General features: G+C 36.5%; 2 protein-coding genes and 1 long non-coding RNA gene across 6 annotated transcripts; all 3 read left to right on the plus strand.

Annotated features, from left to right (window-relative positions):
* Window positions 1–1,253: 1,253 nt before the first annotated feature.
* On the plus strand, window positions 1,254–4,342 carry LOC104228566 (pectin acetylesterase 8-like). 2 transcript variants are annotated; one of them, XM_070171594.1, is made up of 11 exons: window positions 1,254–1,290; window positions 1,382–1,524; window positions 1,623–1,705; window positions 2,121–2,250; window positions 2,373–2,452; window positions 2,587–2,673; window positions 2,957–3,081; window positions 3,175–3,235; window positions 3,535–3,588; window positions 3,679–3,756; window positions 4,234–4,342. In XM_070171594.1, exons 2-11 carry the CDS (start codon window positions 1,389–1,391, stop codon window positions 4,321–4,323), a joined length of 924 nt encoding a protein of 307 aa, XP_070027695.1. In that variant the 5' UTR covers window positions 1,254–1,290; window positions 1,382–1,388; the 3' UTR covers window positions 4,324–4,342. The 2 variants fall into 2 exon arrangements, with proteins under 2 accessions (XP_070027695.1, XP_070027696.1); XM_070171595.1 differs by lacking the exon at window positions 1,254–1,290 and having other exon boundaries at window positions 1,419–1,524; window positions 2,121–2,268; window positions 2,351–2,452.
* A 3,005-nt stretch (window positions 4,343–7,347) lies between these two features.
* LOC138889016 (uncharacterized) lies at window positions 7,348–8,313 on the plus strand. The gene is made up of 2 exons (XR_011406560.1): window positions 7,348–7,395; window positions 8,065–8,313. It is a non-coding gene; the product is annotated as an uncharacterized lncRNA (long non-coding RNA).
* Window positions 8,314–45,345: 37,032 nt separating this feature from the next.
* LOC104247913 (hydroxyacylglutathione hydrolase 2, mitochondrial) lies at window positions 45,346–56,808 on the plus strand. 3 transcript variants are annotated; one of them, XM_009804064.2, is made up of 11 exons: window positions 45,346–45,678; window positions 46,525–46,568; window positions 49,032–49,112; window positions 49,358–49,465; window positions 50,461–50,552; window positions 50,770–50,844; window positions 50,913–50,982; window positions 52,670–52,771; window positions 53,085–53,193; window positions 54,044–54,106; window positions 56,515–56,808. In XM_009804064.2, the coding sequence occupies exons 1-11, from the start codon at window positions 45,501–45,503 to the stop codon at window positions 56,601–56,603; spliced, it is 1,011 nt and encodes a 336-aa protein (XP_009802366.1). In that variant the 5' UTR covers window positions 45,346–45,500; the 3' UTR covers window positions 56,604–56,808. The 3 variants fall into 3 exon arrangements, with proteins under 3 accessions (XP_009802366.1, XP_009802372.1, XP_070028117.1); XM_009804070.2 differs by having other exon boundaries at window positions 45,370–45,678; window positions 52,670–52,747; XM_070172016.1 differs by lacking the exon at window positions 45,346–45,678 and adding an exon at window positions 46,121–46,212.
* Window positions 56,809–72,089: the final 15,281 nt, after the last annotated feature.

The following is a 72,089-nucleotide window of genomic DNA, read 5'->3' on the forward strand; positions in this document are numbered from 1 at the left end:
AACATGATAACACCCACGCGCAAAGGCCAACTTACCAGCCTTCTATGCAATTACAAGACCTCATGCACGACCGTGATTCAATCCCCTCCAAAGCTACGTAATCATGAAGAGAAACTTCCCCAGTCCAACCTCCCTTCTATGCGATCGCAGCACAAGCCACGCAATCGCGATTCACTACCTCGCACCAAAAAATCAGCAATCTCAACTTGACCCAAAATAATCTGAAACCACCTCCAAAACTCACCTGAGCCACCTAAGACCCCGTCTAATCATCCTAACAAGTCCGTATATTTTATACAAACTTGTCCAAATGCTCATAAAAACAATATCGTAACCAAGAATCTTGCATCAAACCAAAAACTTCAAACTTTCTTAAATTCAAAATTTCAACTTTCAACTAGAAGCATCGAATCAACCCCCGCCACCCGAGGCCTGAACGTGCTAGTCCAAAATCATTATATGAATCTACCGGAACCTTAAAATTACCAATCCGGGATCGTTTACTCATAATGTTGACTTTGGTCAACTCTTCCAACATTAAACCTCAACTTAGGAACTAAGTATTCCAAATTATTTTTGAATCCCCTGAAAATCAAACCATTCATCCCCACAAGTCATAAAGCATCATACCGACCTACGGGAAGCATCAAATAGGAAAATTGGGTACTAGAGACGATCGATCGGATCGTTAATTTTTTTAATTTGTTTTTTGCTTGAGGCATTATCTGTGAAGGTGATGAAGGAATAAAGTACTCTTTAGGTGTATTCAAGTTTTGTTTGTTATGATAATATTTTCATTGTTTATTGCAACAACAACAAATAATAAAATTTAAAAAAAAAAAGAGAAAGAAGCTCGATCTCTAAAAAGCTTTTAACTTGGACATGGATCAAAAGTAATCATTAAGAACCATAATTTCCTATGGGCTATGGTATGTTTGAAGCACTTTTTCTCGACAATTATATGCCTTCTGCATTAGAGTTCCATGTTTCCATGCTTTGACATTTTGAGAATCTCTTCTTAAATAACTTCTGTATACTTAGATATCTCTTTTATATAACCAAACAAATGTTTGTTTATATGTACTTAAAAATTATTTATTTATTTTTGAATAAATTTATAATCATTATATATATATATATATATATATGCGCGCGTGTTTTGTTTAAGAGTTTCATAGATTATATGCCGTACAAATCTTGAGGTCCCAAAGTAAAGAAATTAAAGTATATATAGATGGTTTCAAAGTTGATTAGTTTGGGTCAATACCTCTATTGAAACATATTTACAAAGTATATGTTCAGAAATTCTTCACACAAATTGTTACATTCTTTTGTCAAATTAGTTTTTATCTAATTCCTTATGTAATTTATTTTTCTACAGGCTGGTGATGGCGGCAAGAACTCTTCATCTTTTTTGCTTTCTTGTTTGTTCTTTGGCCATCATCAAATCTGAATGTGCAAAAGACTTAGGTTCTTACAATGTGACGAAGACAATCCTTAAGAATGCTGTGTCAAAAGGAGCAGGTTAAGTTCTTCACTTATATGTACAAATTAAAATCTAAATTAGGAAATCATGTACGTAGTTGAAATTTGAAGAGAGTTTTTGCCTTATTTATTGGCAGTATGTTTGGATGGATCACCTCCAGCATACCATTTTGAACCTGGATTTGGCAAAGGAGTTGGAAATTGGATTGTACAACTTTCGGTAAGTTATTTGTAATATAGTTTGATTTTACCTTTTAGATAGAATTTGCTGGAATATTTGTTTCTTTTAAATGTTTGAGAACATTCAATTTGTAACTTTTCGTCGCTTTTTTCTCGACTTAGTGTTTGTTGAGGTTTGCCTTGATTTTCTTATTATATTTGGATTTTATTTTTGCATGAATGAAGGGTAAAATATTTTCATAATTGATTTTTTGTTTTCCTAAAAAGAATATAAATCACTTCCTTATTTGACTAATCCTTCTCTTGATATTTTTGTGTTCTTTTTTTTGTATTAGTAAATTGCTCATATGTAGGTCCCAAATCATATTAAAATATGATATCACATTTGCAAGGTTGTTTTATACCTGACACCTGATTATATCAATTGCAATACTGATTTTTAGAGACTTCTTTAGGGAGGAGCATGGTGCACAAACGTCACAGAATGCCAGGATCGTATTTTGGACAAGAACGTGGGTTCTACAAATTTTACGGATTCATGGACGTTTCAAGGAATTTATAGCGAGAATCCGACTGCAAATCCAGGTTCTCGTGGATTTTCTTGTACAATCTAACATCTCCGTCTGAATTTCCAAGAATAATTGTTTGTTGAAATGGAAGTTCCATTTGAAGAAAGCAGACATAGTTCTTCTATGTAAAATATGCAGATTTCTACAATTGGAACAAAGTGTTTGTTAGATACTGTGATGGTGGAGCGTTCACCGGAGATGTTGAATACGTTGATCATGTAATTCTCTTTTCAAGTTATAGTTTCGAATTCCACTTTTAGAATGTTTATCCTAAAATTTTGAATATTTTCTTAAATTCAAGAATATTATGCGAACATTTAACTTCAATATCATTTTACTTTAATTTGTTTAGGTTACTAATCTTCACTTCAGAGGCGCGAGGATTTTTGAAGCAGTAATGGAGGATTTGTTGGCAAAAGGATTAAAGAATGCCAAAAATGTGTGTAAATTCTATATATTTTCGTTATTTTTTTTGTGTAAATTCTATATTACATGTATATTTGTTTCTTGCTGAAGCTTTTTTTTTTTTCTCATTCGGTGTCTAATATCCTTATTGAGATTTGATTATTTTGGATTTAAGTTGGAAAGTCACACATCGGAGGATAAAACGCTCCCTGATAAAGGCGTATCCACACCGAGGGCTTGAAACTAAGATCTCTTGTTGTACTATCACTCTACCACAACTCTCATTGGTTGCTGAAAATTTTCAATCATGTTTGCAGGCTATTCTTGCAGGAAGTTCAGCCGGAGGATATCCAACAATGCTATATTGCGATCACTTCCGCAGTTTATTGCCAAATACTCCTAGAGTGAAATGCTTAGTCGATTCTGGTTACTTTATCCATGTGTAAGATTTTAAAAGACTTAACATGATCATTTAGTATAAATCATTTTATAAGGTTTGAATTGCAACATAACTTTTGAACTCTCTTTTTAATAGGAAGAACCCTATGCAAGCAAGTGGCTTCGAGAAAATTTATAACTCACTTCTGACTTTACATGTAATTATTCTTTTTTCCCTTCTTGTCCCCCTCTCACTAAATTTCTATTAATTCAATATAAGTTGCCAAATTTCATATTATATTGCGGTGTTTAACTGTGCCCCTAGAATAATTGAAAGAAACAAGGCTCTTGGCATATACTTAAAAGAACCCTTAGATCTAGTAGTCTAAAATATGTCATGATATTTCTACGGCAATAAGATCGTGTCAATTTTAAAGAGTTTTCAAATATATGAAGTTATGTTTTTTTTTTTTTGGAATAAATTAAAAACGAAAGAGGGTCATATTAAATGTTGCAGGGATCTACAAAAGCACTACCCAAATCATGCACTTCAAAAATGAATCCACCATTGGTACATTACCTGCTCCCTTGATTAAATTATTATTTGAATCTTTTGCCATTTAAAATACTAAAAGACATACAAAAATCCCAATTACTGCAGTGTTTCTTCCCAGAAAACATGCAACAACATATCAAGACACCACTTTTCATTGCGATGTCAGCATTTGATTATTATCAGGTGATTAGATGTTTATCAATTATTATGCTTTGTTTAGGATGTGAAAATTGACTAAAAAAAGCTTGGAGTGCTTTTTAAAAAAAGAGTTTTTGAATTTTAATTTTTTGCTGATATCAGGTTGTACAAAAATTAAACATGTTTAGATAGACTTCTTTTTTATGGAAGATTTGATAAGTTGAAGAACTATTTACCCGAACACCCTCATTCCACTTCTTCATAAAACTAATTATTTTTTAGTTAAGAAAGTAATTCCATTTTTAAAAAACTTTATAGAGTACATGTGTAAACAATTGCACTAAAATTTATAAAAAAATAATTAAAAAAAAAAAACACAACTCACACAGAGATACTTTTGGAAAGATTTCAAGAAATTTTTCATAGACAAACTCCACCTACGTATCATAGTCTAGTACTTGGTATATTATTTTGATAATTCTTTTTCCACTTACTATATATTTTCTAAATCAATTGTTGCAGATCAAAACTACTATAGACCCTAATGCAGACCGATGCGTTGAAAACAGGACATGCACCGAGTGTCAAAACAAAGCCTTCAGAGGTAATTAGTACAAATTAAATGAGCTAAACAATGATAGCATAATTAGTTTTATTATTCAATGATGCCAATAAATAAGTAGGGTCCTTTGCACAAATAGCCATATGGATTGATGGTTTATTCTTTCTAGCCTATATATATATATATATATATATATATATATATATATATATATAATATTAAAAGTGGGAAGCCCTTAAGACAAAAGTTGAATTACTAAGATACCCTTCTAAATAACTTAAATACCCTATTAATAAAATTTTAAAAATAACTAAGGGCAAATAGCCTACGTACCCCTTCATGAAGGGTCACAAGCCACAACCATTAGATGCATAACCCTTTTTAAATGCAATATTAAAATATTTTTTTTTGTTTACCCTAAGAGTCCCAATTAATAACCTAAGGCCTTGTCCGAACAATCGCAACGCTTCACATTCAAAAGAAGCACATATGGAGGTTGTTCACAGGATTTCAACTTTTCCTCACTACTTACAAATTTGGATCCTTTTTAAAGCACAACTATAAAATTCTTATTCATCCATTATTTTTTTCATGTCAAGATAATTTCTTCCACTATTATTTCATCTTCCGTAAAGATAATCTTTTAATGAGTGTCTTCAACATTGAATATATGAAAACTAATTATCATGCCTGCCAGATGATAACTCTTCAATAATGCGAGACTAACTTGGATATCCTCTTGTGAAATTAAAATGTGAGCAATGAGTCAGTGACATAAACTTTCAAGCAACCAAAGGAATTGACAAAAATTTGGTTACGTAATATCATCAATCCACCTTCCAAATGATCGTCGTTTCGAATATTATAGGTAATCATTTTAATTTAATTATTTTTCTTTTCATATAGATATTTCAATATGAGACTTTTATAGATTTTCCTTTCAAAAGTTTTTGCCGTTATACCATAGATAAAACATGAGTACTCTTGACCAATAATGCTTCTTTTTTAGTAATATTTTGTTTCAACCTTTTTTTATATGGAAAAATCCTTGGTAAGGAGCGCTTCCCTCCGAATGGGGCCCTATACGGCGCGAATCTAGATATAGTCCGGCTCCAATGCAAGTATCGGACACCGGATGGGAAACCAAAAAAAAAACCTTTTTTGATGTATTTTTTATTTTTTCTCACCTATGTTACATATCCTTCTCTTTTTAACTTTCAAACCTAGAATGATATGCTTTGTCCACACAAAAATTTGACGCCGATGTAATAAATTTTTTCTTCTGCAGGAGGATAGATTATCCTCTAAAGTTTATTATTTTTCCTCTCATCTATTAGTTTTAAAACACAACACAAACACACACACTATTATACTCCTACAATTTTATTTTAGCTTAATTTTCCTCTAATGTAAAGTTTATTATTTAATTAATTTCATGTTAATCACCATTTATATTTTGATACATAAAATTATTACATATATTGGAACTTAAAATATTTTAGTATTACTTTTAATTTAAGCACAATTCTTTAGTGTGTACTATGTAAAATATTAACGTGCTACAAATATTGCTTGCTCTTTAATCACTCAATGAGTCAGTGCAATTCAAAGTCGAAAGTAATTTTCACCAGTAAGCTTTCCTCTTTTATAGAAGGACCTATAATATTATAAAGTTGATAATGCTTTCTTTTGTAAAAGACCTAAAAAAAACTTTTATTTTTCCTCTAAAGTAAAGTTCGATATGGTAAGTTTATTATTTCCAACAAATACACACTATTATACTTCTACTCATGAGTTGCTCGTCTTAATATATTTGTTATAACTTTAAACCTCATTATTTTTTCTTAATTAGTTGAAGAGGGAATCTTTCAATCAAAAGGTGCAACTTACATTGTACAATTACTTTCTTATTGTTTAGTCTTAGATGATAGTATGGAGTAAGGAACACCACACGTAAAATTCTAATAAATTTTTAAATTTAATGTTGATATTTTATTTTGTATTTATTGTTGAGGTTTTGGTACGGAACTTGAACAAATTATTTTTTAGATCTTTATTCCTTATATGGCCACTCAACTTATGTGAACATCCTATCAAAGTCAGTTTTGTTTCTTTTAGAACAACAAAATCATTCAACAATTGCATTTTGACTCAGCAAATAAATACTATATATTTTGACATGCCATGTCATATTAAAATTTGATACCAATTTGGGGGGGGGGGGGGTTGTTTGAGTTCATCTTATTTTTCATAGGATCTTTTTTATGTAGTTGTGGAATTAAATGCTTTTTCATGATTATCTGTAGCTAACCTTGAAATTTCTTTTATATTTTCAAGTGTGTATTCTAAGTATTTAATATCTTTAGTTTTTTGATATTCTTCTATATTTTTTTCTAATATTATTTTTGACATATTTATATGTTTTAGAATTTCTAACCAGTACTTAAAATATTTGTAACTATCAATTTTTGATTTGTTCATATTAATACTGAGATGTATACCTGTTGATACATATATCCATGGTTTCTATATTTCTCAGTGTTATTTCTTTTCTGTGTTGATAACTTTCAAGTTTATCTTCATAAAATTCAATTTCATTTTCTATAGTTAATAAAGCTTTATTACGTAATTTATTATATCTAATAATATCTTTGCAGGTTTTAATATTGTATTTAACACAATCTATTTTTCTATTTATGTTACTGAGGTTTTTAAGAAGTTTCCATTTCTGGGTATTATAGAATCTTATATAATGAAAAGTGTTATGTTTCATTTATAAAAAGATTTTATTAACTTGATATGTGATCATTAGTCTGAATATAAATCTAGTTCATATAGATCTAATATATCTATTTCATGTGATACAATTAGTTCTGTAAATGCTTGTTCCATTACATATATTATTTCAAAAGTAACTAAAATATCGTAAATTTTTCTTTTAACATCGTTATTAAGTCTCTTAAAGATATATAACATAAGTATTTTGTAGTCAATATTTTCTTCTAATAAATACGTGTGGTTGTTCATTCAGATTTCTATTTATCCTTATCATGTGTTTACTAAACATATTCCCTCTATCATATAGGTGGACTCCTGAAAACGCCATTCTGATTAATAACCTGGTAAGAAATTATTTATTTATTTTAGTTTGATAATGCATATTTTAATTTCTTCTGTCTAATTTTACCACTTTATTAGGTATATGTAGAAATATATCATTATCCTTATTAGTGGGAACTTTCGATTTTTCAAGTCAGAGATATATTTTCATGTTATGTTTATTACTTCCTCCGCGCACTTTTACTTGTTCATAATAGAGTTTGGGTGCCCCTTCTGAAATAATAGATGAAGTGCATATTTTAACATAGTACCCATAATAATGATAGTATTTTAACTAGTCTTGTGAAATGGTTTGTGAAATGAGTAATTAATGATAAAGGTAAAACAAGAAGAAAACATTGACAAGTAAAAATAAAAATATATTTTTTAGTGCAATAAACAAGTAAAAAATTACTAAGGGAGCAGCTGATTATATTATTGTGGTGGAATAAGAAACTACTGAAAATAAAAATAAAAACAAAAACAAAGAAACAATCCTATCATAACATCATTGGTGGAACAACCTTCGTCCACGAGGGGTTAGTTAATACCCTTTTGCAGGAATTTGTTTTACGTATATATACTATATGGTGAATCTTTTTAATTTTCTTGTGTCATTACTTTTTATTTTGAATTTTCATAGTGAAAATTTTAGTTTCACCACAGATAAATATATGAAGTGTTTTATGCAGTCTGCACCGAAGGCATTTGCTGATTGGTACTTCGATCGAAAGTACTGGTATGTGATAGATAAGCATGACCTGCCAATCCCTACAACAAAAGACCGCAGGACATAACCATAAGGAGGATAATCTTTATGACTTATATTTATTTCAATAAACCGATGTGCAATTTCAGAATCCATTTATGTCAAAATTTGCTGACATCTTTTGATGTCTATGTAAATTGTTGCCAATATATATAATTGTTAACAAGAAGGATCACTTCGACCAAAATAGTATCAAACTTCTTTGCTTATACTCTGTGAAATAAGATTGACTTGTGAGTCTACTTTAAATTAATAGTGTTAGTATCAAAGTAGGTGGAGAATTTCATCCGACCTCTTAAATTAAAAATAATTTATGAATATATAATATGTATATAATTCATTTATAATATGTCTATTTTCGTATATATCATTGTATGATCTATATATATCAGTTAAGAAATATAAAATTTATGTATAATTATAGTATAATCTATATATATCCGCTATGTATATAATTCATATATATATGTGTGTGTGTTGAGTTGTCCCACATCGGTAGGATTTGAGGTTCTTGGTCTCATTATATCGTCTTGGGCAATCCTCACCTCACAAGCTAACTTTTGGGGTTCAGTTAGGTCCAAGGTCCATTTATCATAGTATCAGAGTCGAGCCTATCCCAATTATTGTTATCGATGTTGGGGCCTCATTTATATTGTCCACTCTCCAGTTTGCAGGCCTGAGCGTGAGGGCGGTGTTGAGTTGTCCCATATCAGTGGGATTTTGAGGTCCTTGGTTTCCTTATATGGTCTTGGGCAATCCTCACCTCATAAGATAGTTTTTGGGGTTGAGTTAGGCCCAAGGTCCAAATATATATATATATATATATATATATATTCAAATGGCTATTGTTTAAAGATCAAACTCTCTCCGTTTCAGTTTATGTGAACCTTTTTGTTTTTTGAGATTCAAACAGCGTAAACTTTTACCAACATTTTGAAATGCATATTTCATCATATTGACATGTGAAAAAAAGCAACTTACAGTACTTTTCGTATAGCTTTTAATCCAAATTTTGACTTCAAAATATTAAGTTAACCTAATCTAATTTAACTTAAAAAATTAGCCAAAATGACTCTCGAAAAGCAAAAAAGTTCACGTCAACTTGAATGGAGGGAGTAGATTTTAGGGCTTTTTATAATTTTAGTCTATGCTAGAAACTATATACATTCGTTAGCCAAAAATGTGTATATACACACAAAAAAAAAATATATAAATTTATACATGGTTTCTAGACAAGTGAATTAACTTACTCCTGAAATAATAGGAGCATTGAATAAATATGCAATACTTAGCCTTGAGATGAAGATGAAATAGTAAAAACAGTAGTTCCGGGAGCAGGGCTTCCGGGCACAACAGTAATGAAATCGAAGAGCAATAAGATAAAATTGTATAAAGCTTTGAATAGATTATAGCATAAGTTTGCCAGAAAATTCATGTCCATTACAATGATAATAGAGTTCACTATTTATAGCTGCACTTAGGAAACAAGGTCCTAGGATCATGCCCCTCTTTAATGTCAATTATGAAGGCCATTGAAGAATGTGTAACGGCGGACATGAATGACAAATTCTTTATAACGGGCAATGTACTAAATGTTATAGAATATTCCCCATTAAATGCTACCTGGTGGTAGGCATTTATTAGATCTTTATGAGCACTATTCTTTCCGGTGACAGATGGAACAATTGTCTTTAGTTTTAGCTACCCTCTGCCTTCGGCTCCACGTGTCACTCCGTTACGCAATCATTTAACATATCATATTTTACCCTATATAGGTAATCCTCCTGCTTTTCGGTGACATAACTATATATCACCGGGAAGTTGGTAGAAACATCCTTTTTGGCAGAAATACCACTGACTCTCTCTGAAAAGTTTCTGACGTTGATTAGACGCACGTATCTCCGCATTTAATGTCTCGAACACACGTAATCCATGATTCAGCATAACTTTTGTCAGCTATCGAGGTAATTATGGCAACGGGTTTAGCCGCTAAACCTTTAATTATATGCATCAACTTTTTAAATTTACACTTCATAATACTCTGAACTTTCTAAGACTTTCTTCGCTCAACTCATCTTTCGACTTCAACCTTATTTTAACTTCATTCTTTGAGAACAAACTCTTTCTCTGATAAGAAATGGACTCCTCTTCAAGAAAACCTAGTTCTTCAAAGAACAAATGTAAAGCTGACGATGCTGCTCCCCCTACGGTGAGTACCATCATCCCAAAGAACCTGATTACCACCAAAGATTTCGAAGAGAAGTTTCCTTCTGCTAACTCTCATAAATGGGTCATTGGTAGATACCCTTCTTCCATCCATCCTTCCGGTATTCCTGCTATGAAGGAAGATTGTCATTGCCATGATTTAGACGTTATCGCTCCTGAGCTGACAGAGCGGGTAACCCTAACCAGGGAGGGTTTTACATATTTTTACATGTATCCCTTTACTTTGGGAGCATTTTCTTTGAGTGGAGAGCTTGACTCAGTCATTGTGGAGTTATGTCTCCTCTATCAAGTGTGTTTGGCTGAAGTAAGTCCTTCTGTGTAGAGGACGATTGCTTGTCTTCAGCGCTTGTGCCAAGAAACGAGAGAGGATTTATCCTTAGCTCACGTGATAAACCTCTATTCCCCCAAAATCTTCCGTGTGGGAATTATAAACTTCAGCAAGCGAGGCCATCATGCACTGCTATCTAACTTTGATGATGATAATGGTCGTGGGTGGATGGAACAGTTTGTTTTAGTTGCCCCCAGTGAGATCATCTCGGCCTCGGCTCTGTCTTTCCTGAAGTTATGGAGCCGCACTCGTAAGTATTTTAATTTTCTTCTGCTTCTATTAAATATCATTCTTCGTCATTATTAACCTTTCTTCCTTGTCTCAGTGACTTGGTGGGTTCCCCCTAGGGTTGAGGGATTGGACCAATGGGTTCCGAAAGTTTTGGACATTATTACGCCTGAAATCCTCACGTGGAAAGTGTTGTCCATAAAATATGGATGGAAGGCCAAAAATCATGGTAAGTTGAACCCATCTCGTTTTTACCTTTCCTTATGAGAAAGTTGTTAGATTCTTCTCTCCTGTTGAATATAGGTCTACCCTAGGGCTCAGTAGTCATCCCTGAGGAGGACGTTTTGGATGATCTTGATGATATGGCGAGGCTACTGCAGAAGGCTTTTCCACAGACAGGCGTCTCCGGGCCTACTTCTAGAGCGAGTGCTTATTCTCAGAGTTCCCAGCCGGAGAACAAGCAACAAAAAAGAAGGCATTCTTCTGCGGCCGAGGGAAAGAATAAGAGGGCAAAGAATGTTGCCCCTGAGTCATCTCCGAAAGTTATGGTGATGAGCCCTCTTCCCAGGCCGGTAATAGATACCGTGATGATTGACGATGATGGAGAAGCTAGTGATGACGAGGCTTTTTTACATAGAAGACGACGATCCTTATCAACTCAACAGAATGCTCAACTTGTTAAGTTAGTTACATGAATCGAGGACGATGTCTTGGAACTTTGGAGGGCGTTTGAGATGGTAGAAAATGCCAACTCCCATTACCCGATCCTAGTTGTTGTGCCCAGTACCGTGAGGCTGAGTACTGGCCCTTGTCGTCTTCGGTTGATAAGCAACCAACAACCAGCACTGTATTTGATGCAGCTACTTCTCACCCTTCAACACCATCAGCTTCATCACCTTCTTCACCTACTCTTCCACCATCAACTGCTACATCACCTCCACCGGCCGCATCTGTCTGAGAAGAGGATGTTCCTCTTCCCCAGTCCCCAGTTCATGGGAATTTGGGGCAAAATTATGCCGCCCACCTCAGAAGATCCGTAGAGGGGGAGGAGCTTTACTCTCTCGGTCTCCAGTGGATGCAATTTGCTGTCCCAGCTGGTGGACTTGCGAACTATATGAAGCCTTTGGCTTCAGAAAAAGATTGGGAGAAAATACATGCTCTCTTGAGAGAGTGCTTGTTGAACAATGCTTACCTGTTGAAATAAAATTGTCTTGTGAGTCTACTTATAATTAATAGTGTTAGTATCAAAGTATGTGGAGAATTTCACCCGACCACTTAAATTAAAAATAATTTATGAATATATAATATGTATATAATTCATTTATAATATGTCTATTTTCGTATATATCATCATATGATCTTTATTTATCAGTTAAGAAATATAAAATTTATGTATAATCATAGTATAATCTATATATATCTGGTATGTATATAATTCATATATATATATATATATATATATATATATATATGTTGAGATGTTGGGGCCTCATTTATGTTGTCCACGCTCAAGTTTGCAGGCCTGAGCATGAGGGGGGTGTTGAGTTGTCCCACATCAGTGGGATTTGAGGTCCTTGGTCTCCTTATATGGTCTTGGGCAATCCTTACATCATAAGATAGTTTTTGAGGTTGAGTTAGGCCCAATGTGTGTGTATATATATATATATATATATATATATATATATATTCATTCAAATGGCTATTTGTTTAAAGATCAAACTCTCTCCGTTTCAGTTTATGTGAACTTTTTTGCTTTTTGACATTCAAATAGTGTAAACTTTTACCAATATTTTGAATTTTCATATTTCATCATATTGACATGAGAAAAATCGCAACTTACTTTGGGAGGGTTTTACATATTTTTACACGTATCCCTTTACTTTGGGAGCATTTTCTTTTAGTGAAGAGCTTGACTTAGTCATTGTGGTGTTCTGTCTCCGCTATCAAGTGTGTTTGGCTGAAGTAAGTCCTTCCGTGTGGAGGACGATTGCTTGTCTTCAGCGCTTGTGCCAAGAAACGAGAGAGGAGCTATTCTTAGCTCACGTGATGAACCTCTATTCCCCCAAAATATTCCTTGGGGGAATGATAAACTTCAGCAAGCGAGGCCATCATGCACTACTATCCAACTTGGATGATGATAATGGTTGTGAGTGGATGGAACAATTTGTTTTAGTTGCCCCCAGTGAGATCATCCCGGCCTCGGCTCCTCTTTCCCGAAGTTATGGAGCTGCGCTCGTAAGTATTTAATTTGCTTCTGCTTCAGTTAAAGACCATTCCTCGTCATTATTAACCTTTCTTCCTTGTCTCAGCGACTCGGTGGGTTCCCACTAGGGTTGAGGGATTGGACCAATGGGTTCCGAAAATTTTGGACGTTATTACACCTGAAACCTGCACGTGGAAAGAATTGTCCCTAAAATATGGGAGGAAGGCCAAAAATCATGGTAAATTGAACCCATCTCGTCTTTAGCTTTCCTTATGAGAAAGTTGTCAGATTCTTCTCTCCTGTTGAATATAGGTCTACCCTAGGGCTCAGTTGTCATCCCCGAGGAGGACAATTTGGCTGATCTTACTGATATGGCGAGGCTGCTGCAAAAGGCTTTTCCACAGACAGGCGTCTCCGGGCCTGCTTCTAGTGCGAGTGCTTCTTATCAGAGTCCCCAGCTGGAGAACAAGAAACAAAAAAGAAGGCGTTCTTCTGCGACAGGGGGAAAGAACAAGAGGGCGAAGAATGTTGCCCCTGAGTCATCTCCGGAAGTCGTGGTGATGAGCCTTCTTCTAAGGTCTGCCATATGTTGATACCCAATTTTTTCTCATATATTTTTTTAATACATATGTATACTTTCAAAGTAGTACATATGCAGTTATAAGCATGCATAAGTATTTTTATTATTTTTCTACAATTTTAAAAGCTCCGAATCAATTTATTTCTCCTCTTTTATTTATAAAATATCCAATAATTATCCTTCAAATTACTTTTGTGATGATTTAGTCATTTAAATTCATTATTTATGCCATCATAATTGTTTAAATATTTTTGATGTATTTTTTATAATTGCATTTACATTTTTAGGCTAAATTGCACATCTTTGCTATAATAGCCAATGTTAACGTATGATTACATTATTTATTCATATAATGGTCTTTTATATTTTTAAAATATTAAATAATTATTTTTAAATTATTTTAGTGTACAAAGATTTTTTTTGGTACTCATTTATTATTTTTATAAATTGTTTAGTTATTAAAATTGGCTATTTAAAATTTGGCCCTATTTTTATTCAATTCTGATCCTAATACCCAGCCCGATTTTAAAACCTAGCGTATTAACTAGCCCCAAAAATTAGCCCAGGCCCAATACCCTACCTGCCCCAACCCGATACCCGGCCAAATCCTGGTCGTTGATCATTTTGATCAAAGGTCAAGGGTTCCCCTTTCCAAAATTCAACCAAACGACCCCCAAACCCTAGTCATTTCTCACATACGGCCACCCTTGAATCTCCTCCTCTCTGGTTCTCTCTAAAACCTAACCCTAATCTCCAATCGCCGTCACCCAAAATCAAGCCCCAATCCTTTAATCCATGTCCGATCTATGGCATCATATGGCTATACGAAGCCTCTGCTTGTCTCCTACCCCCTGGGTTGTTCGATTATGTGGTTCTGTGAAAGGAACTTGAAGAGATCTAGTTCAGATCTCGTTGAATGCTCTTCAAGGGTTCGTCCATGGTTTGCGAGTGATTCCTACTGAAATCACATGGTTCAAATCTCTGGTTCAAACCAGGTTTTCTTTACCCCTCCCTTTTCTCCTCAAAACCCTAATCTTTGGACATGAATCCGTCCAATCTATGTAGGCTTGGAAGGGTTCTGAGTTTTTCCATGACTAGGCTTTAAAGATATCTTGTTTCTTTAATATCAACCGATTTTAACACTATATCTTGGTTTCTGTGCTATCTGTTGTTTGAATCTTTGCATATTTGAAAATGTTTTTGAGTTCATGTGGTTTTTCTTTAGGTTTCTCTTATTCCTCTACTACTGACCGATTTTAAGCACTATAATACTTCAAGTTTTTGACTTCTATGACTAGGGTTTCCCTAAATTTTCTTTTCTCAAAAATATTTAATGATTTTTAAGTGTTTAATCTTCTGTTTCTTATGTGTTTTGACCGATTTCATGAAGATTGCTTTAACCCTTTTTTTTGTCAATCCGCTAGGCAAGCGCCTAGGGCTAGTTTTTATTAATAAAAGAAAAGAAAAATACAACAATTGGGAAAAGTACAAATAAGGGGGACAATAGCACCGGTCTTGTTACCCATATGCCTTGGCTATATAATCACTCCTCTGCGCCTCACATTGCCTTATGATGGAAGCCTCATATAGAGAATTCATGGTGTAGCTGCCGGCAAAGCCTCACGAGGGAATATAATCTCATAGCCGTGTGGATATTTTTCCAGAGGCATTGGACCAAGGCAACACAAACCGGGCTAAACCTTACCTTACTAATCCTATTGAGGCTTTAAAGAGCCTCGCGTACTAGCAAGCATGTAAAAAATAGGAACTTGAAAGTACCAAGTATTCTATGATCGCCATAGAGTTTATAACACACTCTATGACGCGATTACAAGTGATGATGCTATGAAAATGATAAAGTAAAACAATGTAGAAATTAGAGTCTTGCCCCTCATTTATCTAACTTGTGAGTTCTTCAATTTGAACTTCCTTAAAATCCTCTTTAACTGTCTTCAAATAATCTTCAAAATTCTTCATTTCTTCTCGGATCTATTGGACCTCGTAGATGTGGAGGTTGCAACCCCTTTTTGCTTTGCAGCTCTCATTGGGAGTTGCCTGAGTGTTATTTCTTGAGTCACCTTCTTTTTTTCACTATGGTTAGGAGAGATATCTCCAATTGTAGCCGCCTCTTCCAATTGTAACCCTAATTTGTTTATGCTAAAAGCCCTAATTTTTCGACATTATTGTTTGGCTTTTGAGTTTGTCAAGATTACTTGGGTACTGATTTTGTCCTATGCTTTGATTTCTGTGATTCTTCTTAGCCTAATTCGATGTCTTTTAATTTATCAGTTTGTTTTGTTAAGACCTATTCCTGACAATTTCCTTATTTGCAATCCTGAGCCGCTTTCTTACCTTGTTTGATTAATTGTGATATTTACTGATTCTTTGTCAATCATTTCCTTAATTAAAATTTTCTATTTACCCCTAATTACTCGTTTGATTTTCTTTCCTTAAATGTGTTCTGCCTTTCTCGTTGGTTGATTACCCTTAATTAAGGGAAAATTATACTAATTGATATATAATTGATTATGTGGCTTCCTTAATTGCTGAAGGGTTGATTCCCTTTACCTTGTTTTCCTTGTTCTTAACTGATATATATGCTCTCCTTACTCCTCAATTCTACACACAGGAACAATATTTCATCTATACTCTCACACTCTTAAAGCTCTATTCTCTTCTGTTATTTGTAATTCTTACTAATCCAGCCGGCTGTAAACCAATGCTGGCTTGCAACATCTCTGCTCTATACTATGTATTATCTCCTTAACTGGTATGTCCTGATTCAATTCACATTCCAAAAAACTATATCTTTCTTGGTTGTTGCAGTTCATTAGTTGTAAATTCTAGTTCTAGTCTACTAGAACTAGAACTAGTATCAAAATGCAGTCAACATGCCTAGATTACTGTATCATACAGCATGTTTAAATCTGTTCTGTTAGAAGTTATAACTAGTACATTGTTTAGCATGCCAATACTGCTTTAGATAACTTGTTCACTAGTATGTCTAAGCTATATTTTGTGTTTACTGTCTCACCCAACATGTCTAGATTCTGCTTGTTTTGTATATGATTAGTATTTCTAAAACCTTGAATACTTCATGAAGTGTTTATCTAGTTTGTACATCTAAGTTTAACTGGCTCGACTTCACCCATGAGATTCTGTTTGTGTCTAAGACCTGTGTGTTCTCAACTTAACTCTGCAACTACAATATGTGTATTTGTTTGCCATCACTAAGGTGTATTTTAGGTGTTCCCCCTACCCCTTTCCCTTGTGTGAAGTCTATTCTGAAACTGTATGTTTTGTGACTTGTTCTCTGATCCTAACATGTTCTTCATGTTTTCTCAAACTATTTTCCACTCAAACCAGTACAGGATTTCAGAAAACTCTTTTCCTAAGACCTTCTTTATACTATTTACCTAACTTTATTATGCACTCTCATCTTACTCTTAGATTGCTAAGTTCTACCTCTCTGATATGTGTACTGTCTTGAGACCCTTGAGATCTCTCTGAACTCTGGAATATCAGGGCTAGCACTTCCACACTGTACATAATCAGTCTTTATTTGAGGAAAGTCTGGGTGTGAGCACTGCTAGGGATCCTTGAGATCCTGAGGGAACTCTGACATACCTAGACATAAATTCGGCTATGGAACTTTGTTGTATTTGAGATCAGTGAAGGCTTGGTACACCATGACTGTCTTGGGCCGCTTCAGGCTCCCTATAGCTTAGCTTCTATTTATTTATGTAATTCATATTTATTTCTTGGTCTGTAATCATTATTGTAAACAAACATTGGGGTAACTAGTGAGAAAGGGCGGGTAGTTGTGTATTGTGGGTAAATCAGGTAGATAACATGCATATAGGGTCAATTTTGATTCAAAATATGATCTGTTAGATAAAATGCTTATAGGATCTGCTTTGGTTTAAAATAAATTCTGCATGCTTTACTTTCACACAATTAGAAACCATATCTATAGGATCTAAATGGCTTTAATAATAGAGCTCATGCCTATAGGGTTAAAAATCAGCTTTATAATTAGATATCATGCCTATAGAGTGTAAAGTAATTAAAGTTCACGTTTGTTTATTCTGAATTAGATTAGTCAATTAATCTGTCGCTTCTTTAATAAGTTTTCAAACACTGTCTTAAATTAATACCGTAAGAAAGCATGTCTATAGGATCTCAAGTTGTGCGTTTAAAATTGATCACTATTTTACTGCATTCCTAATAAATATAGATATCATGCACATATAACATCACTATATGCCTAGGCAAGCCTGTAGGGCGATTAAAACTCTGTAGCTATAAAATTGCGCTTTAAAACTGCTCACATTCACAGGTCTAAAATCAGTAGGCAAGCTGAATAGGTCTTTGACACTTCAGTCCTAATTCAATGTTGTATACTTTCTGCTCACTTAGATATCATGTTTCAGGTTTTTTCTCTTAAATACTTGAAACTGTTGTTTGAGACGTGCACTTGTTTGTTATGATTGTGGAGGTAAAATGTGAGCCTTTATTTGTTCCTCCTTTAAGTGCAGTCCTAATTGTTTTTGATTGATGCCTAGACTTTTATCTTTTAAAACTTTAGGATGGTCTAGAACTACCTAAAATTAGAGGTCCTAAATACCTTCAGGGCCACGGGAAGGGACGGGTAGTGCATGCATAGGATATCTTTCAAGGTTGCTAGAACGCTTTAGGCAATGACCAAGGGAGGGAATTGGGTAGTATGTAATATGATGACTACGCGCTAATGTCACGTGTAGCCCCTCATTGAGGAGTGTTTACCGGGCATTTTTTGGGTATGATCATGTAGGCTAACCAACCTAGGACCCCTCTTTCCCAACTCCCGTAGTTTAAATAAATTTTACTTTCCTTTGTATATATGCCACTCGTTCAAGTCTTTTCCTTTGTTTCATTGCTTGAATCATACATGTGCTTAAAAAATACCAAAATATGCCTTTATTTGCAAGTATGTGTTTAGACTATTTATTTGTTAAAAGGACTAATTCACATAAGTATAAGTCCGGTCGGGACCCACCGTTGTGGACCGAGAAGGGTGCCTAACACATTCCCCTCAAGGTTATTTCGAGCACTTACCCTAAATCTATGGTAATGCAAACTAGTCTAAGAGTTAATTGCTCTAGGTGCCCTAACGCACCATAATCCGTTAGGTGGCGACTCTTCAAAATACCCAAATCCCAAAAGAAAATGAGTTATTACCCCCCCCCCCCATGAATGTCGAAACCCGAATTTCTCTCCACAGAGGGAAAAGGGGGGCGCGACAGCATGGCGACTCTACTGTAGAAGTTTTTTAGGCTTTTACCATAACGAACTCATTTTTTTGTGAATTAGTCCAAGCATGCTTTATCCCACGTACCATTTCCCCTTATTTGAATTTAACTGTCTATTTTCAAGCATTTATGATTTCTTTATTTTTCTGAAACTAACTTGTCTTCTTGTTTTCTTTTTTCGTAACTGTCTTTCAATTATTTAAATAATGTATTTATCTTTTCCTACGTGCAAATACTTGACTACATGCTATTTATTGCTGCGTATATCATGATCTACATCATATTCCACTCGTGCGTATTAAATCCTATAGCAACGCTTGATGAGTGGTTGCGCTCTTCCTATTTATTGCCCTTAAATTCGGAAAGGCTTATTTGCGGTAAAACTAGTCGAATAGTAGTGTAGTCGACGGTTCCGTGTCTTTCCCCCTCAAGTTGTCCACTTGAGGGTACCAGTCTAGACCCCCATAATAACCTTACTCTAATTAAAATTGTGCATGTATCATGGTCAAACCTAGTCAGATTCATATGTTGTCCACGTAATAGTCCTTTAAGACGAGCCTTATCCAAAAATCCACCGGAGTTTCCATAATCCCAACGGACACAACCATGTTCTATGCATTAATTTGGAGGACTAAATGCCAATATTCTAATCATGAATGTACAAATAGTTGAGTCTGGTGGGGGAGAAGGGCCTAACTCTCTTTGTTTTGTAGAAAATGAGGCACAAGGTCCCCAGATTCGGTATGGTTAGCACACCCTCACTCTTGCTAGACTGGTGGAGGGATCTTCCATCAAGTGACCAAATCAATGAATGGAAAGAAAGGGCCGTCAAATCTAGCGAAAAGCTGGAATATCTGGAATACAGTCTGATGGGATTAGAAGGAAGAGAGTCACTGAATGCCAGAATGCTGAGGGAAACGAAGAAGGACATTTGGCAATGACATTCTTACTGATGAACCTAAGCGAACTGGGGGATTTTATCGACAAGAGCATTCAGCCTGAGGAAGGTCCTTCCGAGACCAAACAGATTAGGTTTACTCGCTTTTCAAATGTAATAAGGCCAAGTGCCAGTAGTGACTTACTTTTCTATTCTCTTAGTGTCATTTTGGGATTTGTCTATTTTTACATTATGAAATGAAGTATTTACTGGCGTCTAAAGTTCTCCAAATCTAATTGTCGCTAGGCCTACCTCAGGCACAACGAGGCTCCCAAATTAGGACATGAATTTACCTTCCCGCAATATGTGTTTAAATATTGCAAACATTTCAGAATCCTTACTGACTTGTTTACCTTTTGTTTTTCTTTATTTCTTTATTCCCATCCCCTAAGGTTGGTTCGCTCATATTGGCATCATCAGCATGTCACACCAGATATAGAGGCCCTCCACCTCCTCCTCCTCCAAGCAATACAAAAGGCAGATGAAAAGCAAAAATGGACGACTTAAGTGGTAGCCGAAAGGAGAATATTGAGAACGAAGAAACTTCAGATGGACGGAGTACTCTGGCACCAAATGATCTAGTCTTGAGACTGGAACAAAAGATATTGGAATTACAAGGGGAACTTGAGCAAGTTTGCAACTTGGAAAACTTTTCACTTACCTTGAATGTCCCCGACATCGACCAACAAAACACAAAGAACCCAGCACCTCCCCAAAACACATAAAATCAACATCCACAAAACCCTCCTGCACTGCCTTAATATGCAACCTCAACCCAAAATCTCAATCCCTTACCAATACCAACTCCGCCACAACATCACCATCAACCAATTCAGTACCCACCAATCACCACTTACCACACTCCCCAAAACATGCCACAACCTATTCCCGATCCTCAAAACTCCACCAATGACTATCATTACACCCAAGTTCCTGGCACTCATCAAAGCAAACCTATATACGTGGAAATCGTGCCTCACTCGATCCAACCAATATCCTATACACCGGAATCCTCCAAGAAAGACCTGCTCATTAAAAACATGGCTAAAGAACTCAGGAAGTTGACAAGTCGAGTTCAGGGTGTCGAAGGCAGCAAGGGAATAGAAGGTTTGAACTATGAAGACCTATGCATACAGCCATATGTAGAACTACCAGAGGGATACAAACCTCCCAATTTCGAGATATTTGATGGTACAGGTGATCCCAGGGTTCATCTGAGGACCTATTGTGACAAGCTTGTCGGGGTTAGAAAAGATGAAAAGATCCGGATGAAACTTTTTATGAGGAGTCTTAGTGGAGATGCCTTGTCCTGGTACATCAGCCAGGATCCCAAGAAATGGTCCAACTGGGTGAGTATGGCATCCGATTTCATGGACCGGTTCAGGTTCAACACAGAAAATGCAGCAGATGTTTTCTACATCTAGAATCTTAAGAAGAAACCTATCGAGACTTTCCGCGAGTATGTTACTTGTTGGAGGTCGGAAGAAACCAAGGTCAGGCCATCATTCGACGAGGAACAGATGAACAAGTTCTTTGTCAGAGCACAGGATCCGCAATATTATGAAAGGTTGATACTTATTGAAAATCATAAATTCGCTGATATCATCAAACTCGGAGAAAGAATTGATGAGGGCATCAAAAGCGGAATGGTAACTAATTTTGAGGCATTACAGTCCACAAATAAGGCATTACAATCAGGCAGCATATCGAAGAAGAGAGACGTTGGGGCAGAAATGGTGGCTTAGGGCCCAAAATCTCCACTTACCTATCAAACACCTCCACCCACATATCAAATGCCTCCACCTACATATCAAACACCTTCGCCTACATACCAAGCACCACCGCCCACATATCAACCCTTATCTTCCAGATATTCCCAACCAGCCACTGTCCATCACACCTATAACTCCCAACTGTCCCATTTCCAATCACCCCCAACTCGTCAAAACTATCCAAGACCAAGACCCAACTTCGACCGCAAGCCACCCCGATAATACACCGCCATTGCTAAACCCATCGACTAGTTGTATGAGAGGTTGAAAGCCGCGCGTTACGTCACTCATGTTCCCCTTGTGGCATTAGAAAATTTGTTCCAATGGGTTAACCCAAACAAAACCTGTGCGTACTATTCTGGTATGAAGGGGTACACCATTGACGAATGCTGAACATTGAAAGACAAAATCCAGACACTGATTGACAACAAAGTCATACTGGCAAAGGAAGTTGCACCTAATGTCTGCAACAATCCTCTCCCGGACCATAGGGGTGATGGGATACATGTGATAAAGATGGATGAAGAATGGGATCCTAAAGGGTTAATTGGGCTTATTCGAGAAGGCGATGACTTTAAACCCGCAATCACACTTACTCCTATCGTAGTACAGACTTAGTCACCGATCGAAGTTGAGGTAACTGCATCAGTTCTATTTGAGGTAGAGGTAGCTCCTCCTGCGGCCACCCCTGTTCTATTTGAAGTGGAAGGGACCACACCTTTCACAGTGACAATATTAACCATACCTCCTTTCAATTCAAAAGCAATACCTTGGGATTATGTTGCTGAAGCTAGGCAAAAAGGAAAGGCAATAATAGAGGAATCTAATGTTGCACAAGGAATAACTAGGACTGGAAGAATCTATACATCTGAACACTTGGGAGGACCAAGTAAGGACGCCACTACCAAGAAGCCTGTCATTGAAACAGGACCAGATGACCTTTGGAGGAAAGTACAAGCAAGGGAATATTCCGTCATTGATCATTTGAACAAAACCCCAGCTCAGATATACATCCTATAAGTGTTGCAAAATTCAGAGGCGCACAAGAATACTTTGATGAAGGTGTTGAGTGAAACTTATGTACCCAAAAATATCACATGCAGAGAGATGGCCAACATGGTAGGGCAGGTGCTCGAAAGTCATAAAATAATCTTCCAAGAGGATAAGCTACCGCCTGAAGGGTTGAATTATAACCAAGCATTGCATATCACGGTGCAATTTGAAGACAAATTCATCGCCAGGGTCTTGATTGATGGAGGTTTAAGCCTCAACATTTGTCCGTTGGATACTCTGAAAATATTGGGCAAAGGTTTTCATAAAATACGGGCAGGAAGGATGAACGTGAAAGCCTTCGATGGGTATCAAAGGGTCACGATTGGGGAGATTAATCTTTGTCTACAGATGGACCAACTTGGTTCGACGTTGAATTCCAAGTGCTTGACATATCAGCTTCGTACAATCTTCTGTTGGGCCGACCATGGATACAAACCGCTGGGGCTGTGGCTTCCACACTACACCAAGCTGTGAAATTTGAATGGAACCACCATGAGGTGATCATTCAAGGGGACGGGAGTAACCCCATTTACATCAGTCAAACCATCCCGGTTATCGAAAATGAAAGAAGACTAGGAGGGGAAACTTATCATCACATCAAACGTGTCAATGCCGTAGAGAAAGACAAATGGTGGAGTAACAAGATAGAAAGCATACTGGCTTGATCTGGGTATAAACTCGGCAAAGGTCTTGGGAAGAATCTCTAGGTTATTACCAAACCGATACAGCTGAAACGTCATGGTACTACCTTCAGGTTCGGATACCACTATACATGGCAGGAGTATGATGATTGGCCGCCTCCATGGCATAGACCCTATTACCCTCTCGAGCAACCAGTACCACATCTGGGTCAAACTTTTCACCAAGCTGATACAATATGGGGAACTGCAGAAGAAGAAGCCTTAGCTGGGGTGAGGATTCTGTTCCTGGAGGACGAAGACATGGATTGCAGTGCAATAATTGAGGAGGAGGAGGAAGAAGGCCTCACTATTCAAACTGTGGAGAAGGGAGTTGTTCGTAGGAACTGGACTGCCACACCATCCAGGGCCCGCTGAGTCACTGGCATTATTGTTACTTTTCCTGATGAACCGGTGACTGTGACATGTTGAGACAACGCAATATAAGGATAGTGATTTGGATGAAGAAGATGAGATACCTGAGGAAGTTGTCAAGGAGGTTGAAAACTTTGAGAATAAGCCTAAGTCCAACTTGGACGAAACCGAAATAGTATATTTGGGGGACGCCGAGACCGTCAAGGAGACTTGCATCAGCATTCACTTATCACCGATAGAGAAAGAGGAGTACATTCGTTTCTTAAAGGAGTATGAGGACATTTTTGCATGGTCATATGATGACATGGCCAGTTTGAGCACGTCTATAGTGGCTCACAAGTTGCCCACCAATACCATATGTCCGTCGATGAAGCAGAAACTCAGAAAATTCAAACCAGATATGAGCTTGAAAATAAAGGAGAAAGTTACTAAGTAGATCAAAGCCAAAGTCCTCAGGGTGGTTAAGTACCCAACCTGGTTAGCCAACATTGTACCAGTCCCGAAGAAAGATGGGAAAGTCAGAGTATGTGTTGACTATCGAGACTTAAATAGAGAAAGTCCTAAGGATGATTTCCCACTTCCAAATATACATATTCTGATCGACAATTGCGCCAAGCATGAACTCCAATCCTTTGTAGATTGCTTTGCGAGTTATCATCAAATCTGGATGGATGAAGAAGACGCAAAGAAAACAGCCTTCATTATACCATGGGGGTATACTGCTATAAGATGATGTCATTTGGTCTAAAGAATGCTGGGGCTACCTACATGAGAGCCATGATAACCATCTTCCATAATATGATACACAAGGAAATAGAGGTATATGTGGACGACGTCATTATCAAATCCAAGAGGACCGCAGATCACATAGTGGACTTGAGAAATTTCTTTGATAGGCTAAGGAGATATAACTTGAAACTGAACCCCGCAAAGTGTGCATTCGAGGTTCCCACAGGAAAGTTACTGGGATTCATTGTCAGTCGTTGAGGGATCGAGCTGGATCCGTCTAAAGTCAAGGCTATTCAGGAGTTACTACCACCTAGGAGAAAAAAGAACGGGATGAGCTTCCTAGGATGTCTCAACTATATCAGTCTATTCATAGCACAGTCAACAGTCATATGTGAACCCATCTTCAAGATGCTAAGGAAAGATGCCAAAACAAGCTGGACAGAGAATTGTCATAGAGCTTTCGACAAAATCAAAGAGTACTTATCCACCCACCAGTTTTCGTCCTGCCAGAGCCGGGGCGGCCTTTACTACTCTATCTATCTATGTTAGATGGAGCCTTCGGATATGTTCTGGGACAACATGATAAGATAGGGAGAAAGGAGCAAGCCATATAATACTTGAGTAAGAAGTTCACACCTTACGAAGAACGGTACTCTCTGCTGGAATGCACTTGCTGTGCTTTGACCTACACAGCTCAGAAATTGAGGCATTACTTCGCTTATACTACATACCTTATATCCAGTATGGACCCTCTAAAGTACATATTTCAGAAACCCATGCCGACTGGAAATTTAGCCAAGTGGTAGATACTATTGAGTGAGTTTGATATCGTCTATGTAACTCAAAAGGCGGTCAAAGGACAGACATTGGTAGACCATCTTGCTGAAAATTCGGTGGGAGGAGAATACGAACACTTGAAAACATATTTTTCTGATGAAGAACTGTCATTCATAGGAGAAGATATTACCGAAGCATACGACGGTTGGAGGATGTTCTTTGACAGAGCCGCAAATTTCAAAGGAGTGGGAATTGGAGCAGTTTTGGTATTAGAAATGGGTCAACATTATCTAGTATCTGCTAAACTCAGATTTCCCTGCACCAACAATATGGCAGAGTATGAAGCCTGCATACTAGGGCTCAATATGGCAATCGACATGAACATTCAGGAGCTGCTGGTAATAGGTAATTCAGATTTGCTTGTGCACCAGGTACAAGGAGAGTGGGCCACCAAGAATTCCAAGATATTGCCATATCTTCACCATGTGCAGGAATTGAGAAAGAGGTTCACAAAGATAGAATTCCGACATGTGCCCAGAATTCAGAATGAGTTTGTCGATGCATTGGCCACCTTGTCATCTATGATACAACATCTAGATAAGAATTATATTAATCCCATTCCGGTGAGGATCCATAATCAGCCGACATATTGTGCTCATATTGAAGAAGAAACGGATGGAAAGCATTGGTTCCATGACATCAGGGACTATTTGTCAAAGGGAGAATATCCGAAGCATGCAAATTCACTCAGAAACTCACACTCCGGAGACTGTCCAATCACTTCTTCCACAGCGGAGGAAACTATACAGAAGAACTCCTGATTTGGGATTGCTAAGATGTGTCGACTCAAAGGAAGCTTCTAAACTGCTTGAGGATATACATGTTGGGACCTACGGACCGCATATGAATGGTTTTCTCTTGGCTAAGAAGATACTTAGGGTTGGTTGCTTTTGGATGACCATGGGGAAAAATTGCATCCAGTATGTCCGCAAATGCTCCCAATGCCAGGTACGCACCGATATGATAAAAGTGCCACCGAATGAGCTCAATGCAACAAGCTCAGCTTGGCCTTTCGCCGCCTAGGGAATGGATGTCATCAGTCCGATTTAGCCCACTGCTTTAAATGGATACAAGTTTATTCTAGTGGCCATTGATTACTTCACAAAATGGGTAGAGGCTGCATCTTACAAAGCTTTAATCAAGAAAGTCGTCGCAGATTTTGTTAAAGATCGTATTGTTTGCCGATTCGAAGTTCTCGAGTCCATTGTTACCAATAATGCTGCCAATCTCAACAGTGATATGATGAAAGCCAGGTATGAAACTTTCAAAATCAAGCACAAAAATTCCACAGCCTACCGACCTCAGATGAACGGAGCCGTAGAAGCCGCTAACAAAAATATCAAGAAGATACTAAGGAAGATGGTATAAAACCACAAACAATGGCACGAGAAGCTACCTTTTGCTTTATTGGGATACCGCACTACAGTTCGCACATCAACCGGGGAAACTCCCTACATGTTAGTTTATGGTATCAAGGTTGTCATTCCAGCCGAGGTAGAGATTCCTTCTTTAAGAATCATACAGGAAGCTGAACTCAGCGATGTAGAATGGATAAGGAGTTGCTATGAACAATTGGCCCTCATAGATGAAAAAAAGATGAACACAGTATGTAATGGTCAGCTTTATCAGAATAGAATGTCCAAAGCTTTCAACAAAAGGGTCAAACCAAGACAATTCGCACCATGACAGTTGGTAGTGAAGAAGATCTTCCCACATCAACATGAAGCCAAAGGGAAATTCTCTCCCAACTAGTAAGGTCCGTACATGGTTCATAGGGTACTGACAGGAGGAGCACTCATACTTGCAGAGATGGATGGAGAATCTAGCCAAAACCAGTCAATTCAGACGCAGTCAAGAGATACTATGCTTAGATTATTTACATTTCCTCATCTGATGTAATTGAACTATACTTGACCTAATTCCCATTTAAGAAGGGATACGTATGCAGCCTTATGGGTTCGGTCATATCATAATACAATTTTTATTTACCCCCAAGATCAGAAACTGGGGCAGAATTTTGACGAGGACCCTCAAAATTCCGGAGCAAGTCCAGCCAACACCAACATATGTCAGAAGGTCAGAAATCGGTTAAGAAATTGGGGCAGAATTTTGAGAAAAATTCTCAAAATTCTGTAAAAGGTTCAACAAGGCTCATTACCCGCAAACGGTCAACAGGTCTTCTACCAAACTGGGGCAGAATTTTGAGGAGGACCCTCAAAATTCTAATATAAGAGAGCTGCAATGTCTTTGAAATGTGTTATAGTCACCAGTTCATCTAAAAATCACTTGATATATCAATGTATTTCTAAAATGACTTTATTTTTAACCAATAATTGCATATTTTCAAAAACTTTATTTCCGTAACAGCTAGGTGTTACCCGGGGAAACTCGAAAAGGCCTCCAGAATGGAGCAAAGCAAGACCAGCGGACAGAAGCACAAACCAACCTCCCCCTCACAAAACTTACAATTTTTCTTTGAACGCAGGCACATCTAACGTAGCAATAGCTTCCGCAAATATATATATATATATATATATATATATATATATATAACAAGATCACTATCAATCAGGCCCTCAGACACCGAATATATCTCCAGCTAAGACATACACTACTCGTATTTGCTACTCGCTCTTTGCATGGGACCGAGCCTTGTCTCGCATACTTGCATGAGGCTAATCCTTGCCTCCATACTTGCATGAGGCTAATCCTTTCCTTTATATTTGCATGAGGCTAATCCCTGCCTCCCCTATCTGCATGAGTCTAATCCCTGCTTTCATAATTGCATGAGGCCAATCCTTGCCTCCATATTTGCATGAGGCTAATCCCTGCCTCCTTGATCTACATGAGGCTAATCCTTTCCTCCATACTTTCATGAGGCTAATCCTTGCCTCCATACTTGCATGAGGCTAAGCTTTACCTCCATATCTACATGAGGCTAATCCCTGCCTCCATACTTGCATAAGGCTAATCCTTGCCTCCCTGTTTGCATGAGGCTAATCCCTGTCTCCCATACTGCATGAGGCTAATCCTTGCCTCCACATTTGCATGAGGCTAATCTTTACCTCCTTATTTGCATGAGGCTAATCCCTGCCTCCCATACTACAGGAGGCTAATCCTTGTCTCCACATTTGTATGAGGCTAATCCCTGCCTCTATATATGCATGAGGCTAATCCTTGCCTCCCTACCTGCGTGAGGCTAATCCCTGCCTCCATACCTGCATGAGGCTAATCCCTACCTCCATACATGCATAAGGATAATCCCTGCCTCCATACCTGCATGAGGCTAATCCCTGCCTCCATACCTGCATGAGGCTAATCCTTGCCTCCATATTTGCCCGAGGCTAATCCCTGCCTCCATATCTGCATGAGGCTAATCCTTGCCTCCATATCTGCATAAGGCTAATCCCTACCTCCATACTGCATGAGGCTAATCCCTGCCTCCACATTCGCATGGGACTAAGCATTGTCCCTCTTTTCATAAATATTGCTCTATTTCTAGTACTATATATTTGCTTTTCAATCGGGCTAAGCTCTACCCTTCATTTCACAAGACTAAGCATTATCTTGGTAGCATCATATTATTGCATCTCATGGGCTGAAATATCGTCAACCTATCCAAAGGCATCATAGTCTAAAATGCATCATCCTCATAGTCGGAAGACACTATGCCATGGCCTAAGGATCTCTCAAATTTGCATATCATTATTCAAAGGCGTCATGGTTCGGAGGCACCATCTTCATGGCCCGAGAATGTCATTTCATGGCCTTCAAATTCCTTATCATACGCTTCATGTCCCAGAACGTCATGGTCCAAGGACGTCATCTTTAACCATCTAAAGAGATCCTTCATGGTTTAGAAGGAATCTGCATCATGTTTAAATTTTCACGCAAATACATGTCGGCAACATCTTTTCATCTGCAGGTGACCATCAAGCAAGCGCTATCCTAGCAGGAGCGACCTCGCTCCAGTTCCTTCAACTGTCTCAAACTTTAACCGCTCACCATAGCCGCTCTTGCATCTTGTGTCCGTTCTTGCATTGACTTCATCGGTATATTTTGCCAATGAATCCAGAACTACACATGGCCTGATTCTTATAAGACCAGGGACATGTAGGCAACTCAAGGTCAGAGTCCGGGCTCTATCTTTCAAAACATTCCGTCCGGTCAAAATTGGCCATCATTTCTTTACCCGAAAACTCTTTCATCCTTCCCGGGTAAAGAGGGGCAGCTATTGATACCCAATTTTTTCTCATATATTTTTAAATACATATGTATACTTTCAAAGTAGTACATAAGCAGTTATAAGCATGCATAAGTATTTTTATAATTTTTCTATAATTTTTAAAGCTCCAAATCAATTTATTTCTCCTCTTTTATTTATAAAATATCCAATAATTATCCTTCAAATTACTTTTGTGATGATTTAGTCATTTAAATTCATTATTTATGCCATCGTAATTGTTTAAATATTTTTGGTGCAATTTATAATTGCTTTTACTTTTTTAGGCTAAATTGCACTTCTTTGCAATAATAGCTCATGTTAACGTATGATTATATTATTTATGCATAAAATGGTCTTTTATATTTTTAAAATATTACATAACTCTTTTTTAATCATTTTAGTGTACAAATATAATTTTTGGTACTTATTTATTATTTTATAAATTATTTAGTTATTAAAATTGGCTATTTAAAATCTGGCCCTATTTTTATCAATTCTGATCCTAATACCCAGCCCAATTTTAAAACCTAGCCTATTAACTAGCCCCAAAAACCAGCCCAATCCCAATACCCCACCTTCCCCAACCCAATACCCGGCCAAATCCTGGCCGTTGATCATTTTGATCAACGGTCCAGGGTCCCCCTTTCCAAAATTAAACCAAACGACCCCCAAACCCTAGTCATTTCTCACATACGGCCGCCCTTGAATCCGCTCCTGTATGGTTCTCTCTGAAACCTAACCCTAATCTCTCAAACAGATTGATTTAACCCTAATTTGTTTATGCTAAAAGCCCTAATTTTTCGACATTATTGTTTGGCTTTTGAGTTTGTCTATATTACTTGAGTACTGATTTTGTCCTATGCTTTGATTTCTGTGATTCCTCTTAGCCTAATTCGATGTCTTTTGATCCTAATGTGCCTCTACTGATGTTCTTGGTTCGACTCTTCTACCGATTCTATTGCCTATGTTCATTTTTTTACCTATCCATGGTAAACATATACTTTTCTCCTTAAATCAGTGATTGACTTGGAATCTTGATTTATCAGTTTGTTTTGTTAAGACCTATTCCTGACTATTTCCTTATTTGCAATCCTGAGCAGCTTTTTGATTAATTGTGATATTTAATGATTCTTTACCAATCATTTCCTTAATTAAAATTCTGTCTATTTACCCCTAATTACTCCTTTGATTTTCTTTCCTTAAATGTGTTTTGCCTTTCTCGTTGGTTGATTAACCTTAAATAAGGGAAAATTATACTAACTGATGTATGATTGATTTTGTGGCTTCCTTAATTGTTGAATTATTGATTCCCTTTACCTTATTTTCCTTGTTCTTAACTGCTATATATGCTCTCCTTATTCCTCACTTCTATATACAGGAACAATAGTTCATCTATACTCTCACACTCTCAAAGCTCTATTCTCTTCTGTTACTTGTAATTCTTACTAATCCAGTCGGTTGTAAGTTAAGGCTAGCTACTTGCACCATCTCTACTCTATACTCTGTATTATCTCCTTAACTGATATGTCCTGATTCAATTCACATTCCAAAAAACTATGTGTTTCTTGGTTGCTGCACTTCATTAGTTGTAAATTCCAGTTCTAGTTGCTACTCTATTCAATATGCAGTTAGCATGCCTAAATTATTGTATCATACAACATGTTTAAATCTGTTCTGTTAGAAGCTATAACTAGTACATTGTTTAGCATGCCAATACTGCTTTAGATAACTTATTCACTAGTATGTCTAAGCTACATTTTGTGTTTACTGTCTCACCCAGCATGTCTAGATTCTGCTTGTTTTGTATATGATTAGTATTTCTAAAACCTTGAATGCTTTATGAAGTGTTTATCTAGTTTGTACATCTAAGTTTAACTGGCTCTACTTCACCCATGAGATCCTGTTTGTGTCTAAGACATGTGTGTTCTCAACTTAACCTTGCAACTACAATGTATGTATTTGTTTTCCATCACTAAGGTGCATTCTAGGTGTCCCCCTACCCCTTTCCCTTGTGTGAAGTCTGTTCTGAAACTGTATGTTCTATGACTTGTTCTCTGATCCCAACATGTTCTTCATGTTTTCTCATACTATTTACCACTCAAACCAGTACAGGTTTTTAGAAAACACTTTTGCTAAGACCTTCTTTATACTATTTACCTAACTCTTTCAAATCATTATGCACTCTCACCTTACTCTTAGATTGCTAAGTTCTGCCCCTCTGATATGTGTACTGCCTTGAGACCCTTGATATCTCTCTGAACTCTGGCAGATCAGGGATGGCACTTCCACACTGCACATAATCAGTCTTTGTTTAAGGAAAATTTGGGTGTGAGCACTACCCGGGATCCTTGAGATCCTTAGGGAACTCTGACACACCTAGACATGAATTGGGCTATGGAACTTTGGGTATTTGAGATCAGTGAAGGCTTGGTACACCATGACTGTCTTGGGCCACTTCAGGCTCCCTATAGCTTAACTTCTATTTATTTATGTAATTCATATTTATTTCTTGGTCTGTAATAATTATTATAAACAAACATTGGGGTGATTAGTAAAATAGGGCCGGTAGTTGTGTATTGTGGGTAAATCGGGTAGATAACATGCCTATAGGGTCAATTTTGATTCAAAATATGATCTGTTAGATAACATGCCTATAGGATCTGCTTTGGTTTAAAATAAATTCTGCATGCTTTACTTTCACACAATTAGAAACCATGTCTATAGGATCTAAATGACTTTAATATTAGAGCTCATGCCTTGAAATTCATCTCCTTAGAAATCATGCCTATAAGTTCGAAGTTAGCTTTTAATAATTAGATACCATGCTTATAGGAATTAAAATCAACTCTAATAGAAATCATGCCTATAGAACTTAAAACCAGTTTAGTTAGAAAAGCAGTTTAATTCACATTTGTTTATTCTGAATTGGATTAGTCAATTAGTCTATCGCTTCTTTAATAAGTTTTCAAACACTATCTTAAATTAATACCGTTAAAAAGAGTGTCTATAGGATCTCAAGTTGTCCATTTAAAATTGATCATTGTTTTACTACATTCCTAATCAATATAGATATCATGCTCATAGGACATTACTATTATGTCTAGGCAAGCATGTAGGGCAATTAAAACTTTGTAACTATAAAACTACACTTTAAAACTACTCACATTCACAGGTCTAAAATCAGTAGGCAAGCTAAATAGGTCTTTGACACTTCAGTCCTAATTCAATGTTGTATACTTTCTGCTCACTTAGATATCATGTTTCAGGTTTTTCTCTTAAATACTTGAAACTGTTGTTTGAGACGTGCACTTGTTTATTTATTATTGTGGAGGTAAAATGTGAGCCTTTATTTGTTCCTCCTTTAAATGCAGTCCTAATTATTTTTGATTGATGCCTAGACTTTTATCCTTTAAAACTTTAGGATGGTCTAGAACTACCTAAAATTAGAGGTCCTAAATACCTTCAGGGCCACGGGAAGGGACGGGTAGTGCATGCATAGGATATCTTTCAAGGTTGCTAGAACGCTTTAGGCTATGACCAAGGGAGGGAATTGGGTAGTACATAATATGATGACTACGCGCTAATGTCACGTGTAGCCCCTCATTGAGGAGTGTTTACCGGGCATTGTATGGGTATGATCATGTAGGCTAACCAACCTAGGACCCCTCTTTCCCAACTCCCATCGTTTAAATAAATTTTACTTTCCTTTGTATATGTGCCACTTGTTCAAGTCTTTTCCTTTGTTTCATTGCTTGAATCATACATGTGCTTAAAAAATACCAAAATATGTCTTTATTTGCAAGTATGTGTTTAGACTATTTATTTGTTAAAAGGACTAATTCACATAAGTATAAGTCCGGTCGGGACCCACCGTTGTGGACCGAGAGGGGTGCCTAACACCTTCCCCTTAAGGTTATTTCGAGCACTTACCCTAAATCTATGGTAATGCAAACTAGTCTAAGAGTTAATTGCTCTAGGTGCCCTAACGCACCATAATCCGTTAGGTGGCGACTCTTCAAAATACCCAAATCCCAAAAGAAAATGAGTTATTATCCCCCCCCCCATGAATGTTGAAACCCGACTTTCTCTCCGCGGAGGGAAAAAAGGGGGGCACAACACCATAGATACTATGATGATTGATGATGATGGAGAAGCTAGTGATGAGGAGGCTTCTCTACATAGAAAACGACAACCCTTATCAATTCAACAGAATGCTAAACTTGTTGAGTTAGTTACACCAACTGAGGACGATGTTTTGGCGCTTTGGGGGGGTGTTTGAGATGGTAGAAAATGCCAAATCCCGTTACCCGATCCTAGTTGATGTGCCCGGTACTATGAGGCTGAGTACCGGGTCTTTGTCGTGTTCGATTGATAATCAACCAACAACCAGCACTGTATTTGATGCAGCTACTTCTCACCATTCAACGCCATCAGCTTCATCACCTTCTTCACCCACTCTTCCACCAGCAACTGCTACATCACCTCCACCGACCGCATCTGTCTGAGAAGAGGATGTACCTCTTCCCTAGTCCCCAGTTCATGGGAATTTGGGGCAAAATTATGCCGCCCCTTAGAAGATCTGTAGAGGGGGAGGAACTTTACTCTCTCGGTCTCCACTGGATGTAATTTGCTATCCCGGTTGGTGGACTTGCTAACTATCTGAAGCCTTTGGCTTCAGAAAAAGATTGGAAAAAAATACAGGCTCTCTCTCGAGAGTGCTTGCTGAACAATGCTATGCACAACGCTGTAGCGGTACGCTCTTCATTTCCTTTGTCATTTCTCCTGTCTTTAATTTAGTAATAACTTGAGCTCTCCTTTCTTTTTATGCAAGCCAAATTTCCTTGCTTCCGAGGGCCTCCAAAGGTTGAATCAGGAAAAAGAAGAACTTACCTTCAGGCGGGATCAACTTTTGGCCGAGCGGGACCAAACTACTGCTCGCCTCTCAGAACTAGAAGCCAAAGCTGCTGAGTTCGTTGTATTGGAGGATCGTTCGTAGCAAAGCGAGCAAAAAGTGGAAACCCTTAGCCAAGAGATTGCCCCGGTGATGGTTCAATTTGAAGAGGCCAGGGCCAAATGGGCTGAAGCCCATAGTGCCGTTCTTGCTGCATTCGACTGTGAGGCTGACTCTACTTAAAGATTGAACAACATGGAGGCAGCCTTGAACTCCAAAACTGAAGAGCTTTCTACTGTCGGGGTGAAATATGCCCTACTGGAGGGGAAGTATAAGAAGACCATTGAGCATAATAGAATTTTTAGCTCTACTGTCCGCGAACTCAATGTCAACCTCAAGTCCATTAGATCCGCCCGGGAAAACCTTTCTACCGAGGTTAACCAACTTAAAGAAGAACTCAAGCGTCGAGCTACTTCCCTCACTGTTGAAAAATATATGCTATGTACAACATCAGGATAAAAACCTTTGAAGAGGCTAACGCGGGCATCATTGACTTTGATGTCAAAATTGCTAAAGCCCATGAGCTAGAGTAAGCTGCTAAAAATGGCCTCCCGGCATGTCCTGATGCTTCCAATTCTTCTGGTTTCGGTTCTAAATCCTCGGGTACTGAAGAGGAACCGGAGGGAGAGGATTTTGAGGGCCAAACTTGATGAGGGCCAAGCCGTTGAGCCAACAACGAATCTTCCCACTTCCCATGGGGCACAGACGTTTCTCTTCCTCCAAGTTCTGGAGATGCAACTATTTAGCTTTTTCTTTTTTTCCCCAACTTTTGTTTCTGTGTTGTTTTGGCACATTTATTGAGAATTAAAACATTTTTTACTTAAGTATTGCATGAATCTTTCTGCGTTCTTTTGTTTGAACATTTATGTAAGTTTTAATATTTGCGTTCTTACTTGAGTGTTTTTCTCAAGTTTTACTATTTATGTCTGATTATGCAAATCTTTGGTGTATTCTCCCCGAAAAGAATTTGTATTTCGGGCACAAGTCCTGCCAAAATCAACCCTTTATGGTGAGGGTTTTTATAAGAGAGGTACCTCTTATGTTTACGGTGCTCTTGAAGAGGATGTCTCCAGTTCATTAAGGTACTAGCATTTGAAGTACTTGTTTAACTTTCAAATGAAAAAAATCAATTCATTGTTCAGACAAGAAACAATATAGAAATAAAAGGAATTTATTTTATTCCTTCCATTTTTAAAAAGTACACAAGCATTCATTAAGAAATTGCCATTTCTTCTGGCTAACTTATATAACCTGTTTCTACGGGGCTGGTTGTGCAGTCCCTGGTCCCTATGATACAACTATGTTTCCAATTTTCATTTTCTAGTCAACGTGGAAATCGTTGTTATCGTATCCTCATATTGTTCCCCCTAGTGTTCGAATGCGAAGAATGCGAATTGGAACACTATAGGTTTTGCATCATCAAGGACTCCACTAATGAATTGCTAGATAATCTTCAGTTCGGTAACAAACTTTTCTTCCCCTTAGGAATTTATGCTATCAAGTCAAAGACTATCTAACAATCCCCTAATGGTTTGCACTTTTGAATAGTTGGATAACCTTCGTTCGATAGCAAACTTAACTTCCCAGTATGAATTTAGATATCAAGCGAAAGATTATATAACCGTCTATGTGGTTCTTCGCTTGTGTGCCTTGTTATTTGAAGGTCTTATCGCTGTTGTTGAAACTTTCTTCATAGTATGCTTTCTGTTTCTGCCTCGTTAAACACCTGGCTAGAAAACCCGATTGGGGCAAAAACTGGACGAAGGAAAAAAGAGTGCAGCATATACTTTCAGTACAGGTGATGTTCTTCAGCAATAATATCTCTTAAGATGTGCCACATTCCAGTTGCTCAAAAACTTTGCGCCATCTTGATTCTCCAATTCGTGTGAACCTTTCCTAGTGACATCTGAAACCCGATAGTGGCCTTCCCATGTTGGACCTAGCTTCTATATATTGAGTTCCTGGGTGTTTGAGTTACTTTCCTTAGAACCAAGTCTCCAACTTTGAAACAATGGAGGTTGGCTCTTCGATTATAATATCTTTCTATTCTTTGCTTTTGGGTTGCCATCCTTATATGCGCTAATTGCCGTCTCTCATTGAGTAGCTCCAAGTTGACTAACACTGCTTCGTTATTACCTCTTCGCTTTCCTGGAAATACCGCAAGGTAGGCTCCCCTACTTTCACTGGGATTAAGGCTTATGTTGCGTACACACGGGTGAAAGGAGTTTCTCCTGTGCTCGATTTGGCCGTTGTTCGGTATGCCTATAGCACTCCAGGTAATTCCTCAGGCCATTTACCTTTAACTGCTTCCAATCTCTTTTTGGGATTTTGTATAATCATTTTGTTCGTTTATTCCTCTTGACCAATTGCACTCGGATGATAGGGCGAAGATGTGATTCTTTTGATTTTCAAGTCTTCAAGGAACATTGTGATCTTTGCACCTATAAAATATGGCCCGTTATCGTAGGCTATCTCTTTTGGTATTCCAAATCTGCAAATTATGTTCTCACACAAGAAATTCACCATTTCACGTTTGCCTATCTTCTGATAAGGACCTGTTTTAACCCACTTAGAAAAATAGTCAGTCAAAATCAAAGAAATCTTATCTTGCCAGGGGCCGACGGTAGTGGTCTGATGATATCCATTCCCACTTCATGAATGGCCATAGAGACAGAACCGAGTGCAATGGTTCTGCTAGTTAATGTACCAGTGGTGCGTAGCGTTGACACTTATCACATTTTTGTACGAAAGCTTTGGAGTCTTGTTCCATTCGGGGCCAATAGTATCCTGCCCTACAAATTTTAGTACCAAGGAGTCGGCACCCGAATGATTTCCACATATCCATTCTTGAACTTCTCGCATAACATAGTTAGCTTCAGAAGCTCCCAAGCAGCGGTCCATTAGGCCTTGAAAAGATTTCATGTCCAGTTGGCCACCTTTGAAGCTATATTGTGCTGCTTTGGCACACATCGCCTGGGATGCCTTGGGGTCTTCGGGAAACTTCCCATGTTCAAGATAATCAATGATCTCATTCCTCCAGTCCCAGACCAAATTAGTCGTATTTACCTCATACTAGCTATCTGCATCCAAAACCGAGTGCATGAGCTGTAATACTGTCCCAGAATCTGATCCCTTCATTTTCATTGATGAACCGAGATTAGCTAATGCATCTACTTCTGAATTTTCTTTCCTCGGGATATGCATAATTAACCACTCCTAGAATCGAGCAAACAGAGCATGAACCTTTACTAGGTATTATTGCATGTGCTCCTCTTTGGTTTCGAAGATCCTATAGACCTGATTTACCACTAGCTGGGAATCACATTTGATTTCTATGACCTCGAAATCTATTCCCTGAGCCAATTTGAGTCCTGCAATCAAAGCTTCATACTTTGCTCGTTGTTAGTCAAAGGAACAGTTCTTATGGCATGCCCTAGGGTTTCTCCCGAAGGCATGGTTAACACTATGCCAAGTCTGGACCCCTTTATGTTGGAAGCTCCATCCATAAATAAGGTCCAAACTCCCGATGTCAATTCTGACACCATCAATTCTTCTTTTTGTTGCTAGAGGCAGCAATCCTGGACTAAAATCAACCATAAAGTCGGCAAAAATTTGTGACTTAATCACATTCCTAGGTTTATACTTTATGTCAAATTCACTCATTTCGACGGTCCACATGGCCAATCTACCCAAGAGTTTGAGTTTATGAAGGATATTCTGTAGGGGAAAGGTGGTCACCACAACTATCGGGTGACATTGGAAGTAAGGCCTCAACTTCCAAGTGACGACTACGAGAGCTAAGGACAGCTTCTCCAAATGCGGGTAGCGCGTTTCTGCTCCCGTTAAAATTCTACTAACGTAATAAATGGGAGATTGCATACTTTCGTCCTCATGGAATAAAATGGCACTTACCACTACCTCCGAGACTACTAGATAGATTAACAATTTTTCACCTTCCTCTGACTTTGATAGTAACGGAGGGCTTGGCAAGTACTTTTTTAAAGCTTCACCGCTAGTGCGTATGATACATGCTTTAAATATATTTAAAACCTATCATGTGGCAATCCACATGGATAATTAATTAGGTTATCTTAAAATGGGCTTACTTAGAATACATTAATTTAATTACATAGTAAAAATTAAAAAGGGGGTTTTAAAGTATTAGTCAGCCATTTTTTTCTCTCAGTAAAAATGGTCTCTTTGCTCTCATCAGAAACTTCTCTTATCGAAGATGAGAGATACCTTCTCTAAGTAGCGATTATCTCCATTGTTGCTACCATCAATTTCTCTGTCCATTGTTGCTGCTATTTCGAATCGGGAATAAATATAGGGTTTTGATGGTGAATCAGTGTAAAAAAATAGGGTTTAGGGTACTGAAGATAATGAAGATTGTTTGAAGATTCTGAAGATTATTAAAGAGGATAGCTTCAATACAGGTCCTATTCTTTATTCCCTATTATTTTTGTTGCGAAATTAGGATAGGTAGGTGCTGCGATTTAGTTCGTAGTAAAAAAATTTGGGTCTTTTTTTTGAGTTGTTACATCTTTCTGCTTGTTGATTTGGTTTGTCGAATATATAGTTGCATGCATGCTGCTTGTTGTTAGTTTTAGATGAGTCTTTTTATGTTAGTTTAATAAGTTGTTCTATTTTTTGCCTTATTCTTTGTTGTCTTTTTATTATTATTTTAGGGTAATGGTAAACAAATATCTAAATTTGAGATTTCATATTGGTGGTATGCTTGTGAGTGAGATAGGGCCAGTTTATGTAGGGAAAACTTTGAATATGCCTTAAATATGGATACAGACAAACTGTCTATTCTAGAAATTGTTGATTATGCCAAGAATTTTGGGTTTACCAATGTAGGAAAAATGTATATTGTATCTTCTAGGGGTGACAGTTTGGTAGAATTAAAAAAAGATAAGGATTTGTTGGTGCTTGCTAATTTGTTAACTAATAAAGATGTAGTAGATATTTATGTATTCCACGAGGGAGATAATGTGGTCTAGAATAGCCATGTGACTAGTGAGGCCATTGAAGAATCTTCCAGCAGGGTTGTTGAAGGTTTCAATACATTTTTAGGTTTCCAAATTTCTAATAAGTTAGTTGGTGATGAGCCTTTTTATGATAGTTCAGATACTGATAGTTTTGAAAGTGACAGTGACAGCGGGAGTGGTAGTGAATCAAGAAACAAAAGTGGTAACATGAAAACAAGTAAGGAAAACAAGAGGGTAATATATGATCCACAATGGGAAAATGTGATTTGGAAACTTAACATGGTATTTGAAAATGTATATAAGTTTAGGGAAGTTGTCACCAGGTATTTAATAGAAATAGGTTGTAAGCTAGAGAAGATTACAAATGTTAAAAATAAAGTTAGAGTAAAATGCAAAATTAGTGGATGCCCTTGGTTATTGTTTGCAAGCGGAGAGACCACATATGTTGATTTCATTATTAGAACTTATAATCCTAGGCATAACTGTAATAAGACCAACACAAATTCAATGTGCAATACCAAGTATCTTGCCAAGTACTATAGAAGTAGGATAATTTCACAGTCATGCATAAAAGGTTGGTAGATGCAAGATTTAGCAAGGGGGATATTGATTTATATGTTAGGAAAAAAATTTGTTTGAAGGCTAGGAAACAAGTATTGAAAGAAGTGATGGGTGATCATGTGAGGGAATTTAGCAGGATCTATGATTATAGAGACGTTCTCCTTCAATCAAATCCAGGGAGCACATGTATGATAAAAGTGGAACATTATGAAGATAGGAAAAATTGTTCACTCCTTCTACATTTGCTTTGCAGCAATGAAAAGGGGATTTATTGAAGGGTGCATAAAATGTATTGGGTTAGATGGTTGTTTCTTAAATGGAATATTTAAGGGACAACTAGTTGTTGCTATTGCAAAGGATGAGAACAACCAAACGTTTCTAATAGCATGGGCTATAATTAGGACTGAAAGTAAAGACACAAAAAGTTGGTTTATAAGGATATTGAAGTCTGATTTGGATATCAGTGACGAAACAACAGAATTGACAATCATTAGTGATATGAAAAAGGTACTATCTTCTTTATTATATTATTTTGCAGTCTCTTTGTTTTTAAACAAATAGTATCTTATTTGCTTATTATATTATTTTGCAGAGTTTGTATTCAGTAGTTCAAGAATATCTTCCTGAATGTGAGCACAGAATGTATGTAAGACATATTCTAGCTAACTGGCAACAGAAATGGAAAGGTATTGGGAGAAGAAATGGATTTTGGAGTTGTGCAAGGTCAACTTATGAAGATAAACTTAAAGTAAACTTGGAAAAGCTAAGTAAGCTAGGTCACAAGATCCGTGAAGACTTGGTAAACTACAATCTTAAGAAATGGAGCAAAGCAGTGTTCAATAACTTCTTCCAAGTGTGATAGTGTGAATAATAATATGGCTGAAAGCTTCAATGCTTAGGTTTTGGGTCCTAGGTACAAGACAATCATTAACATGCTTGAAGAAATTAGAATAAAGGTAATGAATAGGTTTACTAGAGTAAGGGCATTTGTAGATCCTTGGAATGAAGGCACATCCCCAATGGCAATGATGGTATTAGTTATAAATGTGGAGAAGTCAATGAAGTGCACAATACACTGAAATGGTAATTTTGGGTATAAAGTAAAGGGGGCTACATGGATTAAACACATTGTCAAGTTAACTGAGAGAGTGTATAGTTGCAGAGCTTGGCAACTGAAAGGGATACCTTGTGCATATGGTGTAGTAGCAATTCATCACAAAAGACTTAATCAACTTGACTTTATTTCTGAGTGGTACAATAAGGAGACCTACGTAAAAGCTTATTCTCATTTCATACAGCCCGTACCATGCATGAAGATGTGGTCTGAGTCAACAAATGCAAAGGATGAACTACCTTCTATTAGAACAATGCCTGGAAGGCCCACCAAAAAAGGAGGTTAGGGAGATAAAAAGCAGTGGAAATCTTATAAAGAGAGGAATATCAATGAATTGCTCAATTTGTAAGTACACATCTCATAACAGAAGAAGATGTCCATATAAACTTCAAAGAACTTCAGAGGTACTTTCTTTCCACTTCATAGTACATTATTTAGTTGTTACTTTACAGTTGTTTACTTGCAAAGTTAAAGTGAAAATCATTAGTTGCTTTCTGTTTGTTTGTATCAGTTAGTTTCTATTAGTTTCTGTTAGTTGTTAGTATCTGTCAGCTATTAGTTTGTATGAGATGTTAGTTTGCAACTATTTGCATTAGCTGTTAGTTTTTGTCAGCAACTATTTGCAACAGCTGTTAGTTTGCAACTGTTTGCATTAGCTATTATGAGTTTTGTTAGCAATTGTTTGCATTAGCTATTATGAGTTTTGTTAACAACTGTTTGCATTAGCTATTAGTTTCTGTCTGTATCAACTGTTAGTTTGCATTAGCTGTTTGTATCGGTTGTTAGTTTATGTTAGAGGTTGTTAGCAGCTGTTAGTTTCTGTTACTTTCTATTACTTCTGTTTGTTTTTTAGTTGTAGCAGCTGTTTGTTTCTGTTAGTTTAAAGGGTGTTAGTTTGTATATGTCTAAGTTAGTTGTATCAGTAGGATGTTAGCAGATGTTATTTTCTATTACTTTTTGTTACTTCTGCTAGTGTTTGTTAGTTGTAGCAGCTATTAGTTTCTATTAGTTGAAAGGGTGTTAGTTTGTATATGTCTGTTAGCAGTCTAAGTTCTGTTAGTTGGTCTGATCAACTAATTATTTGATATCTATTGTTTTTGTTTCTATTTATGGAAAGGAGTGGTTCACTCACAAAAATCAACCTCTAAGAAAAGATCAAATGCTGACTCACAAGCATCTACTAGTAAGAAGAATGCTAAAACCAAGGGTGGTAAAGGAAGAGGCAATAGCAAGATGGTGAAGAACTTACAAACCTCAGATGTACAGCATTATCAGGTTTCAGATGTGCAACAATCTCAGGCAAGCAACAGAGGTGCAAAAGGTGCATTTAAGAGGCCAAGAGTAGTGGGACATGGAGTATTTGTCAGCAAAAGTGGCTTTACATGTGTTGAAGTAATGAGCAATTTGGTGTGCTAGTTTTGAGGTTTCATGTTAAACTTAGTTGTTTGATATTTGTTATTTTTTCACTTAATTTTCAGCAAGGGAGGCCTGTTAGTATGGCAATCAACAGTGGAAGCAACAGTGGAGCAGTTGAAAGTTCATTTGTAGTGACTGGTGATCTTAATTATAAACCAAGTAAAGGCCTGAAATGAAAGGGAAAGTAAGCAATCACAACTAGATAACTTCAACATAGAAGTGCTTTACTATAATATTTAAGGTCAAAATCACCAAAAGCGAGTGAAAAAACTCAAGGTGTTTGAGCTTCGGCCCTACTATATTATGGTTAGGAACTGATATTAAATGGTAGTTTGATTATGGTTTGGATAATATTTTGCGGTGCAAGTTATGATGTAAACTATTAAACTTGTTTTATTTGTATTCTTTTGGGATGCAAGTTGTAATGTAAAACTGATTAAGTCTAGGTCTTTTGAGCTCTAATACAATGTTCCTAGGCTTTCATTGTTGTGCAACAGAAAATGCACTATCTACTAAAGACTTTCATGTGTGTGGTTTGACTTTCAATTTTGGAAAGGCAGGTATTCATATTGGTTGTATGTATAAGGAAGAACTTGTTGTTAATAGGGATTGGATAAGGTCAGCATAATTGATCACACAAAGCTCACTACAGATCAAACTCAAACGCCAGCAACACACACAATACCTGGAGGACATAATTAACAATAGGGGAAGATTTAATACCACAAATTAAAACAAAACACCACAACTTCAATACACAAACAAAGTTCATGGTTACACAACACCTCCTAGCATTTGAACAACTAAAAATACACACTGAAATATAAATTAATAATAAGCAACATCTTCAATTTTTTTCTTCTTCAATTTAGCATCAAGTTCCATTTTATCCTTCTGTAAGCCAAGAATTAACGCCTTTGATTGGCCAGAAAATTCCGGATCATACCATTGAAAAAACCCACAAGCCACATGAACCCTTAGCAAGAAAATATTAACTAAACCATTATAAATAAAATGAAATTTTAGCCATAATATATCATATAACATATGATGATATGAAAGATGATTACCTCATAGTATTTGCATCCAAAAAAACGTCTTCCTGGATTAGTATATATCGTTGACATTCTCAAAGTAGGCTGTACACAACCACAAAATACATTAAACCTCAACTTCTACAAATACTTGAAAGGGTGTTCCTTCTTTCAAAAAAAATTGGATAAGAATAAAGGATAAATAAAATGAGAAAGATAAGAAATAACTCAATAATAATAAGAGAGGGCAAATTTCAAATGGATAAAGATGAAGGAATGGAGAAGAAAGGTGTAATATAAAGAAAAAGAGGAGGAAATTTAAGTTTTCAAAAAGGGGGCTAATTAGGCGTTAGTTGTTGTCAGGTGGGTCCATTTTAATGGTTATTATCACCCTTCACGCGCTCGTAGGCGACTTATTTCACACAATATACAACATAAACGACAGGTGATTTTATGAAAGGGATATGTTCAGATGGGGTTTTGGGGACATGCGATAGTTTAGGTAGAAAACTGACAAAGATTGTATAATTTAGGGTTTGAGGGTAAATTTAGAGAATGTAAATAATATTCACCCCTATATTTAACTACATCCTAGAGATAGAAGCATGGGCGGCCCGACGGGTTCCGTGGTCTAAAGCCAAATTTTATGAGGGGCCTTAATTTTTAAAAAATATTTATTTATTTATTTGAAGTTTATTTTTCTAGCATTTCTGAGATACAAAGTTATTAATAATTTTCTTATAATCAATAACTCTTAATAAGTCTTTCTTAACTGGAAATATAGCAAATCCATTTAACATTTCTTAAGACATTGTTGTTCTTAGGTAAGATTTTATCAATTTAATTTTGAAAATTTCTTTCCGCTGAAGCGACGATAACAAGAGTTATTAACATTATTCCATAAGTAATATAGACATTGGAAAAAGAATCAAATCTTTTTATTTCACCAAATATATCAATTAAACTGTTATCTTCTAATTGTACTATTTTTCTTAATATTTTTAATTTCGAAAATAAATCTAAATCATAAATATCGAATTGATTATTATGCTTTAAGGAACATTCAATGTTAAAGAAATATTTTTTCAGATTTCCATTATTTAGTGATCTTAATTTTTACTGCTAAATAGAAAACCAAAAATATTTTCATATGTTTCGAATTGATCAAATCTTTTGAAGTGAAAAAAATAGCATTCTCTTCTATGTATAAAGTAATCAATTCCAAAGGACTTTTCGAAAGATTTTGAGATTTTATTATCAATATTTCCATCAAATTGTTACTTTCTATATATCATACGTTTCTTACAAAATTCTGGTTCGATATTTATTGTAAGTGCAATTTTCGTGACAAAAATCATAGTAGATGTAAATCCTTCTTCTTTGTACTTGTTAAAGAAAAAATTAATTTTTTGTCACTTCACAGAATTTTTTTTAAAATTTATACATAGTATATTAGGTGTAACAAGAAAAAGAATCCTATAAATATGGGGCATAAAGTAATTGTTTTACTTGAAAGGTAATTTTTTTTTTGATAAAATAAGGTAAGCATGCTCTGTCATGTTTTGAAGACGACCCGATAGACCTTGTTGGGCGCGGTCTAACACTTTGAAGAGACACGTGTCGTGATAGAGACGACAAGACTGCTACAGAATTCATAGCCAGTCTTCGTTTTCTTTTTATTCTTAGATTCTTAGATATTAGTCTTCATCAGCCTACTTCATTAGTATTCCCTCCTTTGGCTTTTCGAGAGATGACTAATTTTAAAATTTAAAGAAGGTAGTATTATATTAGTGAAGAAAACCGTTGTGACTCGCTATCGGTTTTGACCATGGCTGCGGCATCGACCAGCTTTCATATTTGCCGGAGATTCCACTACAACAGCAACCTCCTTCCACGACGGGAGAACTCGTTTCCAGAACGGGTTAAAGCTTCCCCAACGCGGAGCATAATCACAGCTTCCATGAGAGCTCGACGTCCTCAGAACGTCCCCGGAGATTTCTTCGTCGGTAATCTTTGTTTTCAGTTTTTATTTAGGAGATTAACTAGTAAAGTTACCACCACTGAGCTGTGACACAGCCTCTTGCATAAGCTAAGTCTATTTACAATAGACACTGTTGGTCCGGCCATTTTCCAGAGGCCGCCCTTTTTATCTAACATTCCAAGTTTGTATCTTATAGCCGGAGCAATTTTCATCCTTCCCCTTTTTGGGAAGTAAGTACAACTTTTTTTTGCACAGAGTACGAAACACGTGAAGCATGGCTCGACGTCTTAATGATCACATCAAAATATGCCAATTTTCGGTTTCTGAATTTCCTCCCGCTTTCATAAAGTACAATTTTTTTGCATCCGTATAACAACACGTGGCTTGGCCTGGCAGATGAAAGTGATCTGGCCCAGGGCCCTCATGTACTTTTTTCTTGGATAGGAGCTTGATCCAAGACTCAAACTGGATCATTTTTCTTTTCTTTTGGGGGAGGTGGGGGGAATATACCGTGCACTTTGGTTCCGTGTTCTCGAAAGGCCCAAATTAAAGAATTTCCGTACTGCATTTTTTCTGTTTCTTATTTTTGATAAGCTTTTTCTCAACTGTATTTAGTTTGAACTATTCATTAGTCACTATTGGGTAATACTAATTATGTAATAAATATGTGACATTAAAGTCCAAATTAAGGATGTACTTCTGTCAACACCAGTTTGAAGGGATATGATCAATGATACATGCTTGCATTTACCAATGATTTAGTACAAATGCGATGGCACTAGATGTGCTTCCTGTATTATATATGATTTTATGCTTTTATGTTGAATCATGTTATTTGGTTTAATCTTTATGCAACTGTGTTTACTTGCAGATCATACATGCATAGACTGTGATACCTGTCGATGGATGGCTTCGGTAACCAAATTTTCTGTTTAAGTTATATGTATGAATAGACCAAGATACTTGTCAATGATTGCTCCCTTATGATCCCTGTTTCATGGGGCTTGAATAGATGATATAACACTGCACATTACTACACAAAATTGAGCATGAAATTAATTCTCGGTGATCTGTTTTAGCATTTTCATTTGGAGTGGAGGAGAGGGAAGGTGTATACTGTATAGTATGGTGGGAAACTGGAGTTACTCGCCGATCTGTTTTTAATCACTGTTGTTTACTCTTAGTGGTGAAATAAGTAGGGAGCTATCGCCCTTTTGTCTTAACAACTAGGTTACCACAGGAAGGATTTCTGCCGTTGGTGTAAACTTGTGAATGGATATTTTGTTCAGGTAGTAGAAAGCCTTAGATTAGCTGTAATTCTTAAATAGTTGAAGAAGAATCTGTAATAATGTGTAATTTAAAAGAGAGGAGACTAAAGGAAAGCTGGAAAACATGTTAAGTTCACCAATTGAAATGAAAGTGACGTATTAGATTGGTTAAGTAAGGGATGGCAACACCAAAATTACTTCATCGCATGGCAAATGCCTAAAGGAGATAAGTTTTGGTGATAAGATACATTAAAATGGGTGAAAGTTGGAAAAGAATAGAACGGGTTGAGAGTATGTCATCCAATGCTATTGGATTTTTACGGAAAATGAGAGGGGGAGGCCTAATTTGGATAATAATTATTTTTTGGGGAACCACTTTGGCCGAGAATGATATCTAGAGACACTTTTAGTAAGATGAGTTGATCAAGTAGTCAAGAACTGTTCCAGAGATATGATTCATGTGCCAGATGATTTCACTCTTGTTCCATCACTAGTAGGTGTACTTGAAAATTTTCCAATATGTAGGACTTGTTGAATGTGATGAGTCTGTAATGTAAAACAAGTCCAGATTCTTGTAATTCCCTAAAAGTACTAGATAGTACCGTATATCAATAAAATCTTACCTTATAAAAAAAAGGTGTACCTGGAAATTTTCATCAGACTGGTACTTTTGGGAACACTTTAGTTCTTCATTCAGGTAAATGAAGAAAGGAGGTGCAACGGATGCCAAGGATATACAACTAGTTATCCTAGTAGGGGTTGTATATAAATCATAGCAAAGGCTCTAGCAATGAGAATTAAAAGCGTTATGAATAAGCTCTGGGCCATCTTGCTAAATACTTCTGTAGACGGGTAACAAACCCTTGTTGCAAGTCCTTTTGCGAATGATTTCGAAAATTCTAGATTAAGGATCAGAGAACCAGTTTGTAAGTGGGATATAGCAAAGGTTTTACGTTCATGTGAAATAAGACTTTTTTGTTTGACGTATTTGTGGTAGTAAATCTTTGGAGGATGTTTTACCAACTTGTTCGCACCGGGTTTGGACAAGATAATTCCAGTGTCAGAGATCCCCAAAAAAAGAAGATTTTCAGTTGTCATGTTTTACATACCCATATATATATATATATATATATATATATATATCCTTGAGAAGACATTTGAAGCACCGGAAGCCTCATGAGGCTGAATGCCTCCTGTTGCGGTTGTATAATAATAAGCAATCCTGTAAGCAAATAGTTTGCTATGGCAAATGTCATCCTCCAAATACTTTTTACTGAGTTCTTATTGCAAGTCTCTACACAAGGTCGGAGAAACTATAATCTGTATGGAGATCTAGGCTCCAAAAGAAGGTAGCATTCTTATCTCAGTGTGACATCTGGAGCTATCTTGACAGCAGATATCTGAAGGAGGAGAGGATGCTTTATTATTGGTGATGTCTGTGCAAAAAGCATGGAAGGATTTGAACTACCTATTTTTACAATGGTTTTATGCTGCTGAGTTATGGCTGTTGATCTATGCTATAGTCAAGATTTAATAGGTGCTCTTGAGCTCTGTGGCAGAGATGCTGGCAAGTTGGAGGTTTAGGTAAATTGGGAAATTAAGAAAAATAAGCTGTGGAAACCCCTATTTTTGGATATTCTGGAAAGTAAAAACAGTAGAACTTTGATTGGATTGAGAGACCGAAAACGAGGGTCAAGAGCTTTCTTTTATTAATTAGTATTCTGGTGCAATATGGAAATACCATACGTGTAGATTGTTGGCTAAATTATTGGAGGCCTGATGTGTATTTCTACAACATTTTGTAAAAACATCACCACCTTGGTCTAGCATTAACGAATTCTTTGTATTTATCAACATATTAATGTGTTTATTGGTGTGTTTAGATCATAAAGACTTCTATTTTCTCCTATTGTATTTGGGTTTCATCCCTCTTGGATGTGCTTTTCAAAAACTGCTATCATTGAAGAACAAATATGAATTCTAAGATTGAAACAAGAATTTATAGATAGCCGACTTGTCTGAGGATGAGCATCTACTGTCGCAGTGGTCCCTTTATTTCCAGATGAAAACTAATTTGGAACTGATAATTGCTTTATTTCTTGTACTTTAGGAGAACTTTACACGAGTTGATGACATGTCAGCAGTCTTTAAACAGCCCAGCTGTGAAGAAGAACGTCTGAGAGCTCTTCAGGTACTCTATTTAGTATTTTCATCTATCATCTGATTCTCGATTGGAAAATACTATTAGCGATAATCATTGTGGAAAAAGAACTTTAGAACAAAAAAGACATTCCTAAAAAATATGCATAGCAATTCTAAATTCTAAGCTGATATGCTTTTAGCTTGGAGAAACTTTATTTGATACTCTTATCTAATCTTAGTTCCAGTTACTTTAACATGGATCTAACTTTCTATTTTGATTGATGATGCTTCAAGGCCTTAATATCATGCCCAACAAATTCAATCCATACAGAGAAGCCTGCCCATGATATTTTAGAAGTTCAGAAGACTTTTCCAATTCCAATAGATGAGCATACAATGCCGGTAGATCCGTTCTCCTTTTGTAGTTATCTTTGTGTATTTATTTCTCACTAAGCAGTTGAGATAATTGAAGGAGTCTGTCAACAGATATTAATTTGATCCAGACAAACTGTAGATTAATGAATACTGCTTTGTTCATCCTCATCATCATCTTCATGGCAGAAACTAAATGAAATCCAGTTAAAGGCTGTATTTCATTTGACGTATGCTCTCATTTTACTAGTCCATAACTCCTTGAATATGCAGATTACGTTGTTTAAGTGGCACAAAAAAACCCTTAGGTGAACAATACCTTAATTTTTAGCACAAGTTAAACTCGTGGTCAAAGATTGACCCAAACAGTTAACTCTGGTCAGCGGGTCAGAATTGACTCTTGTGCATTGCCCTATAGGACGGGCAGACCTTTGTGCTTTGCTGTGTGCCGCGTGCACTGATTTTCTGACAGGACAGCTTTTAGTAAAATGTTCATAACTTTTTGTAGGAATATAAGAATGACAAACGGTTTGAAGTGTTGGAAACTAGACTTCAAGAGCTTTAATTTAATATATTACACCCACCCACAACTCAATCTACATTGGGAGATATGATCGTTTGAAGTTAGAACATGTGCGGCTATGATTGTCTTCTTCCCTCAAATGCTTCCAATTTTCTCCCATGATACTGAAACCCACCCGAGTCCCCTCGATTACCAACCAAATCATTCCAACAAGTCCCAAAACTCATTTTGAACTTTTAGGAAGTATCAAAATTCAAAATGGGACTCATTTACTAAAAATGAAGAATCGGGTTATTACAGTTTCTTTTTAGATCACATCATTCTGCAAGTCTTCTGATATTTTTATTGAGAAGTTTTAGCATTCTTGAGTGATGAAATGTATAATTAGTTCTTAATGCCATTTCTCTTTTCCTATCTGGCACTAACAGATGTGTAGAAGCAACATCACCTATTTCCTGAAACTTTGTGTCTGTCTTATCTAAGTGTTTTCTACTACTTTCAGGGTGTTTACCACTGTGGTTATCATTCTGAAAAGTCGTTTGGAGCTGCTTCTTATTTGATTGTTCGTGATGAAGGAAATATTCTTGTTGACAGGTATTTTAGCATTCATACTTCATGAGAGCCTGTTGGCTTTACAATCAAAACAGGGGGTGGCTGAAGAGAACTAATTTAGTAAATAGGAGAATGTTATCTTATATCATTACTGGGAAACAATATAAGGAAGTTGGAGAGTTGGGAATTGCTGGATATTAGAATTTCGAACTTTGATGCATATGAACTTAGTATTGACAGGCTAACTAAATATTTGCAGTCCAAGGTACACAGAAAGATTGGCAAATAATCTTAAAATGTTAGGTGGAGCTCGTTACATGTTCCTTACACACAGGTATGGTGATATCGTTTTACATCATGTTGTTCAGTCCTAACATGCACTAATTATTATTTTGTTACCAGGGATGATGTAGCAGATCATGAGAGATGGTCAAATCACTTAGGCTGTGAGCGTATTCTTCATTCACTGGAGGTAATATACTCAAACTGTCGACCTTTTAGTGAGACTGATCATTTAAACGGTTAATATAGAACTCAATTCTGAGGCTCAACCAATGTCTGTCTCCATCAATCTACAATCTATAAGGTAGAGATTTGGACCTGAATTCCTTTTTAATTGGCTCGTGTATTCCTCATCTATACTCTTTTTCATTGGTTCTTATATTCCTCAATCCTGATGATGGTCTTTTATCAACTTGAAAGAACAATGTCGATCAATAAGGGGTATACGTAGAGTCTGCCTTCTCAGCCCCAAGTCTTTGCTAAAGCTCCAACGCCTTTGACTTTGTAACCTATTGGTAAAGTGTGTGGGGCTGGTGGCTGCTGTCCCGTTGCAAGCTCAGTTCAGCCTGTTGACTCTGTCCGCTGCAAATTATAAGAAAATTAAGTCACATCTAGTAGCTTTGCTCAATGCGTCCAGTGTGCGCTGACAAACTGACTTAAGTAACACTCCGACAGTGCATTTACTCGTGCAGTCTAGTCGTCTGTCCGTCAGTGAAAGCTAGTTGAGAAATGTAAGACCCAAGAAAATCAAATAGTTCTCTCCAAAGAGCTCGGCTGAAATATGGCGCCCTGTCGTTGACAATGTGCATTGGTAGCTCTCAATATTTCACCACATGATTAAAAAAAATCTCGGCAGCTTCACTTGTGTTGTGCCAAAGCGATGCCAGTACAAATGTCACATACTTGGATAATTGGTCTACCACCATCATGATTGTGTCGAACTCTTCGGACTTTGCTAGGCAAGCGATAAAGTCCATTGTGACATGTCCCATGGCTTTTCGGAAATTGGCAATGGATCTAAGTCTTTGCAGGTGCTTGATTCTGAATCTTATCTTGCTGGCACACTAAGCAAGTCTGCACATAGCATTCTGTATGATCGCGCATGTGTGGCTGATAATAATCTGAGTCTAGTTTTTGACCAGGATGACCCGCCCATAAGATGTCATGACATTCCTTCATTAGCCTTCTTTGAAGCACATATATCCATCATACCGCAATAAGCAATAGGCTGTCTTTACCTAAAATGCCTTGTCTTGCCTAGGGCGGCCAAGTTCATAAGCTGCTTTGGCATAGTGTGTCCTGCTGCCTGTCCATCTTACCGCAATAAGCAATAGGCCATCTTTACCCAAAGATGCATTGCTTTGCCATAGTGTGTCCTGCTGCCTGCCTACCCTGATGGCATCAAGTTTTCACTTCTAGCTGTTATGTTGGCTGCTTTGCCTTATAAATAAGTGTGTTCTCTCCCGGGCTTATACTCCAGCACATAGTTGAACTCTAGAAAGTTCTGGCATGGAGCTTACTTTGGTGTAAGCTTCTTTTGTGTCTGAAAAGCAGCTCGTGACAACATTATCCATCTTGATGACAAACACCCGAGCAAATAATGTTGCCCTGTACGGAAGCAATGCACAATGTGGTCATCTCCTTACGCTATTATTTGTGATGAGAAGTGATTCATACTAAAGTCACTGTGCTTCATGAGTTGTTATCTCCTTGGCTTTAGGGAATCCTTTGTATCACTTGTGATGCATATAGGGAGTTATTTCTCTTTTCTATATGTAATTGCTTCTCTTTAAATAGCACTCGAACAATGGTTTTTATATCTCTTATAAGATGGATTTACAATCCTAGACGATGATATTGACATCAATATATTTCAGGTAGATCATTCAACTACTGCCATAGAGATGAAGCTGGAGGGAAGTGGACCGTGGAGCCTTGGTGACGACATCGCACTTGTACATACACCTGGACATACAAAAGTGTGCAAATTGTTCTTTGTACCTTGCTTAATCAACGTAGAATTCATTGTTTATCCGATTAGTTTAGGGATAAATATAGTTTTGATTTCAAAATTTTATCAGTGGCTAATGATTCCTTCTCGTTATCTTCGTGAATTCATGGATCAAAGTCTTAGTTGACCAATTCTTAAACACGTACAGTTCACTTGTTTATCAGTTTAGTCTATTTCAACATTATACGCTTAATGATTCTTTCTAGTTATCTTTGCAAATTCATGGTTCAGACTTTTAGATTACCAATTCTAACACCATTTTGTGTTTGTCATAATGGTAGGGGTCAGTATGCTTGCTCTACAAACCATTTAAAGTGCTTTTTACTGGAGACCACTTTGCAATGAGTGAATTTGGCTGGTCCATTTTTGAGAGATACAACAAGCTTTCAGGTGCACGTTCATGGTATCTTTATTATGTTATTATGTTATATTAGCTGTGATGACAATCAAATGGCTAGTGGATTGTAGGGTGAAGATTTCCTCTGAATAGAGTTAATGTTGGAGGAGCATATTCCACAAGGGGAAGGGGGAAGAAAAGATACCTTTACAGCGGTCTCAAGAATAATGAGTAAAATGTTGTAGTGGATTAGTGAATCCATATATTGGGATTGCTTCCAAGTATTGGCTGTTCACGGTCCCAAGCACTATTGCAGCCTGCTTTAGCTTTAGCAGTGGACCTGAAATAAATCATTTGGGGAAGAAGATATAGCTCTTCTCTAAGTGCCTTGCTAAGTATATCTTATTCAGCAAGTTAGCATATATGCCCTCTCCAAATGAATCTGAAAAGATTATTTTGATGGACAATCACTGTTATGGACAAACTTAGATCTAGGAATCTCGACTCTGGATAAGTAGTGGACAGATGTCAAGCTGGGGTAACTGGTAACCTGCTCCATGGTCATTGACTAATTGGAGGTGGGCATAATGTGATTTCAGTTATACTCTAAAAGAAGTAAAGGGGGGAGACGTGATTCTTTCATGGCTCTCATAGTGATGCATCGTTGAGCATTTATGGGGTGAGATGGGGGCCTCCTCTGGGGGTTTGGTTCAACCCATTTTTTATTGATGAGACGCGGAACTATTTTTGACTGCGAAAGAGGTTTGTAGGGTTGTAAATGTGAAATATGTTTGGAGGTGGAACGTTGGTCATTTCTGCGATGTTTTATCTTTAGGTTTCTTGCTTCCTAGTAATGTTTCTTTTGCACGGGATCTGATATCTTATCTTCCGTTACTTTTGCAGTTCCAAAGCAATTGAACAGTGTCAAGTTGATGCTTGAGTTGGATTTTGAATGGATATTGCCAGGTGAGTAATGCTTGTTGTACAGAAGCTTGACTTGTTGGCACATTTATAAACTAAATCAAGAGCTAAATGAAGCGACAGCACTTGGAAAACCAACAGGATACAAGGAACATATTAGTAGTAACTAATGGTTATCAGTAGGAGTGGCACATGGGCGAGTTGGGCTGAATTTGGGCGGGTCAAGATGGGTTGAGTCATTAAATGGGTCATTACCCAACCCAGCCCAAAGTATACTTGGGCTAAGATGGGTTGGATCAAGATGGGCAAAACAATGGGTCATAGCCCAACCCGTGACCCATGTTTTGGAACCATACTTCATCTTGCATAAACAAAGCCTTTTACCTTTTATACACCTATGTATGTTCTCTACTTTCTTAGCTTCCTCATAATTTATTCATTCCAGGCACGGCGATAAATTGCTATATATCTAATTTTAAATTTTTAGCTAAGAAACACATGGATTAATCTTATACTCAACTATTTATCAGTGTTGTCAAGGGCAAAAAGCTCTAAAAAGCGCTCTAGGTCTATTTGGGCTTTAAGCGCAAAGCGCACTTAAAGTGTGAGCTTTAGTTAAAAAAGGCGCAATGAAGGAAATAAATAAAAATCTATATGTATTTCAAGAACAAAGTAACAAATTCATTTATAATGTTTCCCTTAGCAGCTAATACACTTATTTCTGATTATAGTTGTTTTTTAGTGCTGCTTGATTCAAGAGAGAACTCATGGGCAATGAGGCGCACTCCTACAACTAAAGCAAGGCGAAGCGCCCTCCTTGAGCTTTTCTGAGCTTCAGGGTTTAAGCGCGCCTTAAATAAGCCTTTGACAACACTGCTATTTATGAGCTTTTATTACTTTCTAAGACTAAATAACTATTTAAAAGAGTAAAAGAAAGAAGAAGAAGAAAAAGCAAAGAAAATAGCAGTTGAAAAAAAAAAGACAATGTTTCAGAAAATTTTTGTGCAAGATAAAGTTTTGGCTAGTTGAATTTTTTTTTCCTGATGTTGGAATTGTTCCATAAACAATTCATTTAGAAAAAAAGCTTTCAGGCCGCACGAAATTTTCAGAAAACTCCGTCGATTTCTTTTAGAGAAAAACAACTCGACAATTTTCTTTACAAACTTTGATATATATATATATATATATATATATATATATATATATATGTAGTTACTATTATCTTTTTCTTTATAATGTAACACAAGAAGCCCTACTCCCCATTTAAGAAGTAAGTACTCCCTCATTTCAAAAAAAAATATTATTAATATTTTGAGAATCAAAATATATTTTTTTAAATACAAATTAGTATTTAAAATTTGTAAGTTGAAAAATATCTTTTATGTTATTTCTAAATAAGTAAATTTCACCACAACTCAGTAAAATTATTCATATTTACGTCAAAACTTAAAAACCTTGATTCTCATTTTAAAACTTAGATACATGACTAATGATGGGGCAACTAAGTAAATTTCTAGAAAAATCTTCATTTGGGTTGAGATTCCTTTGTTTTGGGTGAGCTTCATGAGTTGTATTTGGGCTACTTCATGGGTCAGAATGAGCTATAAAAAATGATGCGCTAACTTGGGCTTAACCCAAATATACCTATGAGCTAAAATGTTTGTAGCCCAACCCATTTATCTCTGGGCGGGTTGGGCTGGTTGGATGGGTTTGGGCTCAAATTGTCACCCCTAGTTATCAACATGTCCAAAGGTTCAACTTTGTACACCATTTCTATCAATGGTTTGGGCTTTGAGGAGTCTATACATGTGTAGTGTTTGACGCTGATGCGACTTTCCCTTGTCTTCAGTTAACACACCGTATATCTTTCACCATCTTTTTTATTTTAATATCTTACCTTGAAGATTACACCAGGGAGAGGGCTTCAACTGGAAATATGTAGCAAATTCCTTCTCGTTCCTCTTTCCCCTCCCAAGAAAAACTATCCTAACAGGTTAATGTTGTTCTATCTGGCTGCATCACCCGCCTCTTGTACCTTCAATGATATTTCTGCTTGTCTTTTAGTTCTTAAAACCATCTTAAGCTTCACGTACTATTGTGCTGCTAGTGCAGAAATGTGTTTTCTTCTACTTTTATTGTTTTGGTATTGCAGTTAAGGGTGTTAATTGGTTGGGTTTGGGAGATCAAAATATTTGAACTAAGTCATGAATTAACTGATCAAACTTGGACTAAAATGGTTCAAGTCCAGATGGATAATTACGACTCATAACCAAATCTGTCGTACTTTAAGTTTGGACTAGTAACAATTTTCTGGGTTAAAATTGGCACTCTTAGGGTGTCAAAGGACGGGTCAAAATGAGTTGAGGTTTATGATCTCATGCATCCGAAATTCACTTGCATCTCGTTGGTTGGATCAAGATATTTGAGCAATTTAGTGTTCTCTTGTTCTTCAGGCCATGGTAGGAGAACAAAATTTAGCGATGCTGAGGAGAAGAATTCAAGCATAAGAGCTTTCCTAGAAACAAAAATGCAGCTGTCATGAGTCCTGTCGCCGATTCGTCTTGATAGGATTTTGTAGATAAACAGTTGGTTCATGTATCCAGTTCTTGTAATAATGTAAGTTCAGGTATGGTTGTCTTGGAATTTGTGGACCACAAATAAGCTTTTGGCCTAGCAGCTTTGCTTATGAATTTTCATGTAATATATGATAATCTTCAGAAGAAAATGACGAGAGAATTTGCTCAGTATTCGTTCGAGTATTGGCAGGAAGCATTAGATATTCCAAGCATCACACGCTTTGTTCTCCTAATGGTCTGTCATTGGCTCAGGCCTGTTTGTGTACAAATGTTTTTAGTGGTTCTTTTGCATTTGCAATCCTAATGTATGCATCTCTCTCTCTCTCTCTCCCCCTCCTAACCTATTCATTTCTTACCAAAATTATAAGGAAGATTATTTTGTGAAAGGTAGAGTAGGAATTGTACATCGTTTTATAGAAAGAAGCATTGGAAGGGAGGAAGAATGGATAGAGTTGGGGAGAGAGAGAAGGAAGTGGCTACTGCTTCCAAAAAGAAAAAAAAAGGAGGACAAATGCCCACATAGCGAATGGCAAATTGTTTTCGTCAATCACTTATGTAGATGCAGCTCAATATAAAAAGACTACAAGATGCTGATATGGAAGATGAAAATACAATCTATATTATATTACAAGGAGGATATTGAAACATCTATATCTATATATTTATATATTATATATTTATATCTATCTATTCTATATTCAAAGTACGAAGGCACTTAGCAAAATATCGTTCGCCTTTTTTACCCTTAAAAAATAGAATTCACATTGGATAAAATAGTAATTTAAATATTTTTCTAATATGTAAGAATGCGCATTTAATTATTTTTCTAATATCTGGACATTGAAATCAACTATAACTCTGATTATAAAAAAATTTCATATTTGAATTATGTAGAGAATTTTTATATTTAGGATTCTAAAAGCAATTAAATTTTATTTTATATCGGTTTCCTTATTTCAAGCACATAATATTAAAGTTGTAGTAAACTATAATTTTTTTTATCATACAAAACTTAGAAATTAAGGTAAAAATTGCAATTGGGTGCCCCTTTTTAACCTGTAGCCGCTTTGTCTTTCTGTTTGTACCCGTATCCGTTTTTTTGTTAAAAGCCTTTTAAAAAGGCTAGTTTGACCTTCTTCATTAAAAGACTACTTTCTCTCCAAATATACGCTAGTCTTCTACTGTCTCTGTCTCTCTCTCCCGTTATTCGTGTTTTTTGATTTGTTCTTTTCTGAAATCAATCGATTTTCGTCGCTGTTTTGATTTTTCAACTGCTCGTCGTCGTTGTTCCTACATTACGATTTAATCACAAGTACATTGCATTAATTTTCTGGGTTTCATTTTACGATTTCTGGGTTTTATTTCTGGTTTTAGTTTTGATAGTCATGTATTTATGATTAAATAGTTTCTTAGAGTTTAGTTTGATAAGTGCATTAGTTTTACATTTATGATTGTGTTTTTAGTTTTTTTGAACGAGTTTTTATGTTGTTGATGAAAATTCTATAAATTCTTCAGTGATTAGACGTCCAAATTTTTAAAAATTTGAGAGTTAAATAGATGATACTATTAAAGTGATGATACCTTAGATAGGAGTTGGAGTTTTTTTTTCATGTTTTGGCATTATGTTTGGATTTGAATTTGTGTTTTGTTTTTTGTAAAAATTACAGCATGTTGCTGAATGTTTTGTGTTTTGTAACTGTTGAACTTCAGCTTTAGGAGTTGAAGTTTTTGTTTTTGTTACTGGTGAACTTCAGCTCTAGAGTTGAAGTTTTTGTTTTGTAACTGTCGAACTTCAGCCTTCTTAGAGATTGAACTTTTAACTGATCTTTTTGATAATGTCCTGATGTTATTTTTTGTATGTTTTACTTTTTTTGAACAGATGACACCTAAAGCACCTAAAAATCCTAATGCAGCTAAAGTACGCAAAGCATCTAATGCCCCTAAAGCACCAAGACAACCTAAAATACCCCCAGGTCCTTATGTCCCTGCTCCTCCACCTACAAGACCAGGGCAAGGATATTTTGAGTTTCGAGATTGGTTTAACTGTAAGGGTTACTGGAAGGGGAACCACGATTTGAAGAATTTAATTGCAACTTTCTTGACTCCTACACAACGAGATAAGCTTAATAATGGTACATTTCGATACATTATGGCTATGGAGAATTTCAAATGCAACATGAAGTTGGTTCATTGTCTGTGTCTTTCTCGAATATTTACGAATGATCGAGACTCGATTAGTTTCAAGATTTTTGGCCATGATGTTTCCTTCACACTTGAAGACTTTTACATTATGTGTGGTTTGCGGATTACAACACATAATGTTGAAAAACCAATTAATCGAGAGAGCAATATTCTGAAGCGCTATTTTGGTAAGTCCAAGGGTGTGACTTTGAAGGATATTCGAGATTTTATGACTCGGAATGAAATTCCAAAGAATGTTGTGAATCACATACACGTATGCGAGAGCGATGATGATGCTATGAAGCTTATGGAATTCTTGTTGTATAGTCTATTTTGTTTGGAAAAAAAACCGAATCATCTGTGATGGAGGACTATGCATCTATTGTTGAAGATGATAAGGTTTCCATTGAATATCCTTGGGGTAATGTGGCTTATGAGAAGCTCATTTACTCACTGAAATATGCATTGGACAAGCAAAACAAATTACATTCAACTGAGTATAAACTTGGTGGATTTCCATATCCGTTATGTGCTTGGTTCTATGAGCGCTTCCCAGATATTCGGGAGAAGTATATAAGAGAGGATGAGTACCTTGATACCCCTCAGGTTCCTAGGATGTTACGTTATGTATGTGTGGGAGAGCCTAGATTTCCCGAACTTTTTGATATGTTCAGTAGTCATGAAGTAAGTTACTTTTTTTTGTCTTTGTGTTAATATGCTGACGTATTAGTTTTTTTCTTCTCATAATATACTTTTTTGTATTAAACAGAGATATCGCAGCTTTAGGGTATTGGATATAATTCCTACAGAAGAGGAATTGAATTCAATGCCTTTAATTGGACAATTACCATGCAGCCGGATTCGTTCAAAGGTACTTAACGCGGTTCTTTCAACTGGTGAATCACCACGTACTCTGAGTCGATCAAAAGAATCAAATCGAACTCCTGTTATTGGTGAATCACCACGTAGTCGGAGTCGATCAAAAGAAGCAAATCAAACTCCTTTTATTGGCGAATCATCTCGTAACCAGAGTCGTTCTAACCGTTCTACAAGTGACTTTGATGACAATGAATTACTCGACACAATATGTTTTGTAAGTTTTGATCTGAAGTTTTTTGGTTTTGTTTTTGTAAAAGTACAATATGTTTTTGAGCTGAAGTTTTTTTCTATATCTGAATTTTTGTTGTGTGTCTATTCTAGAGGTTAACGATGGAGGTTCAAAGTCATGCAGAAAAAGAAAGAAGCACAATCGTGAAAGAAGTTTTCAATAAGTTTAAAAAGGAGGAGCGATCTACTATTGTGGATGCAATTTTTGTAAAAGTGAAGGTAAGCTAATTTATAGAGAAGTCTTTTTTATTTCTGTTGATGTTATTCGGATTAATTATTGTTAGTAATTTTTTTCTAGGAATATTTCGATAAAAAGTTTGAACAATTGTTTAAGATTGTCAATAAATCAAACGGAATGGACGATGGCAATTTTGATTTGAGTAACCATCGAGAATATGATAGGGGGAATGACTGTTACGAACATCCATCGGATATTAAAGTTGTTGATGATGCATCAGATAAAGTCGCAGATGTAAATGCTACATGTGAGGAAGTGGTTTTTGAAGGCGATCAACATGTTCAAGAACAAGTTGAAGAGGAACGTTCCAGTGTTGATAGATTGAGCAGAGATGGAAATGATGAAGCAGAGTTATCAACTAAGAATATTGGAAGCAAGCAAGGTGCAGATAATCAAGTTGTTGATACTGAAGAACATACTGCTCATGATGTATTGCATAAAATCGCAGATGATAATGCTACACGTAAGGAAGCGGCTGTTGAAGGCGATGAACATGTTCAACAACATGGTGGAGAGGAACAATCCAATGTTTGTAAACAGAGTAAAGATGGAAATGATGAAGAGTTAACAACTGAGAAAGGTGCAGATGATCAAGCTGTTATCACTGAAAAACATGCACCGAGTTGTGCTTTGGAAAGTGATATTGCAAAAGGCAATTTGTTTGGCGATGGAGATCAAGCACTTGTTGGTACTTTAGAACTGAAAGCGAGTGATGTGTCTAGAACTATTGGAAAAGACGATCGGTATGGAGGAGCACTAGCTATTTGCAAAGAACTTCTAGGTGGTGATACACAGGAAATTGTTACTACAGGTATAAAGTGTGAAGTTTATAATATTTCAATGATACCTTAGATAGGAGCTGAAGTTTTGTTTCATGTTTTGTGTTTTTTGTAAATACTACAGCATGGTTTTTTGCTGAATGTTTTGTTTTGTAACTGGTGAATTTCAACTCTAGAGCTGAAGTTTTTGTTTTTGTAACTGTCGAACTTCAGCTCTAGAGCTGAAGTTTTTTTTTGTAACTGGCGAACTTCAGCCTTTATATAAATTTTTTCTATGTTATATATATAGAAAAACTAGTTGATCTATTTCCCCCTCTTTATGAATATGCAGTGCAAGTTGAAACTAGTTGTGCTTCAATTAACACAACTCAAAAACTCTCTAATGATGCTGAATTGAATGAAGGTAGAGTTGAGAAAAACCTTCCAGAGAATACTCCAATGCTCCTCGACGTTGGTTCACAATTGAATGAAGCTAGAAATGCTGATATCGAGAAAGGCATGCAGCCTAGGGAAACCACAGCGGAAGACAACGACAAGGTATTCTATAGATCATGAATTTATTATATTTGAACGAAGTATATTTTTACAGTTTGAAATTTTACATACTTTATTTTCTTTTTTATGTTTTTGAATGATTTTTCAGAAAGACTCGAGGCAGCTCAAAAAGAATTTGGTGAGATTATGCAGCTATATGAAAAAGGAGAAATACATATATTCACACTTGTTGCCTCACAGATAGGTGTGAAGTGTGTTGGTATTATTTTATAAAATTTAGTCAGTATTATTATTATTTTTTTTGCATGAAGATACAGGATCTGTTGGAATGCAATCTGTGTCTCAACACTTAGACCAGGTAGTTATTTTCTGCAATTCGATTACAAGCTGTTTTTTTGCCTAATGTGTATTTTTGTATCAGTTTTATTTATGTTTATATTTTCGTTGCTTTTGCAGATCTCATCTGATGCATGACAACTTCTTCCAAATCCTAAGAAAAGGAAGATTTCCAGTTCTCCTATGTGTGACACCAGTGATATCCCCAACTTTAATTTATGTTCATTTTCACTTGGTAGTACACAAGGTACTGATTCATAAGGTAATTCTGTTGCTGCTGTTGTTCGTGAAGAGAGACAAGAACGTCGTGAACAACAAGGAGTTGGTCAAGTATCTGCCACGATGGCTGTGGGTTTTCCCCCTGCTGCTGAATAGCAACAGTTAGTTGTGAAGGAACAGCAGGAAGAGCAAGCAAAAGGAAAACTAAATAAAAAAGGGAAAATGATTCGTATGGTGAGTATTTGGTTGAGATCTCCTTACGTAGTTCATAAACAAAAGCAAAGGGGGCAAGATTGGAAAGTAGGAAAGAATACACGAAGGTGTCCCCTCCATTATGTTAATCAAGACAGTGGATTGATGCAAAGATTTACAGAGTGATTTGAGATGGATTCCAGTGAATATGATTCCAATCGATTCAGATTAGGTGGAGTTGATATTGCAAAATCATTCTTTACCGAGCTTATGTATCCTGACTCTGATCTTGCGGATGAAGTAAGTTATTAAGTTTGTTTTTTGAATTGGTTTTCAACTGTATTTCCCAAAAGTTTAGCTTATTTTTTATAGTAAAGTTTTTGTACTGTAATTTAAAAAACTTCAGCTTTATTCATAGTAAACTGTTGAAGTTGTTATTTCACATGTTATCATTTGTTGTTGTTCATTTGCAGCATATTGAAGTGGGCATATATTACTTGCGCAAAAAGTATTGCTATCACCTTCCAAGTTATCCAAAATCAAGATGTGCAGTAAGAGATTTACTTTTTGATCAGTATATGACTAAGCTGGATGGTATTCATCCTTCTGTAGAATAGATGGAGATAATTAAAAAAAAGGAAGCAAAAGAGAATGGAGGATCAAAAAAAGAGCAAATCAAAGAGAAAGAGGATATCCAAACAACAGGCTGAAGAAGAAGAAGAAGAAGAAACGGTTATTTAGCCACTTACTGACTTTAGTTGGTTTGAGGAAGAATCAACGAATGAAAAGGTAGCCAACTACGTAAAACGCCTCGACCTTTCCTGTGGTATCTCATGGGCATCTGCCAGAAAAGTATTCTTTCCATTTCGACTTAAGCCAAGAACGGGCCAGAGATCTACGCACTACTTTTTTGAATTCTGGACTTTAAAGATAAAATTATATATGTGTATGATTCCATGGGTAGTGTAACATATGAACGTGCGCTTGAACATGTCAGAATTTATGCCTGGTTGATCCCACACTATCTCAAGCGCTTGAATTTTGATGCACACAATAAATTTTATGGGGAAAGTCCTGTGGAAAACTTTCAAATTAAGTGGATGAAGTCACCGCAACAGACTAACAAGTATGTGTTTCGCATATGTTTTACCATTAATCTTATATTTATTATTTTTGGCCCTTGTGTTAACTATTCTTCAATTTTTTTTTCATGTGTTTTTTGTAGTGTTGATTGTGGTATATTTGCTCTTAAGTTAATTGATATGCGGTTGAAGAAAGAAGATGTCTTCAATTATGGTCAAAGTCAGTCATTGGCATTCAGGAGAGAATTGACTGCCAATCTTTAGGCTCATGGAAAGTGGAAAAAAGATAGCGGCTATGAAACTCCAGAAGAACAAGAAGGACATGATTATGGAGATTTTGAAGAGACTCTGTGTAAATTTTTTGATTAGAGGATTGGTTGAACATAATTTGGATTTTGTAAATATACATTAATTATTTTTTTAGTTCACTTTTGTTCATACAAATATGTTTGTGTCTTTTATCATGAATTTTAAGTACATTTTTGTTGAAAAAACTTAAGCATGAAGTAAATGACTTATGCTTTTTAAGCTGAAGTTTTGTTTAAAAGTCATAACAAAAGTGTCGATTGTAGGACAAAAACTTCAGCTTATGAAGTGCTGAAGTTTTTAGAAATACACCAAAAAACTTCAGCACATTGGGCTGAAGTATTTTGAAAAAGCTTTACGACAAAAACTATTGAATCCAACACAAAAACTTCAGCTTATCAGGTGCTGAAGTTTTTAGAAATACACTAAAAAACTTCAGCACATTGGGCTGAAGTTTTTTTATAAAGCTTTATGACAAAAACTATTGAATCCAACACAAAAACTTCAGCTTATCAGGTGCTGAAGTTTTGAGAAATACACTAAAAAACATCAGCACATTGGGCCGAAGTTTTTTGAAAAAGCTTTACGACAAAAACTTTAGCATGTTTTAGTATTTTTTTAACTTGATACTTATCTTTTTTGCATTTTCTAGCTACTTTTTGTCATTTATTACCTATATCACCTACTTTTTGTGGCTTTAGTTTTTACTATTTTTGTTATTGTATTTACCAACTACTAGCATTTACCACTTGCTTGTTTTGCCAACTACTTATCTTGTTACATTCAATTTCTCTGAACAAAAAACAGTTAACGATCTCTTCAGCATTTATATATATTAAATTGATTAGGTGCACTCTTTGGCTATATTAACAATCTCTTCACTTGAAAATTTCATAGTCATCCATAAACTTCTATCATATTTCTTTAAATTTGCATTCAAAGAAAAACAAGAAAATGTTGGCCAAAGACATGCTTATTGGGTGTAGAAGGGAGTTCATAGGAAGCAAAGATAATGACGGAAAAGTTGAAATACTTCATATGTGAAGGAGAGTGGCCAGATCAAAAACTCGAGCTCCAGGACAATTTGTTCTTTTTACTAGTTGATAAATCTAACTTTTAGGAAAAAGAGCAAATTTCTTGGGGCTAGAGTTTTTGATATGGCCACTCTCTATCACATATGAAATATTTTTGACTTCTCCTTCATTATCTTTGCTTCCTACAAATTCCCAGCTACAACACCAGTAAGCATGTCTTTGGCCAATATTTTTTTATTTTTTTCTTATGAAAGAAGACGGGAGTTGCTAAAAAATCATTGTACTAAACTTCGTCAACCTGTGTCTGACAGAAAATGCTTTGGTAGAACTAAATTTGGTGAAATGGAGCGTGATTGTCTTATAGCTCATGGTGCTGCAGCGAATTTGCATGAACGCCTTTTCTGTGAATCAGTTGAAGACATAGTGAATGTTTATGGAATGTGGTTAAGAAACCCAAGAAGAGCAACTAGGACATGACTATGGAGAATATGAAGACACTCTGTGAATTTTTTGAACAGAGAAAACTTGTAAACAAAAAACTAATTTTTTCTTTTTTTTTCAAGGATGTAAGTGAAAACAAAATTCGATTTTGTGAATATACATTATTTTGTATGAATTATGTGATGTCTTTTAAATTTTTGTTCTATTCGCATTAATTAGTTTTTTAGTTGACTTGGATTGATTCAAATATGTTTGTGTCTTTTTTCATGAATTTCAAGTATATTTTTGTTGAAATTCAGCATGCTAAACTTGAGCATGAAGTTTTGGTTAAAAGTCATAACAAAAATGTCAAATGTAGGACAAAAACTTCAGATCATCACTAAATACACTAAATAACTTCATCAGTTTCTACGTAAGTTATTTGAAAAAGCTTTACGACAAAAATTATCGAGTCCAGGACAAAAGCTTCAGCTTGTCATGTGCTGAAGTTTTTAGAAATGCACTAAATAACTTCAGCACATTGGGCTGAAGATTTTGAAAAAGCTTTACGACAAAACTATTGAATCCACGATGAATAACTTCAGCTTATAATGTGTTGAAGTTTTTAGAAATCAACTAAATAACTTCAGCACATTGGGCTGAAGATTTTGAAAAAGCTTATGACAAAAACTTCAGTATGTTTTGGTATTTTTTTAAGTTGATACTTATCTTTTTTGCACTTACTATCTACTTTTTCAGGCTGAAGTTATTTTTTTATTATAGAAAAACTGTGGGCTTATTAGGGCTGAAGTTACATTTCTTTTTGCATTTATCACATACTTGCTTTACCACCTACTTATCTTGTTTCATTCAATTTCTCTGAACGTAAAATAGTAAAAACAGCTGAAAATTTACTTTTACATTTATAGATATTAAATTGATTAGGTGAACTCTTTGTCTATATTAACAATCTCTTCACTTGAAAATTTCATAGTCATTCATATACTTCCATCATATTTCTTTAAATTTATATTCATCCTTAGTCTTTCAGCTTTTGTTAAAGAAAAAATGTCTGGTGCAAGCGGAAGTAGGAAGCCTAATATGGATGAAATTATGCAGAAGTGGGAGACTTTGAAGTGTGAGTGGTACAATAACAAACCGATGGCTAATCTTATGCTTTTGTGGGATCAAATAAAGGCTGATTGGGAGAGAATCAAGCCACAGTTCTTTGCCAATGAATCATTCCAGAACAGGCTTAACCTGGAACGTAGTTGTGAAGGTTATTCAACCTCGTTCGACAAGATTGTGCAGCAGTTTAATAGTTTTAAGTTTCCCATTGGGGACGACTATTCCAAGCTGCAAAACGACCTGAAGACTCTTCTTGTCACAACCCTAACCCCGAACCCGATTGTGATGGCACCTCTCGTGAAGACAAGGTCAGCCAGTTCAACCCAACTCAACTTTTAAAGCAGTTAATCAACATAAAAATAGTCTAAACATAATTTAAACAATACTAAATAGTGGAAATATTGATAACAATGCGGAAAGTCCAACCCGACACAGCCCTAACCGGGGTGTCACGTCACGAGCATCCACTAGGTTATAAATACAACTGAAAGTCTGAAGTGTACAAATATAGACTAATAAAATGAAGAGAGAGAAAAGAGGTTATACGAATGTCGGCAACTACCCTGCTAAACTCCGATGATTCCTCATCCGGCCAGCCAATACCCGCTACCGAGTTCAGAAATACCTGAATATGCACACAAGATGCAGGTATTAAAGTGAGTACTCCAACTCAGTGAGTAATAATCATAACTAAAGTCTGAATGGTAAGAAATCACTTAAAGTATATCAGAATGCTGTGTAAAAGCAGTTCAAATCCAGTAAGAGAGTAGTGAAGCTGTAAAATCTCTTAAAACATCTTAGCTCAGTTTGAAACTTCTTTGAAAATGACTTTTTCAACAGTTATGAAAATGAATGCAAAACAATTAGTGTAGATAAGCACAGAAATTCGCCCCTCGGGCACAAATACACAACTTAAATAGGTAAATGGTAGGCAAATAAGAAAAGATAAACACATAAGGTTCGCCCCTCGGGCACATTATCATCAAATCCACCCCTCAGGCAATATCTCAAAACAGTACCAGCCCTTCGGGCTCAATCTCAGAACAATACCAGCCCCTCGTGCTCAATCTCACATCACAATGGGTACTCGCGCTCACTGGGGGCGTACAGACTCTGGAGGGGCCTCTTACGGCCCAAGCGCAATATCAAGCCATCTCGTGGCATCAAATCTAGGCCCTCAGCCTCATATCAATCAACAAGCCACCTCGTGAATTATATATCTCAGGCCCTCGGCCTCATAATCAAATCAGTATCTCAATGTTGCGGCGTGCAACCCGATCCAAAAGTATCCTCATATACAGGCCCTCGGCCTTACTCAGTCAAAAATCACATAAGCCACTCGGGCAATAGTGAAACATGATGCTCGGCCCGAAATGTTGTTTAAAATATCATTTCAAGTGTTAAAGCAAAATAAACTTGGCTGTGTTTTGAAAACAGCGGAAAATAACATGATTGAGTTCAACTTTAAAATCAAAACATTGAGGAAATATCAACAACAATCCCCGAAGGGTTCAAATAGCTGGCACTAGGCTCAAATATGGCATTCAGCCCAAATAATGATGATAATAATTAGTTTTCAGTCAAATACACGGTAAAATCATCAATCGGGACGGACCAAGTCATAATACCCAATAGTACACGACCCCACGCTCGTCATCAAGCGTGTGCCTCACCTAAATATAGCACTACGATGTGCAATCCGGGGTTTCAAACCTTCAGAACATCATTTACAATCATTACTCACCTCGAACCGGCTAAATCTCTAGGTCGCCACGCCTTTGCCCCTCGAATAGGCCTCCACGCGCGTCGAATGTAACCAAAATCAGAACGACTACGTCATAATATGCTAAGGGAACAAAGCCCAAGCGAGAACAATCAACAAAGGGCACGATTCCCGAAATTACCAAAACCTGGGCCCCGGGCCCACGTCTTGGAATCGGGTAAAATTTACATTTTCAGAATCCTCATACCCTCACTAGTCTAACCATACCAAAATTATCCAATTCCGATACCATTTGGTCCTTCAAATCATCATTTTATATTTTTGGAAGATTCCACAACTTTTCTTCCTAAATTTCATCCAAAATCGCGAATTAAATGATGAATTCAATGATAGATTCATGTATTCTAGCCAAATCTGAGTTAGAATCACTTACCCCGATGAAATCTTGAAAAACCTTCGAAAAATCGTCAAAATCCGAGCTCTCTAGGTCAAAATATTGAATAAAATCCAAAACCTCATATTTACATAATACCCCACAAATTTCAACCTCTGCGGACCACACAAAAACAATCGCGGTCCGCACAAAACCAGTGCGGTCCGCACAAAACCAGTGCGGTCCGCACAAAAACTACTGCGGCCGCACAGGTTTTCATCTGCAGTGATAGGCTTTAGTATTTTGGTCATAAATTTCATTACAGATGTCCAAATTGCGATATCTTTATATTTCTGGAAACTAGACACGAAGAGCTACAACTTTTGTTTTTGAATCATCTCAAAATTTCTTGTAGATCAAAAGATATGAGCTTCCGAAGTAGGACCAGTGAAATGTTCCCCACCCGCGACCACACTGCATTTTGTGCGGCAGAGCACCTACCGCGGCCGCACTTTATTTTGTGCAGACCGCACTGGTGGGTTCCGAGGTCTGCAACCCTTCTGGACCTGCTACAACTATGATTTTCGATCTAAAACATCTCGGAACCTACCTGGAACCCCTCGAACTTCAAACCAATTATACCAACACATCCCATGACATCGTTCAAACTTGTTCAAAACTTCGAAACGCTCACAACACCATCAAATCACCAATTTAACATAGGATTCAAGCCTAAAAATTCCAAGAGCTCTTAAATTATGCTTTCGATCAAAAAGTCTATCAAATCTCGTCTGAATGACCTGAAATTTTGCACACACATCCCAAATGACACAATGAAGCTACTGCAACTCTCGGAATTCCATTCCGACCCCTATATCAAAATCTCGCCTATCAATCGGAAATCTCCAAAATATCAACTTCGCCAATTTAAGCCCATATCTTCTCTACAACTCCGAAACCCATTCCGATCGCGCTCCTAAGTCACAAATCACCTAACGAAGCAAACCAAATCATAAAAATTCCAATCCGATATCATATACAAACAAGTCAAATATTGGTCAAACCTTTCAAATTTCAAGCTTCCAAATTGGGAACCGTTCTTCCAAGTTTATTCTGATTATCTTGAAAACCAATACCAACGATTTACATGTCATATTGCATCACACGGGGCAAGTCATGCCCGAGAACTGGCGAGCAAAATGCAAAAGCTCAAAACGACCGGTCGGGTCGTTACACTTCTTTCTCTTATGGACTGAGTAATCATCGAACAAAGTCAGTTGTGTGATGAATTCAACAAGTTGAAGAATGATCTCGTTGGACTCTGTGGTCTTTTGCCTGAGTACCCTATAGTTATCTCTGATACTGATGATGATGAGATATTTAGAGAAATTGAGGAGTACTGTGATGATGATGATGATGGTGATGATTGTTAGTGTTTGTAATCTTTTTTTATGTTTCAATGTTGTGCTTTTTTGTTTACTTCAGCCCATAGAGCTGAAGTTTTTAGGTTCATTCTGTATAACTTCAGCCCAGAGAGCTGAAGTTTTATTTGTACTTTGTGTGTTTTTTTCATCTCTTTTTATATCAATGTAATTGTCATCCTCTTTCTTCTTAGCTTTCTATTGCATTATCCTTGTTATTTGTTGGTATTTGCTTTATACTTCTTAGTTGGTTTTTATGTTTAGTTTTTGTAATTCTTTTTTACGTTTTTATACTGTACTTTTTTGTTTACTTCAGCATATTCGAGAATATGCTGACGTTATTAAGTTCTTTTTCTATAACTTTAGCTTATAGATGCTGAAGCTTTTGTTTGTACATGCGTTTCTTTTATGTGTTGTACGCGTATGTGTGTGTGTGTGAGTGTGTGTATGTGTGTGTTTTTGTCTAAGGATATGTATTTCACATACTGTAACCTGAAGTTTTTTCTCGCAGAAGTCATTGCGTACTTTTTTAAAATGCAACCAAACCTGTAAGCCTGACAACAAAAATGAGTGATTTGTACTTTAGCAGTATATTTAGTATAAGAGGTTATTTTTTTTTATTCGTATGAAAAAGCCACATTTCATTTATGTCATACAATAATGAAAGTCTAAATTCAGACCAAGGATTATTGAAGGTTGGAGTATTTTTCAGTGTGTTTCTTGGAATATGGATGAGGTGCTGGAGAAGACAAGCAAGTTGTTATGTTATGCCCAACTTGTTTACATCGACTGCATTTGGTAGACTTAAATGGTACTGATTCAGTCGCATGTATATGCCTCTTCTTTTGTCTTCTTCCTTGTAAAATTTCTACATCGGGAGGTTTTGTGATCTCAGATTGTACATTTTTTGGTATATCCCAGATTTTTGATCTCCCACGATATTCACATGTCCTTCATATGTTTTCAACCATATTTCCTTTGAATACCAATTTGAGCAGTAATCAGATTTCTGCAAATATCTCTTATTTATAGCAGCAATTGCATGTGGACAGGGCAATTCATCAAGTTGGAATTCCAGGCAGTCACAAGTTCTCTACTTTAAGTCCACAATAAATTCAATTCATTTACTATTTATTCTAAACAACATTGAGTCAAGGTTGAACACCTAACAAGGAATAAAAAATTAAGACAAACTATATTAGTGTATTGTTGCTTCAAAAAGAAAAAAGTATGAAATTTTTTAAATGTAAGCAGTAAATCACTGCAATAGATATAAAAATCTGAAGTTAATAAATATACTCACAAACATTTTGCAAGACAAGTCCTTCTTCTTAGTCATCTCTTCTTCTGCCCATATTGATACTCTGTGAAAAGTTTCATTTACCTTTTTTCTCCGTTTGAAAAACCACTCTCCCAACTTTTCTTGGATGAAATCTAACATTCTTAAAATAGGCATTTCTCTCCCTTTTAGTAAAATGGAATTCATTGATTCTACCATGTTTGTTGTTACAATATCATAACGTCACCGTAGGAACCACGATCGAGCCCATCTCTCTAGAGGCTCTTCCATTATGTAATTGTATGTTTTCTTGTCAATAATTTTGAGTTGGGACATTAACTGATTAAAATCTTCACGTTTGTATGACCTTGCAGCACTTTGAAAAAGATTTATTATTAGCTTTTGCATGTCTTTTCTTTAAATTTTTCTCAAAGTGATAGAGGCAGATACCATGGTGAGCTTCAGGAAAAACTTTTCTAATCCCATTTGCGATCGATTGTTTCTGTCTGACAAGAAAACGAGTTCACGACGGACTTGAATTGCTTTTCTCATTTCCTCGAAGAACCAAATGTATGGCTCATTGTTTTCTGAATCTGCTACACCAAAACATAGAGGAAAGATTTGATTGTTTGCATCCTTTGATACAGCAACAAATAGAACACCACGATATTTTGACTTTAAAAACGTTGCATCTACTGCAATAACGGGTCTACAGTAGGACCAACCAGCTACTGATATCGCAGGAACAAAAAACATGTAAGCAAATTTATACAGTGAAACACAACAAAAATCATAAAGTGTGAAGTTTTCCAAATAGGGACATTTTTGAAACTTCAGGCTGATGGTTAGTATTGTTTTGCTTACCTATTCTGCGCATCTCTTTTTATGCTTGTGTATGTTCCTGGATTTTTGTCCACCATCATGTGTAGGTATGAAGGAAGAATCTAATATCTCTCTTCAGGTGTTCCCCTTATACAAGCAACAACTTTTTGAAAAGCACGCCATGTCTTGTGATAACCAATGTCAATTCCAAATTTCTTTTTCATTTTATTTTCTATAAAGGCTGGTGTAACGTCTATCTTTTTGTCTCGAACATGTTCTATAATTTGTTCACTTATCAAATTTGATGTAGCATGCTT

The sequence above is a fragment of the Nicotiana sylvestris genome, chromosome 4 (genome assembly GCF_000393655.2).
Source record: "Nicotiana sylvestris chromosome 4, ASM39365v2, whole genome shotgun sequence".
Lineage (NCBI taxonomy): Eukaryota > Viridiplantae > Streptophyta > Magnoliopsida > Solanales > Solanaceae > Nicotiana > Nicotiana sylvestris.

Coding starts and splice junctions, on each gene's coding strand:
- LOC104228566 (XM_070171594.1), top strand. CDS start 1,389: ATGGCGGCAAGAACTCTTCATCTTTTTTGCTTTCTTGTTTGTTCTTTG. Junction 2,453..2,586: donor ATGTTGAATACGTTGATCAT/GTAATTCTCTTT, acceptor TAATTTGTTTAG/GTTACTAATCTTCACTTCAG. Junction 3,757..4,233: donor CAGCATTTGATTATTATCAG/GTGATTAGATGT, acceptor CAATTGTTGCAG/ATCAAAACTACTATAGACCC.
- LOC104247913 (XM_009804064.2), top strand. CDS start 45,501: ATGGCTGCGGCATCGACCAGCTTTCATATTTGCCGGAGATTCCACTAC. Junction 50,553..50,769: donor GGAAATATTCTTGTTGACAG/GTATTTTAGCAT, acceptor AAATATTTGCAG/TCCAAGGTACACAGAAAGAT. Junction 52,772..53,084: donor ATACACCTGGACATACAAAA/GTGTGCAAATTG, acceptor TCATAATGGTAG/GGGTCAGTATGCTTGCTCTA.